The 72,089-nt window shown below is 38.6% G+C and overlaps 3 protein-coding genes across 3 annotated transcripts; all 3 read left to right on the forward strand.

Annotated features, from left to right (window-relative positions):
• The first annotated feature begins 11,514 nt into the window (after positions 1–11,514).
• LOC130848722 (oocyte-secreted protein 2-like) lies at positions 11,515–21,262 on the forward strand. Its single transcript, XM_057727125.1, has 4 exons — positions 11,515–11,578; positions 18,170–18,348; positions 19,608–19,711; positions 21,034–21,262. The coding sequence occupies exons 1-4, from the start codon at positions 11,515–11,517 to the stop codon at positions 21,260–21,262; spliced, it is 576 nt and encodes a 191-aa protein (XP_057583108.1).
• Positions 21,263–32,611: 11,349 nt separating this feature from the next.
• On the forward strand, positions 32,612–41,661 carry MS4A3 (membrane spanning 4-domains A3). The gene is made up of 5 exons (XM_057727127.1): positions 32,612–32,749; positions 33,588–33,655; positions 35,710–35,800; positions 39,200–39,358; positions 41,656–41,661. Exons 1-5 carry the CDS (start codon positions 32,612–32,614, stop codon positions 41,659–41,661), a joined length of 462 nt encoding a protein of 153 aa, XP_057583110.1.
• Positions 41,662–63,060: 21,399 nt separating this feature from the next.
• LOC130850172 (high affinity immunoglobulin epsilon receptor subunit beta-like) lies at positions 63,061–69,061 on the forward strand. Its single transcript, XM_057729564.1, has 7 exons — positions 63,061–63,122; positions 64,275–64,398; positions 64,930–65,064; positions 66,839–66,895; positions 67,419–67,571; positions 67,942–68,040; positions 68,904–69,061. The coding sequence occupies exons 1-7, from the start codon at positions 63,061–63,063 to the stop codon at positions 69,000–69,002; spliced, it is 729 nt and encodes a 242-aa protein (XP_057585547.1). The 3' UTR covers positions 69,003–69,061.
• The last annotated feature ends 3,028 nt before the right edge of the window (positions 69,062–72,089 follow it).

The following is a 72,089-nucleotide window of genomic DNA, read 5'->3' on the forward strand; positions in this document are numbered from 1 at the left end:
GCTCTTCCATTGTTAGTGTATAGGAATGCAAGAGGTTTCTGTGCATTAATTTTGTATCCTGCTACTTTACTAAACTCATCAATGAGTGCTAGCAGTTTTCTGGTAGAGTCTTTAGGGTTTTCTATATATAATATCATGTCATCTGCAAAGAGTGACAATTTTACTTCTTCTTTTCCAATTTGGATTCCATTTATTTCTTTTTCTTCTCTGATTGCTGTGGCTAAAACTTCCAAAACTGTGTTGAATAAGAATGGTGAGAGTGGACACCCTTGTCTTGTTCCTGTTCTTAGAGGGAATTCTTCCAGTTTTTCCCCATTTAGAACGATGTTGGCTTTTGGATTGTCATATATGGCTTTTATTATGTTGAGGTAATTTCCTTCTATGCCCATTTTCTGGAGAGCTTTTATCATAAATGGATGTTGAACTTTGTCAAAAGCTTTTTCTGCATCTATTGAAATGATCATATGGTTTTTATCCTTCAAGTTGGATCCCTTGATCATTATGTAGTGTCCTTCCTTGTCTCTTGTGATAGTCTTTACTTTCAAGTCTAATTTGTCTGATATGAGTATTGCTACTCCAGCTTTCTTTTGACTTCCATTTGCATGGAATATCTTTTTCCATCCCTTTCCTTTCAGTCTATATGTATCCCTTGGTCTGAAGTGGGTTTCTTGTAGGCAGCATATAGAAGGGTCTTGTTTTTGTATCCATTCAGCCAGTCTGTGTCTTTTGGTTGGAGCATTTAATCCATTTACCTTTAAGCTGATTGTTGACATGTGTGTTCCAATGACCATTTTCTTAATTGTTTTGGGTTTGCATTTGCAGGTGTTTTCCTTTTCTTGTGTTTCCTACTTAGAGAAGTTCCTTTAGCACTTGTTGTAAGGCTGGTTTGGTGGTGCTGAATTCTCTTAACTTTTGCTTGTCTGGAAAGCTTTTGATTTCTCCCTCAAATCTGAATGAGATTCTTGCTGGGTAGAGTATTCTTGGCTGTAGGTTTCTCTCTTTCAGGACTTTCAGCATATCCTGCCATTCCCTTCTGGCCTGCAGAGTTTCTGTAGAAAGGTCAGCTGTTATCCTGATGGGTTTTCCCTTATATGTTGTTTGTTGCTTTTCTCTTGCTGCTTTTCATATTTTTTCTTTGTGTTGAATTGTCGTTAGTTTGATTAATATGTGTCTTGGTGTATTTCTCCTTGGGTTTATTCTGTATGGGACTCTCTGTGCTTCTTGGACTTGGTGAATTATTTCCTTTCCCATGTTGGGGAAGTTTTCCACTAGAACCTCTTCAAATATTTTCTCAGACCCTTTCTTGTTTTCTTCTTCTTCTGGGATGCCTATAATTCGAATGTTGGTACGTTTAAGGTTATCACTGAGGTCTCTGAGGCTGTCTTCTAGTCTTTTTATTTTTTTTCTTTTTCCTGCTCTGTGGCATTTATTTCTCCCATTCTATCTTCCAACTCACTTATTCATTCTTCTGCCTCAGTCATTCTGCTGGTTATAGCATCTAGAGTATTTTTAATTTCAGTTATTTTGTTATCCATTGCTGTTTGTTTTTCTGAGTTCTTATGAACTGTTTCTTGTACTTTCTCTATTTTGTTATCGAGATTTTGTATCATTTTTACTATCATTACTCTAAATTCTTTTTCAGGCATTTTTCCTATTTCTTCCTCATTTATTTGGTCTTGTGGGTTTTTTTCCTGCTCCTTTGCCTGCATGGGGTTTCTTTGTTTCCTCATGGTTGTCCAAACTTTTGGGGTTGCTTGTCCTGGCGATAGAGGTGTTTATAGAAGACTGTCCAAGCCTCAGACTAATGTGCAAGTATTGGATGAAATGAATATTAAGTCTAGGAAACACATACATGTATAAGACACACAATTACTGAATCTGTTAGGACATAAGGCTCTAGAAAGACCTGAGAGAACCCCAGTGTGCTATCAGATATTCAAAGGGAAACCCAGCAGAAATTGACAACTGAAACAGAACAAATCAGAGACAAAAGCAAAAGCAAACAAACAACAAATAACACCCTACACATACAAACATCAATCCAGGGAGATTTTGTAAGCTAGGATCAAATATAGAAAAGAGCTGGAGTACCACCAGAGAGAATGGAGATTCTCAGAATGTAATTAGACAACTGTACTAAGAACTAAGATAAAGACAAAAGCCTAATATTAAATACCAAGGCAGTGCATCATCTGGAGAATAGAGCAAGGAGTCTGAGCAGACCGATAGTGTTGCTTATAAGTATGTTAAGATAAAATAAACTTAAAAAGGCTGGAAGAAAGGGGAACAGAAGAGCGCAATGTGGTTGGAAATATGCAAATAAAAAGAAAGGAATAGAAATGTATAAAAGATAGGGATGAAAGGAAAGTATGAGAGATATTTTGTCTGTACTACCAAAAACTTAGCTAGATATAGAAGTATATAAAAAGGTAAAAAAAAAAAAAAAGAATAAAAAATATCATTAAAAAATTATGTTATAAAACTTGTAGATCCCTTAGGGCTAAGATCATATTTAATAAATCAAAAGAAAAAAAAAAAAGAGAGAGAGAGAGAAAGAAAAAAAAAAAATCCAGAACTGATCCCAGAATGGACCAGTTCAATAGGTATTGATACTACTATTTCTGTTTCCTTAGTGTCTCAGCTGTAAGTGTCCTTCTCCTTGCCTTGGGTTTTTTTTTTTTTTGCGTTATTCTGTGACCAGCAGAGGTTCCTTTATTGTTTGTCTGTAAGCGCCGGTGTGTGGGGAGGGAGAGGGTACAATAGTGGCTCCTTCTCCTGGGAGGGAGTGAGCAGTGGCGCACTGTTGTTTCAGTCAGGCTTGGAGGTGCCTGTTGCAGAGGGCGCTGGTGGCTCAGGCATAAACAGTCTTAGAGTTGGGCCTCTCTCGGGGGTTTTTTTCTTTTTGATGCTGTTTTTTTTTTTTTTTCCCTCGGCAGCATCCCTGCAGCTGGCATTGCAAGGGGTTTTAATCTAGCCCCGCCCAAGTGCCTGAGGGTGCTTGTTATCCCTGAGCGCCTTAGGTGGCCCATGGGCGTCTCTCCACTGCCTGTTGCAGAGGCACCGAAAGAGAGAGAGGCTACGCGCGCGGCTGCTCCCCCCCCCGCCCGTGAGCCTGCAGCCTCCAGAGCCGCCATCATGGCCGGGCAGCTCTCAGGGACGGGCACTCCTCTCCGCGGACCTCCTCCCTCCTGTCCTCTCGGTCCGGCACCCTACCGGCAACAATGTTTCTCACCCTGAACCAGCTCTCCGGTTCCCACACTCCTGCTCCCAGACCCTCCATTCAGCTGCGGATCGACGTCTCGGTCCGGGAATGCTGAGCTGCACTGCGGACCCTCTATATGTTTCTCACTCCCTCCCGTCTGCCACAGCTCCGCCGCTTCACCCTCTTTGAGCCCTCGTAGATGCCTCCCTACTGGCTATGTCGGGCTCCCCGCAGCCCTTTCTGGTGTCCGAGGCCGTCTGCTGGTGTTCAGCTGGTTCTCTGTGGGAATGACTGCGTCCTTCCGTGCATTCCCAATGCATCTGTGGAGAGGGATGCACTCCACGTCTCTCTACTTCGCCGCCATCTTTTGTCTCCTATTGATTTTTTTTAAATTAATTAATCTTATTTTTTATTTATTGGCTGCATTGGGTCTTTGTTGCTGCGTGCAGGCTTTCTGTAGTTGTGGAGAATGGGGGCTACTCTTCATTGCAGTGTGTGGGCTTCTTATTGCTGTGGCTTCTCTTGTTGTGGAGCATGGGCTCTCAGTGTGTGGGCTTCAATAGTTGTGGCGCATGGGCTCAGTAGTTGTGGCTTGTGGGCTCTAGAGTGCAGGCTCAGTAGTTGTGGCACAGGGGCTTAGTTGCTCCACTGGCACATGGGATCTTCCCAGACCAGGACTCAAACCCATGTCCCCTGCATTAGCAGGCAGATTCTTAGCCACTGCGCCACCAGGGAAGCCCACGTTTATTGATTCATGCTTTGTTATCTCCTTGCTGTCTTTGGTGATGGCAGCTTGGTTTTCCTTTTTGAACCCACATCTGCCCCCTTTTAGTATCTGTGATTTATGTAGACTAATTTTATTCCTGGTTCCAGGTACAGGAACCAATTTTTTGTGGACTGCTATATTCCCAATACCTAGAACAATGCCCAGCATGTGACAAGCAGTATATAGGTGCTAGTTAAATAAATTGTAGCCGTTCAAATATTTATGAAATAATGAAAAGGTCATACCAATTGTCATTTTAGATAACCATAGTAGGGCAAATATAAACGCTGAAGAGCTTTTATGGGATTTCTAGGGAAGAGGTTTGCTCTTTTTCTTTGAGATTGGAAATGATTAATCTTTAAGCAGATCAGTGCTGAGGTTTCTGTTCACCATCCATGAAGGGAGGTTCTGCCTGAAAAAGAGGCTAACCTAGAGGAAGGAAAAGAGGAAGTTGTTGGGGAGGGAGAGAAATGGATATTTGACAATGCGATTGGATTTCTATTATCCAGCTGTTCCTAAAGCAAAATTACCCTGGGACTCCTCAAGTTTATGGGCCAATAAGTACTAATTGTGCTAAATTCAGGTTAAGCTGAATGTCTCTCATGTGTAATAAATGCTTTCCTATATAATGCTCAATCCTGTAAATTCTTACTATAGCCATTAAATATTAAAAAGCTTAGATCTATACTGTATAACACAGGGAACTATATCCAATCTCCTAGGATAGACCATAGTAGAAAAGAATATTAAAAAAAAGAATGTATATATGTGCAAAACTGAGTCACTTTGTTGCACACCAGAGATTGGCACAACATTGTAAATCAACTATACTTCAATAAAAAAAATTTCACAGTTTCAAAGCAGAAAAAAAAAAAGCTTAGGTCTAGTTATTTCTTGTTATGTGAACATTAAGTGCCAAAAATAGTACTTAAACTTGAGCAGTCTGAATTCCTAGCAAGCAATCCTGAGGGCTGTACTTTCAACATGTTAAATATATATAATTAAAGTTGAAATATATCTAAATATTGATTAAGACTAACTGCATGGGAGAGTTGAATAAACTTTTTGATACTGGTAATGTTTTCCAATTCTATAATATAAATATTTTAAATTATAATGCATAATGAGATGCGTGCCTAGTGGTTTGCACTTCTATGTAGTTCACCATTATGGAGGTATGCCTGTGTTTATAATTCAATTGTTTTTCTTTAGAAATATTTGTTATTTCCTATTTATATCTGATGTGCTGTACTCTCTCCTTGACAAACAATAGCTCATATCTAGAGTTGGCAACTCTGCCCTGTGGTCCAAATCTAGGCTGCTGCTTATGCCTCTAAGTTAACTTTTATTAGAGCATAGGCACATCCATTTAGGCGTTGTCTGACAGCTCTCATGCTGCAATATCAGAAATAAGAATGTGTGAGAGAATATGATTCACAGAGATGAAATACTTAACTCTCTGGCCAGTTTTAGAACATTTACCAATCCCTGGTTCTATTACCTCCATTTTATGAATAGGGAAGGTGGAACTTGCTCTGAAGTTGTCAAATATTGAGGCAAAGTTCACACCCAGAGTAAGTTGCAGAGCCTGTCCTATAGCCCAGGTCTGCCCAAATTAGACCCTCACCCTAAAACGAATGTGGTCATTAAAAGTTCTCTGTGCAGATTCAATTGCCAAACAAATACAATGTCCTTGATGCAATGTCAGGAGCTATTACCTGGGTCTTCTTTTAAACACAGACATTTTATCACTTAGCTCTGCTCTCCTGCTACTTTATATTAAGGTATTAAGGTAACGTGATGATTCCTGTGTTTTTCTAATAGTAATTTTTAGAATTTTTTATACCCTCAGATTAACTAAAATAAGTGCACATTTCCCCCCCTTCAGGAACACCCTTGGCGAACTCTCATTGAAAGTTCAATCACATATGAACCATTGTTTTTAAATCGAAGAGGTATCATCCCAGTAATATGCCTTGTTAAAAGGTAAGTCTAGCTGACCACAGAGACTATTATCTAACATGTTCTTGGCTGCCAGGTATTTCTGATGAGCTGTAGTCCATTTGGGCCATTATAACAGAATACCATAGACTGGTTGGCTTGTAAACAACACACATTCATTCCCTCACTTCTTGAGTCTGGGAGGCCCAAGATCAAGGTGCTGGGCAGATTCAGTGTCTGATGAGGTCCCATTTCCTGGTCCATAGACGGCTGTCTCTCATTGTAACCTCATGTGGTGGAAGGCATAAGGGACCTCTCTAGGGTCTCTTTTTTAAGGGCACAGATCCCTTTCTTGAGGACCCCACCCTCATGACCTAATCACCTGCCCAAAGCCACATCTCCTAATACCATCACCTTGGAATTTAAGATTTTAACATATGAATTTGGGGGCAACACAAACATTAAGAACATGGCAAGATGAGAATAAAGATGTTAGAAAATAGGCTGAGGTTCAGTCCTGGGCCCAGTCTAATCAACAGTGTTCTGTTTAGTCATGTCAGTAGATTTTATACATTTTCATATGTAGGTCTATATTCTTAATTAAAAAAAAAAATGTGAAGCTATCAGTTTAGGCTTCACAGGTAGCTGACAGTGTTGTTGAGCCAGAAGCCAGCTTTTGAATTTCCAGATCCCAAGTTTTCAACTCTGCCAGAAATTAACTCTATAAATATCCAGAGATGCTGCTGATACTTAAGTGACTCAGCTGGACCCTTTCAATTTCCTTGTACCATTATTTTTTTTAAAGTTTTAATTTTATATTGGAGTATAATTGATTAACAATGTTGTGTTAGTTTCAGGTGTCCAGCAAAAGTGATTCAGTTATGTGATACATACACATGAATCTATTCTTTTTCAAATTGTTTTCCCATTTATATTGTTACTGAATATTGAGCAGAGTTCCCTGTGCTATACAGTAGGTCATTGTTCCACTATTTAATGATACCTCCTCAGAGTCAGGCTTATCTGCAAACAAGTGGTTCTGAATTCTATTTAGCCCTCCTCCCACCCAAACTTTCTATTGCACTTTAGTAAAGACGGTTGCTATGTTAAATCTGAAGAGTAGAGCTAACAGAAAGTATATCAGGACGATTTTGTTAGTAAACTTCCCTTCTCTTAGGTGTTCCTTGTCTGTGTCCACCATGTTCACCTTGCCCAGTCCCAAAGCTGTTATAAAAACTATTAAATTATTTTATGAACTATACTACCTCTCTGCAGTTGATTGTCTCAGAGAGGAGCATGACATAAGAGATTCAAAATCATAGTTTTTCTTCTGAAACTTTCAAACAAGAACAGAGTCAGTTTTGATGAATGACCTTGAGTTATAAAAATCAAGACTTGCTAGTGACCAACATTCTTTCCTTGTTTGAGAAACTTCTGCAATGAGAGAATGAAGCAGAAGAGCTTATAGATGCAGAGTTCAGGCATTTTGGTTATTCCTGGTGTGGTTGTTCATATAGCCAATTATATATCTGTTCTCTCTGCTGTTAGTATCATCAATTGAATCGATTTCTCAACAGTCTGAGCTCTATGGAAGCATAAGAATCAAATGGCCTCAACTGTTTTGTAAACTTTCCTTCCCATTCCTTTACAACATCTTTTGGCTTTTTTCACCCATGATCAATAAAATTAAGTAAAACAAAAACATTGCATATTAAATTTGATGTTGCTGTCCTTCACTCCTCCAGTTCCAGGCACAAATAGCTGGAGATGGAGAGAGCCCAACATAACCTATGAATACTCTCTCTCCTGCTTCTTTTACCACAATGGCATGCCAAAGCAGGAAACAAGGATGAAAGGGGGAAGAGGGATGAGTGTCTCTCAACCTGCTACAGTTATATTTCATTTCTAGTAACACTGGGCAAATAGCTGTACACTATGGACTCTAAATGTAACTCCAATAATGAACATTTGCATTCTCAGGGGAGCCCACAAGGGGTAGAGATACCCACTGAAATTTTTTTGAGGGGGTAACCTAGATAAAGCTTCACCACTTCCCCCTAAATGTTGCTTTTCAACCCTCCTCCCTAATTCTGTTGATCAGAGAGCCTCTTTCAGTTTTGGAATACCCCCTACAGAGCATAAATAACCTACTGATGATAAGTATTATTTATTGGTGAAAAAGAATATATATATATATATTCTCTCTATATATATAGAAAAGTGAATCATACGTGAAACTAACACAACTTTGAAATCAACCATACTTCAGCAAAAATAATTTTTAAAAATTACCATCTGAAAAAAAATCTTGTCTCTCAAGTTTTCTTTTCCTCCATATTAAATAGGCATGCATGGAAAATATACTGGTATAAACAGTCTAGTCCCAGTGGAAGTGAGGTGTCAGTCTCTAGCGTAGAAATTTGCTGTGTTTAAGGGTTTCATTTAGAACACGCCTTACTTGGCTTCCTAAGGAAGAGAAGTGTCTTCCTTACTTGCCCACCATATTCTAGGAACTCAAAACCATATCTCTCTAATCATTCTCTGTGGACTCTGGGTGAGATGATTGGAGATAACAAAGCTGGTTCAACAGTATTCTAAGTTTCTGGCATTTGACACTTTGGTCTCAGCAACTAATTCTGAATAATGGGAAAACCTAATTAACATTCTGTTAGAAACTTTTCCTTGTATTTCTGTGAAATAACAAGCTTCCATTTTTGTGTAAGCACCTTAATTTGGCATTCCATCCCTTACAACTCAGAGAGACCTGTCTATGGTTTAGTTTCTATCCTCACATTTCCAGTCATTGTAAAAAGAAATAGTAAAATTTCTTTTACTCTCTCAAGTCTTCTCTTTCTCTCAGCCTCAAGTCTTTCTCTCTCTCTCTCTCTCTCTCTCTCTCTTTTTTTTCCAGAAAGGACTCACTCACCTTTGTGGAAAAAGATGTAGAAAATAGTAATACATCCAGGGAAACCTCCCAAGGGCCAGGAGGACAGAAAAACTCAACACCTTCTGAAGCACCATTCTTGGAGACCCATCCAGAAGTGTCATTTAAGTGGTTTGTTTTTTTTTTTTTAATTTATTTATTATTTTTGTCTATGTTGGGTCTTTGTTGCTGTGCAAGGGCTTTCTTTAGTTGTGGCAGTGGGGACTACTCTTTGTTGTGGTGCGTGGGCTTCTCATTGCAGTGGCTTCTCTTGTTGCGGAACATGGGCTCTAGGCACATGGGATTCAGTAGTTGTGGCGCATGGGCTTCAGTAATTGTGGTGCACGGGCTTCAGTAGTTGTGGTGCACAGGCTTAGTTGCTCCGCGGCATGTGGTATCTTCCTGGACCAGGGCTCAAACCTGTGTCCCCTGCATTGGCAGGTGGATTCTTAGCCACTGCACCACCAAGGAAGCCCCAACTACTTTGATTCTTAAGTGAAGCTGGCTTTTTCCCCTTCTGCTGTGAGTATGTGGTGGTGAAGAATACAAGGATGAATAATACACGCTTGGTTGCTCAGGCAGTGCTGTTGACCCCCATTGTGTTTACACATCTGTGCAAAGGTCAACATAGTGAAAAAGGTATATCATGTCTTGTTATTATTATGAAAATAGTTTGGATCCTGTGGGCCCACAACATCTGAGCACCACATACTGAGAACCACTGCAGTAGGAGAATATCCTTATTTCCAGGAAATATACTGTAAAATATTTAAGAATGAGGGAGTATCATATTAACAACTCATTCCCAAAAGATTCAGGAAAAAAATAAGTTCTTTAACTATATTTGCAACATTTCTCTAAGTTAGAAATTGCTTAAAAAATAAGATTTACATATTATCTCTGCTTTGTCTCTATCCATTTTACATTAAAGTTATATTGAAATTCCATTATCCTTCCACAACAAAATCTGGAGTTAAAATTGGAATTTCAGAAAAATGGACTTTGTTCATTTTGTGGCTTTGAGGAGTCTCAGAACATCGCATAAAACTCTGGAATTAACTGTGCTCAAGTTTGAGGAAAATAGTCACGTGTTGTATGTTTTTTGTACACTTAATTTTGGCCAGACTGCTTACCTTTATCTCTTTTAATATTCAAAACAAACATAAGGTAGATAGTTGTATTATCTCCTTTTTACAGAGTGTGAATCTGAGCCTTAACTTTAACTTTCTGAAATTTACATAAACTGAGTGGAGAAATTGTCTTCGATTCCAATTAAGCCCTTAACTAGCAGACATTGGTGCCTTTAGGAAAAATTATTAGATGCGTATGTTGGAATGATTTAAAAGATAAATGTAAAGTTTATGAATTTTGGATGATAGAAATGTTAATAGCATCAGGGGAAAGTTTAAAAAAAGAAAATTAAAGACAAAATAATGTGGACTTATCTTTGTCTTTCTTCAGCTCTCTTCCGTCTTTGTAGTTGGTGACTAGGTTCTCCAGGCTTCCCAGGTGCAGGAGACTGTGTGAGTCCCAGCTCTGGAGTTTCATTGTGCATTAGAGAACTTGATGTTGGAAACAAAAAGTTCTTTTTGTGACATGTAGAGAAAGCCCTGTGCACGTGCTTATTTGAGAGCAGATTGTATCATTGAAAATATAATTCAAATGTCTCTAAAAACTATGATAGACCTTCAACTCAGATTCTTTGAAATTTATTTACTGTGAGCCTTGATTTCCAAGTTGACTTTAAGACTAAAAATGTCAGGACTGATATTTATTTTTATTTTTAACCTCCACGTGAACCTTATGGGATTTTAGTTCCCTGACCAGGGATTGAACCCAGGCCCTCGGCAGTGAGAGCATGGAGTCTTAACAACTGTACTGCAGGGAAGTCCCACAACTGACTTTTTTAGAAAACACAAGAAAAATCTTTAGCTGGAACTTTTATTCTAAGTATTAAAATGAATATATATTTATTGTATATAAATTATATATGTATACATATATATGTCTATAAAACACAAGAGGACAAAAATATATTTATCCTTATGAGATTTATAAATATATATATATTTGTTTTTTTGTGTTATAAGCAAATAATCTTAAGCCTTGACCCAGCTAGAGCAATTAAAACAATTTATGGAAGAATCAACAGAGATGAATTTGTGGATTTTCTTGATGCCAAGAAAGATGGTTTTTCTTTAGGTTTCTGTCTCCTCCTAGGGACTTAAGTCACTTTACCATCTCTGCTGCTGATTCTTCCACAGCCAAACCCATAGAAATGAAGAAATAACAGTCTTTTGATTTCAAATGTGTATGATTTAGGCTCTTCAGCGTATTAGATGACACCTGAAAATTACCTAGTGAAAACAGTTTTCTATAATTTAGCTTTTATTGGAAGTGTGTGCCTTACCAGCCTCCCAGATAATTTTAACAGGCGTCAGGCAGACACAGTCATCAATTAGCACTTTTCACCTGATGGGCCTCTTTGAGCATCAGTATGTGGGTAATCAGGAGAGTCTCAGCTTTTAGGTGGTTGACACCATGAAAACCACCCCATGGGCGATCTAAGTAGCAAGATGAAGGCAGCTGAGCATGGGATGCCCTATAAAATCACTTAAGCTGTTACCACTTCCTATTTCCTGAGAAGTCCTGTGCTGGGGGTCTGCTGACATGGAGGTCTCTATGGCTTTAGAAATCTTGATTCTCCTTGCTGCCTTGATTTGGCCTTGCGCTGAGAACATCTACGGTAAAAGAATTAGAGAATGCTCCCTTGGAGGCTGCCTCGGACTGCTTTCCATCTTTCCATGCAGGCCTCTCCTCCCTAGAGAGGTCCGATCTTACCCTTTGCTAGAAGAGAAATACTTTCATGGCAACTGGACTTGAGTTCTGTTACTGAGGACACATTTTAACTTTCTGCCTAAATGTCTGAGATGTTTCTTTCTTCTATATTGTGGTCTTCTCTCTATCTGCACCCTCATTTGCAGAGATTCTTCAGAAATAGTCCTTGGCTCTGTGTTTTAGGCTGCCCTTTCGAACCCACTGCTAAATACCAGTACTTGGTGGTATTGTAAGATATTTGATTGTATCTTTATTGACTTTCCTTCTTTCAGACCCTTTGTATTTCCTCTTGATGATACCACTATTAAGTTCTTTTAAAAATACTGTCTGACCTTCACTCATGTCAAATTCATCAATGGTTCTACAAAGCCAATAGGATAAAGCTAAATCACTGTCTGGTCTATAAGTTGATTTGAATATCTATTTTACCTGGAGTATTCTCCACTTTTTTGTGTGTTATCCAGACACTTCCCAGCCTCAAGGCCAGACTAAATGTCAACTACTCTAAGGCAGCATTTCAATATTACTTTTTGTGTTCTCTATGTTTTTTTAAAAGTCACTTGGGTGTGCCTATTTCCTTCTGCTTGAAGTGGGGTCTTTTTTCAGGAAATGATGTGTGAATTTCTTATCTGTTTGGCCTATAAGCCCTTTATGAGCAAGGACCACATATAGCTTCTTTTTTTTTTTTAATTTTATTTATTTATTTATTATTTTTTTGGGGGTACACCAAGTTCAATCATCTGTTTTTATACACATATCCCCGTATTCCCTCCCTCCCTTGACTCCCCCCCACCCTCCCTTGACTCCCCCCCACCCTCCCTCGAGTCCCCCCCACCCTCCTTGTCCCAGTCCTCTAAGGCATCTTCCATCCTCGAGTTGAACTCCCTTTGTTATACAGCAACTTCAAACTGGCTATCTATTTTACAGTTGGTAGTATATATATATGTCTGTGCTACTCTCTCGCTTCGTCTCAGCTTCCCCTTCACCCCCTGCCCCCTCCCAAACCTCGAGTTCTCCAGTCCATTCTCTGCATCTGCATCCTTGTTCTTGTCACTGAGTTCATCAGTACCATTTTTAGCACATATAGCTTCTGATATTTTCATTTTACCTAAGATGAATTTTTCTGAATGCCTAGGCTAGTGCAGCTCACTATGTAGCAGTTAATTATTGACTTTTCAGTAATTTCCATCATTTCAATTCAGCACATGTGGAGAAAGGGCAGTGACCTGTGAGTGGAGTAAGAATTCTGGTTATCTGGGATGGGGTGAGTAGGACATTCAGCCCTGGCTATGGTACATGATGCTTGGGTGCGAGGAAGATTCTACTTAATGTATGCACATGTTCCTCTGGCTTTTTCTCAAATGATTTCTGAGCTATTTGAGACACAAACTCAGAATCTCTGAAACTTGACTCTAAAATTAGCATAAAAAAAGTAGTGAAGCCAGAAGCATGGACTTCCTGTATGTCCATGTCCACTTACCCTTTTGAATCTATCTTTTTTTTTTAAGCCCTTTATTGGAGTATAATTGCCTTACACTGTTGTGCCAGTTTTTGCTGTACAACAAAGTGAATCAGCTGCATCTACAAATATATCCCCATATCCCCTCCATCCCGCGACTCCTTTCCACCTTCCCTATCCCAGCCCTCTAAGCCATCACCCATCATCAAGTTGAGCTCCCTGTGTTATGCAGCAGCTTCGCACTAGCTATCTATTTTACATTTGGTAGTGTATATATGTCAATGCTACTCTCTTACTTTGTCCCAGCTTCCCCTTGCCCCCCCGTCATGTCCTCAAGTCCGTTCTCTACATCTGCATCTTTATTCTTGCCCTGTCACTGGGTTCATCAGTACCATTTTTTAAGATTCCATATATATGAGTTAGCATACAGTATTTGTTTTTCTCTTTCTGGCTTACTTTGCTCTGTAGGACAGACTCTAGGTCCATCCACCTCACTACAAATAACTCAATTCCATTCTTTTTTATGGCAGAGTAATATTCTATTGTATATATGTGCCACATCTTCTTTATCCATTCATCTGTTGATGGGCGTTTAGGTTGCTTCCATGTCCTGGCTATTGTAAATAGTGCTGCAAATGAACATTGTGGTACTTGTTTCTTTTTGGATTATGATTTTCTCTGGGTATATGTCCAGGAGTGGGATTGCTGGGTCCTATGGTAGTTCTATTTTTAGTTTTTTAAGGAACCTCCAAACTGTTTTCCATAGTGGCTGTACCAATTTACCTTCCCACCAAAAGTGCAGGAGGGTTCCCTTTTCTCCACACCCTCCCCAGCATGAATCTATCTTAATCCAATTGTTGGTCTTTTTTTTTGTTTAGGAAGGATTTTCCTGATAATCTTAGTTAGCTGAGGTTAAAACAATATTTTGAACACATGGAGAGAGGTGATTTGGAGGTTACAATCACTGATGTAGAACACCTGCCTTCTCCAAATTCCGCTTTTTTCTTAAACATCTCCCTATATTTTCTTTCTTTCTTGATGATTTACCCTTAAAAACCAAGAACTTCCAAGTTCAAATGGTGCTGGAGTTATCTTGCTTATTAAGCAAAGACATATTTCTTCATGCTGGGAAGACTGAGATTTTCCAAAGTGTTAAAGAATGCCCTCCAAGGCCTACTAGTCCCTATTACTGGTTTGGGAACTTTCCTCATCTAGGTTTGAATGACTAGCTATTTTCTACGTGATCTTACTGTTATTACTTTGCAGTGAATATGTAAATAAGCACTATCATATAGAAAAGAAGATAATAAATAGACAGTTAACCCTTTTGACACATAACTGGTTTACTCAGAGTTGTGTTAGACTTACCTGTGAGAAGTATGAGGTACTAAAATACTGATGACAGATGGCCATTTTTTTTGAAGTTTATTTGTTATACAACATTTAAAGGTTACACTCCATTTACAGTTATTACAAAATTTGGCTATATTCTATGAGTTGGCTATATTCCTTGAGCCTATCTTATACCCAACAGTTTGTACCTCCAACTTCTCCACCTCTATATAACCTCTCCTCCCCTCCCCACTGAACCGCTGGTTTGTTCTCTACATCTGTGAGTCTGCCTCTTTTCTTTTATAGTCACTAGTGTGTTGTATTTTTTAGATTCCACATATAAGTGATGTCATACACTTTGTCTTTCTCTGCCTGACTTACTTGACTTAGCATAATGCCCTCCAAGTCCATCCATGTTGCTACAAATGGCAAAATTTTGTTCTTTCTTATGGATTAGTAGTGTTCCATTGTATATATAGCATATCTTCTTTATCCATTTACCTGTTGGTGCACAGGTAGTTTGCTTCCATACCTTAGCAATCGTAAATAATGCTGCTGTGAACATCGAGGTGCACGTATCTTTTCAAATTAGTGCTTTTTGTTTTTTTTTCAGATATATATATATATATCAGATGGTCATTTTTAAAGACACTTGTTTGACTAGTTCTTCCAAGGACCACCTGTTAATCCCTAAACTGATCTAAGATTTGTCTACAGGGAGATCGTTTAATGAGTTCTTGCTGTGGAAAACTTATCCGATTCTTAGCATTTCTATAGTTACTATAGAGGGAGAGTTTACTAAGTAAATCTGTGAAGAGTACAGGGTTAAGGTCAATCATGATTATAATTTGTGCCTTACAGTGCGTGTAGTTTTTTTAGATAATTTACAAGCTCCAATCATAATGTGTGGCATATAATGTATGATCAAGATTGGCATCAGTGACAAGCTATTTAAATTGCATTAGGAAGAAACTCTTGCCTCCTAATTATTTTTCGGACTGCACACCTGCTAAATGCAGCCATTAAGTAAGGCCTTAGACTTGGAGCCCATCACCAATTTATTCACCTTCTACCCTTTCCATGGAGACGATACCTGAGTCATTCTCCTATTGCTGCTTTGCTTTTTAAATTTTTTTTTCCTGCCTTTAAAGATCAGCTGGTAGGGGACTGGAGGCATTAATCAGACTTCAGCAGCAACTGATGACTTATTTGTGGAATAAGAAGATACTATAGTTTGTTTACTTTCCAGGTTTTCTTAGGTTCCAAACAGAGAATTGACATGCAAGTGCTTTAGTTGTGGCTGCATTTAGAACACATGTGGTGACTAAGGAGACCTATGAGAGTCTAGGAAATTTGTCTTAAACATCATCCCAACCCACTGTAGCTTGACTTTCAGTTACTCGGTAGAATCTCCCCCTTTGAGTGAACTTTCTCTTTAACCATTTCAGCCCAGTCCACATCTTAGTCTGAGGCTCCAAGTAAAATCAGTCTAATTGTCAGAACTCACAGTCAAGCTGATTGTGAATCTTCGCTTTTGGCAGCCTTCGCTGACTCATGGATGTATTGTATTGCAGTTTACCAGTTTCTTTTTTTGTTTTTTAAAGCTCTTTATTGGAATGTAATTGCTTTACACTGTTGTGCCAGTTTCTGCTGTACAACAAAGTGAATCAGTTATATTTATACATATATCCCCGTATCCCCTCCCTCCTGTGACTCCTTCCCACCCTCCCTATCCCACCCCTCTAAGTCATCACCCATCATCGAGTTGATCTCCTTGTGTTATGGAGCAGCTTCCCACTGGCTATCTATTTTATATTTGGTACTGTATATATGTCAATGCTACTCTCTCACTGTGTCCCAGCTTCCCCTTGGCACTTCTCCCCTGCTCCCCCCCAAAATGAGGTGGATGGACCTGGAGTCTGTCAGCCAGAGTGAAGTAAGCCAGAAAAACAAATACGGTATGCTAGGGCAAGAATAAAGATGCAGATACCAGTTTCTTTTAAGCTAATAATTGGGTGCCTGCAGAATTCAAGACCTGTCCAGCCAGCAGCAAGAACTCTGTCTTCCTGAAGGTGGGATTACCAGTCAGGCTTTCACTCTCCTGCCCTCCCCTTGCTTAAAGTAGAAATTCTGCGATATCTGTTCATCTAGAAGTCCTATGTGCAAGTAGTACTATAAGCAGGGGCAATGTATCTGTGTTCTGTTTTGCTGTGAATATAAAGAATATTATGAAATGAAATCCATGTTCAAAGTATTCTAGCTTTGTACTACAAAGATTGTATTAGTCGTTTATATTAATGTCAAAATAAGAAGATAAGATTAAAACCATATTACTCTAGCTTTTGTAAAGCAGGAGGCTGTATCAGATGAGATCAAGAGTCATGTTTTGGGTTATGATTCTAAAACCTTAATAAATGTAGGATAGATACTGGATATCTAAGAAGAGTCTGCTTGGAAAAAATCTTTTTAAAAGCGTTTATTTCTCATTTGTGTCAATAGATATATAAGGTTTGAATTGTGACGTGCTTCTTTCTCACAACTGTTTTTAGATTTATGTTTATAGGTATAACTATAATTTTCCGTGTTGTATGGAAGTTGATTATATAAATAAATTACAATTTATTTCTTCATTCTTCTGTTGGTGATTTGGCATGGAATATTTCATTCATTCATTTTTTTAACACCATGTTTCATTTACGTTTGAACATTTATTCATTTATATTATTGCTAGTATACGTGCAATTTATTACAACCATCTTATTGCTTTTGTCCTTTTTTGGTTTGGTTTTTGGTGTGTTTTCTTTCCCCCCTTTTCCTCTTTTGCCTTTCTCTGGGTGGTTTGAAATTTGTTTATCTTTGTCCATTCTATTTTGTTCTTCTCCAATGTGGAAGTTTTACCATCTGGTTTATTAGGTTACCCCCCGCCCCCGCCACACACACACTACTGATCATGCATCTTTAAATACTAAAGCTAATAAATCTTTACTTTTCTTCTGAACAATAGAAGGACCTTTGAAATTTAACTGCTCATCCCCTGAGAACCTCTGGTTAATGATTGTCTAGCGTATTAAGTCAGAATCTAGTACACTTTTATTTCATTTGCAAAGGAAAAATGACTCAATTAGAAATAGTGGTTATTATTGACTTACTGAAGATCTCAACATAGACGATAAGAATGGGTTTTACATTAAAGCTTTCGTAAAACTTCCATCCCACAGTGGATTTTCCCTCTTCAGACGATTTCCTCTTGCTGCTATGATTGTCTCTTGTTCTGGTCGCTCTAGATATGGACCCTAGCATACGAACCTTCCTCCTTTTCCCCCTTTAAAAAGTATTGCTTGAAATACATCACTCCTCTTCTAATGCATTGCAGTTTGCTTCTTTCCCTTATGTGTAGTCCTAACTATATTATCCTCTTTGGAATCTAATTTCTTTAAGAGGAGGTAGGAGGATAAAATAATGATGTTTTTATGTATTGGTTCTTTTTCCCTGTGAAATAACTGAAATTTACTTATTTGAGGCTGTAATTGTGCAGATATTTTGGAAAGTAGTTATATGAAAAACCTTTACGTGCTGTTCTTAAAGCTGTGATTATCTTTGCCAGAGAAATACCTTTCATTAATCACAAAGGGCATAGCTGAATGTTCTTTGAGCTCTTCCTTGAGATAAATACACATCTGAAGCTTTCTCATATGATTCTTTCTGCAGTGAAAATCAGCTGTTCTATGGACTGGGTAATGGTCTGTGTTAGCCCGTGTGCGTACAGCAGCAATTTGTATATATTTGCTGATGAACTGTATCTGGGATCGGGTTGCCCTGTGACTCGGATACAAACATATGCATATGACTTTTTATACCCTGTCCAAGAGTGTGGGATCAGGACAAAGGTAAGAATAATGATTATCTGTAAAAACAAATATAAAAACCAAACCTAGATATTGTTTTAGAATTTTATGCCTGGTGCTAAAATTATTGACCGTTTTTGTTTGTTTTGTTTTTGTTTAAGAATAAATTTTGCTTCTAGTTACAGTAACTCATGGATAGATGACAGTACAGTTCTGTACTTGGTCACTGAATATTGAGTCCTCTTTGTGTACAAGACCTTAAAGTACAGATTTCCAGACTGGTTAGCGAACTGATTTTAAGTTGTCTTTAGGCTACTAGGTATCGCATTTCACTAAAGCTTAGGTGACAGTTTTAAATTCCATTCAATGTTCCTAATGTGGGAGCTCACCAATTCTGGGACGGTGTTTCATATTTAACAGTAGATCATTTTGGACTTCCTTGGTGGTCCAGTGGTTAAGACTTTGTGCTCCCAATGCAGGGGGCAGCCTGGGTTTGATCCCTGGTCAGGGAACTAGATCCCAAGATCCTGCAGGCAACTAAAGATCCGGCACAGCCAAATATAAATAAATAAATAAATAAATAAATAAATATTTAAAAAACCAGAAAACAATAGATCATTTGAATTTACCCATGCTCTGTGAGGATGTGTGTCTATACGGGGACTAGATTTTCACTGGAATAAAATCTTTGTCAGTTATTTTGTCAGGTACACATCTTAAAACTGTGTTGTTATCCCGGGTTATTATCTTTTCATAGATTCCAAAATTTAAACAATTTATATTCATACTACTTACAAAAGCCTTTGGGGCCAATGCCTAATTAAAACAGTCACCTGTGAATTAGATGTTGTCTTTATTTTAGGAATGAGGGAGCTAGAGCTTCAGAAGGTACCTTAACAATTTGCCCAGAGATACACAGCCAGTTGGTGGTAGTTTAGATACCCAACTAGGAGGATTCCCCTCCAAAGCTTATGTTTTAAACCACTCTGTAATTTGATGTCCAAATCATCTTTCTCAGAAGAACTATTGAAAACCTTTTCATTCGTGAATGATAAAGATAGCTCTGAGTAAGAGTTTAAGTCTGCTCCTCTATACTATTAAGATTTTTTTTCGAGAGCTTTAAATCCACTCTTACAGATAACACTCCTCTTCTGTCCCAGTGGACTGTCAGACCTCTGTATGTACTTGAAAGTGACAGTTGCTGTTTCTGAGATCATGAATGTTCTCTACTTTGTATTCAAATATGTGTATGCCTCCTTTGTTACTAGAAGTATCATCTACTTAACTTTGTGTTCTCCTAGGTTGTTTCAGAGGACACTCTCCTTTTTCAAACAGAGCTGTACTTTAACCCTAGGAATGTACATTATGACTGTCAGAAAATCCCTTTGGAATGTTCTGCCTCTAGGTGAGTCCAATAAACCAGACTCCTTTTGAATATGTGAGTTTCACCTTTACTTACCAGACGCTTCTGCAGAAGCTTAGATTTTAGAGACTATAACATGACCCACTCATAAGCATAAGTCCAAACACCAAATTAGCATTTAACAATATTTTGAGTACTTTTTAACTTTTAGTTTTAAATTTCAAAATGTTCATTTTAGAATAAAAACACATAATCTTGTGTAACTAGGTTATTTTACAGTAACTGAACTTTAATCCCTCAGTCACCTTAGTAATGGAAGAATAAAACACGATATTATCTTTCAGTGTTTTCTCCTTCATAATACTCTTTTTCTAATGTTTTTTATGGTTCAATTCCACGTTAGGAGAGTGAATGATGAAAAAGTTAAGAGAAAACAAATTCTTCATTTTAATACTAACTCATGGACATACATGAAAGGAAAGGCTTATCAGCCTATCATTGAATGCACTTTGCAATTTTGTGGAACGAAGAGGTTGAATCCCAAAAGGACATAGTATATCCTGATACACCTTTACCATGTCACTGAAATATTTACACTGAGTTTTGTGAGTCTGAGTGACAAATCTTAGAAACCACCTGAAAACCGCAAGGAAAGAATTTCTTTCTTTAATGTATGGAAACAGCTGACATGAAAAAAGAATTCTGAGCTCAGAGCAATTGTGCAGTCTCTTTTAACATTATCAGAGTAACTTTTGGGGGGGGTGAGGGAGAATTGGTATTTTTTATTGTGGTTTTTTATTTTATTATTTTACATAAGATAAAATTTACCATTTTTAAGGGTATAATTCAGTGGCATTAAGTACAACCACATTGTTGAATACTCTTGGTCTTTCCTTTAACATATTTTCATAAGGAAAAACCAAGCTGAGGGATTTAGTGATTCTCTGGGGAGTATCTTAAGAAAGATAGCTGCAAGCAAAATAACAATTAACAGTGAAGACTAAGTCAACAAAGGTATATGAGTAGGTTTTTGGTGCATGGTGATTTACTGTTGTGTACACACACACACACACACACACCAGCACACTGGGTCAGATTAAGCTTTTGACAACTTTTACCACTCTTGGGATCCATTTGTCTAAGTCTGTTTTACTGGGCACTTTGGTACTCTACTAAGGCAAGCATTACAAACCATCTATTATCCAGAAGGTACAGGCACTATGTTGCACCCCTAAATCAGCATGTTGAAAATGATGATGATGATAAACAGTGGTAAAAAATAGCTCGGCCCCAAATTTACATTCCGAAAGTCCTGGTACCACTTTTGCCAACCCTATCTGCCTTTTGTTTCTCTTCTCTTTTAGGAAATCAGTATGGCTCACACCAGTTTCTACAGATAATGAAATAAAGTTGGATCCCAGTCCCTTTATTTCTGACTTTGAGACAACACCAGAAGAGTTAGGATTATTAAATTCCAGTCATACTGACTCTGTACTTAAGGAGAAACTGAAACTTGGAAATTTGTCTCATGGAAAAACAATGGTTTTATACAAAAATACAGGAATTGGTATAAACCTTTCCTTAGGTACCTGATCCCTAAAACCCCTAATTCAATGAAGGTCCTGATTCAGTGAAGGTATATTTTAGATACTTTTATTTATTAGAGAGATGTCTTATTAATTTAATGTTGACTGTTAAGTAATTCTACTACCCATTTAAATTTCATTTTTAGTTCTATAGAGTAGATTCAACAATAGCTCTTCAATGACAATAACAGGGTTCAGTTGATATAAACCTCCAATAAATATTTTCTAAATACATTTTTTGAAGAATAAAAAAAATAGAGATAGGTATATAAATGTACCAGAGACTAAAATTTAACATAGTAACTCCCACGAAAGACAAAGTGCTTTTATATGAAGATACTTTAACTTGTGTGGGTTTTTCTAATTAATCAGTAAAGTTGTGTCCTAAAAGTATTTGAATATACTTCATGTTTGATTATTAAAGAAGGAAATTAGACTTAGTCTAGAATTTAACCACTTCCTTAACTGGAATTTGAGATCAGATTTTCCCTTATCTCTGATATAATTCTTCAACACTTAAAATAATTGACTGAAGTGGTCAACATGGAATCATCCTGCCACTTTAGAGCAATGTGTTAGATGATCATTTATCACCAGCTGTTATGCTATCCTCTTTCCCTTAAAGAGGGAGTCTACCCATGTAATACACCAAAGATCACTCTGATTTGGGGGAGACTGTATTTGCAAAAACCACACATCTGATTAGGGATTAATATCCAAAAGATTAAGGAACTTCTGCAACTCAATGGTGAAAAAACCAAATAACCAGATTTAAAAATAGGCAAAGAATCTGAACAGACATTCCTCAAAAGAGGACATAAAAATGGCCAACAGGTTCTTTCTTGAGAAGGAGCTCAGCATGACTAATCATCAGGGAAATGCAAATCAATACCGCAACGGGTGATCACCTCCCACCTGTTAGAATCGTTATTCTCGAGAAGATACACAGCAAGTTTTGACTAGGCTGTGGAGGAAAGGGAATCCTAGTACACTCTTGGAAGGAATGTAAATTGGTTCAGCCACTATGGTAAATGGTATGATAGTTCCTCAAGAAATTAAAAATAGAATTACCCTATGAGCCAACAATCCCACTTCTGGATCCAAAGAAAAAGAAAAAAGGATGTCAAAGAGACATTTGCACTTCCACGTTTATTGCAGCGTTTTTCACAGCAATCAAGATATGGAAACAACCTAAGTATCCATCAATGGATGAATGGATAAAGATGTGATATATCTATACCTATAGAAAATGGAATATTATTCAGCATAGAAAGAAGGAAATCCTGCCATTCGTGACAACATGAATGAAACGGAAGCATAATATGCTAAGTGAAAAAAGCCAAAGTCAGAAAAGTACTGCGTGATCTCACTTAGATGTGGACTCTAAAATAGTTGAACTCATAGAAACAGAGTAGAAGGATGGTGGGCAGGGTTGTGGAAGAAATGAAGAGATGTTGGTCAAAGTGAATTTCAGTTACAAGATACAGCCTGGAGACCTAATATACAGCATGGTGACTGTAATAAATAATAATGTACACTTGAAATTTGCTAAGAGAGTAGATCTTGTATATTCTCAACACATACACACACAAAATAGCAACTATGTGAGATAATAGATATGTTAATTAGCTTGATCTTGGGAACCTTTTCAGGCCATGCATAGGAATGTATGTGTTTTTTTTTAAAAGAACTTTTATTGAGATACAGTTAACAGACAATAAACTGCATATATTTAGAATGTACAATTTGGTATCCCAGTCTCCCAATTCATTCCCCCCCCCAACCCTCCCCACTTTCCTCCCTTGGTGTCCATATGTTTGTTCTCTACATCTGTGTCTCTATTTGTGCCTTGCAAACTGGTTGATCTGTACTATTTTTCTATAGTCCACATATGTGTTAATATACGATACTTGATTTTCTCTTTCACGTATGGTTTTTATCTCAGTGACATGAGAACCCATTGCAGGTGTCATAAGCAGGGAGTGGCACGATTTGATTTGTGTTTTGAACTCACTCTGTGAATGTGGATGAGAGCAGCAACTAGGAGGCATTGTAAGAATGTAATTCAGCATTAAGGCAAGTGATGATGTTATCATGGCCTGAGCTTGTGGTAGTGAAGGTAGAAAATATGTAGATCAATTTTCTATATGCTTTGGAGATGGAAGGAAGCATTTCCAAATGGATTTAAAGTAGGGTAAGAAGTAAATCGTGATCAAGCATGACAACTATGTGTCTCGCTCAGGCAATTGTGTGGAGAGTAACAATTTTACTAAAAGGGAGAAGCTTGAGGCTAGGACATTGCCCAGCAGAGGCTGAGATGTCCAGGTCACTACCAACTGGATCATTAATCAAGGACCACCTTTTTTTTTTTTTAAGCTCTTTATTGGAATATAATTGCTTTATGCTGTTGTGCCAGTTTTTGAGGTACACCGAAGTGAATCAGCTGTACTTATACATATATCCCCATATCCTTTCCCTCCCAGGACTCCCTCCCACCCTCCCTGTCCTGGCCCTCTAAGGCATCACCCATCATCGAGTTGATCTCCCTGTGTTATACAGCAACTTCCCACTAGCTATTTTACATTTGGTAGTGTATCTATGTTAAGGCTACTCTCTCACTTTGTCCCAGCTTCCCCTTCTCCGCCCAACCCCATGTCCTCAAGTCCATTTTCTACATCTGCATTCAAAGACCACCTCAAATAGCATTTGAGAAAATAAAAGCAAGGAGTGGACTATGACTGTGGGATCTTACTTTTTTGACTGAATTCAACTTAATGTTTTTCACTCTCTTATTCAAATGTATGCAAATATGTAAGAATTTAAATGTCTGTATTTTTATAATTAATTCAAAAATATATGAATGTACCCTTTGTTCCTCCCCAGTCTACACACTGCTTTTTCTTGTCCTGTTTTCCCCTAGAAACTTGTGTGCTTTTTTTTTTTAATTGAGGAATTGATGGTCCCTGGCCTGTTCTTGAATAATAGTTTAGGGCAACTTGACTGTGTTGGAACAGCTGGAATCTAGGATTAAATGAGCTCAGATTTGAGGTCTCATCCTGCGGATTGTATAACGCAGCATAAACTTGTTTCTTCACCTGTATCAAAGTGTTGAGTAGGTTCTGCTACAATAATACAACCTCAAATATCAGAAACTTAAAAGAACAAAAGCGTATTTCTCACTCACATAAAGTCAGCCATGAGTCTTAACCTCTCAGGCAGTAGGACTCAATATTTCAATCTACAGATATTTTATGAAAGCTTCCTATCCCCTAATGCTTCTACTATCACCCAGGACAGGAAAATGTGTATAAAATGTATTGTCAGCTCCTGTGAGTTGGGCAATAAATGGTGAGAGCTGGTAGGGTTAAAAATCAAATATGCAGATATCAGAGCTTCAATATAATTATTTTGGTTAAGGTGTCACAAATCATTTCCAGTGCTTATTGGAAACAAACAATAAAGTTGCCAGAATGCCTCAGTTGTTCTATGTTTGTAAGTTTGTATCAATAGCTGGTAGCTTGGCCGGATTCTCCATAGAAGTATCAGTTTTTGTATATATGTTCATTCTCTGTTTCATTCTATGTAAGTGATTGAAGGATGAATTCATCAACAACATTTACAAAACCCAATGTAATCACACAAGTAATAGACATACTGTTTGCAGTTTTGCAAGAGGCAAAGCCAGACTTGGTATAATGAAAATTCATCGGTTAACAGAGAATGGACTGGAGAACTCGAGGTATGGGAGGGGGCGGGGGGTGAAGGGGAAACTGAGACGAAGCGAGAGAGTATCACAGACATATATATACTACCAACTGTAAAATAGATAGTCAGTGGGAAGTTGTTGTATAACAAAGGGAGTCCAACTCGAGGATGGAAGATGCCTTAGAGGACTGGGGCGGGGAGGGTGGGGGGGACTTAAGGGGGGGGAGTCAAGGAAGGGAGGGAATACGGGGATATGTGTATAAAAACAGATGATTGAACCTGGTGTACCCCGCAAAAAAAATTAAAAAAAAGAAAAACAGATGATTGAACTTGGTGTACCCCCCCCCCAAAAAAATTCATAGGTTAGTATTGATTAGATCAAATGCTTAAATGCTGATTAATTTTATTCTTGAAAACATATTCCTGTTTTCCTTGGGAAGTGGAGAGGGAGGCAGGTGAAAGTAGACATTCTTTTTCTTCAGAAGTAAGTTTTAGTGATGTCATGGAGCTAGAGATGAATTGTAGATAAAGCAAAAAAAAAAAAGTTCAAAATTCCAAGAATTAGTAATGGCTTGTAGCTTGATTATGGTCCTGCTTACACTTCTTTATACATTAGTCAAAACTCATAGGACTGTACACCTGAAAAAGGAGAAAATCTATTGCATGTAAATTATATTTCAATGAACCTGACATAAAAAATACACTAGTCTGGTTACAAGGCACAATGATCTGCAGTCCATAGGAATCTCACTGCATGGAAATATGTTTAACAGCACATGTACTGAGAGACCAATAGGGATTTTGGTGAAAAGATGGAAAGAAGATGGAAAATCAAAGAGGGAAAAAGCATCAAGGATCTAAGGACATGTGGACTGAGGCACCCAGGCAACTTCCATATGACTGACCCAGGCAGGATCTTGAGCATAGCCCACCAATGGGCTCAGAAAACTCCCCAGTGGAAATCTGCAGGCTGACTCTGAGAAGGAGACCAAAAAAGTGACCCAGTTAGTCTCTTAGAGAATGTTACCAAGAAGCAACTGGAAGATGCTCAGAAGGTCCACCTGGTCCATAAGTTGGGGCAGACTGATCAGGGTGGGATCACTCCCTGCAAACTATGTGCTATCTTTCCTGAGGGGTCTTATGGCTACTTGCAAACTGTAAGTCTAACACCATGGTGGGCTGAGAACACCACCAGAGTTCCTCTTCGGAGATTTCCTTCATTGATCCTGGGATTCTACAGGTGGTAGAAGCCCACATAATATGGTTTTGTATACATAGTGAAAGGAACTCAATTTCCTTTAAAAAATGGAACTGTTTAGGCTGAGACAACTAATTTTAGTCCCTCCCCCATTGGAAGGAACTGTTATGTGCAGGCATTCTAGAGCATACAATGTAGCAGTCATCAACAAAGTTAATTATGTGCATACCCTAGGGTCTAGTAACCATAGTTTTTTTTTTTTTTTTTTCTTTATTGGAGTATAATTGCTTTACAGTATTGTGTTAGTTTCTGCTGTACAACAAAGTAACTCAACTCTATGTATACATATATCCCCATATCCCCTCCCTCTTGAGTCTCCCTCCCACCCTCCCTATCCCACTCTCCCTATCCCACCCACGTAAGTCTTCACAAAGCATTGAGCTGATCTCCCTGTGCTCTGTAGCAGCTTCCCAGTAGCCATCTATTTTATATTTGGTAGTGTGTATATGTCAATGTTACTCTCTCACTACGACCCAGCTTCCCCTCCTCTCCCCCTACTGTGTCCTCAAGTCTGTTCTCTATGTCTGCATCTCCATTCCTGCCCTGCCACTAGGTTCATCAGCACCATTTTTCTAGGTTCCATATATATATGAGTTAGCATATGGTATTTGTTTTTCTCTTTCTGATTTACTTCACTCTGTATGACAAACTCTAGGTCCATCCACCTCACTACAAATAGCTCAATTTCTTTCCTTTTTATGGCTGAGTAATATTCCATTGTATATATGTGCCACATCTTCCTTATCCATTCATCTGTCAGTGGACATTTAGGTTGCTTCCATGTCCTGGCTATTGTAAATAGTGCTGCAATGAACAATGTGGTGCATGTATCTTTTTGAATTATGTTTTTCTCAGGGTCTATGCCCAGTAGTGGGATTGCTGGGTCACATGGTAGTTCTATTTTTAGTTTTTTAAGGAACCTCCATACTGTTTTCCATAGTGGCTGTACCAATTTACATTCCCACCAACAGCCTCTCTAGCATTTATTTTTTCTTTTCTCCACACCTTCTCCAGTATTTATTGTTTCTAGATTTTTTGATGATGGCCATTCTCAAAAAATTTTTCACACAGATTTAGAGAAGACGGGTATGAGAAGAATCTTTAAATCATTATGATGGTGAGAATTGGGGTCTGTTTGTTTGCTCATCTCTGGATTGCAGATCAGGTGAAAAGTGGTCAGTGTGCGCTAAGGATGATGCAGCAGCTGGAGGCACAGACTAAACACATAGAGTAAATAAGACTGGGGATTCATGACAGAGTTGAGTAGAAAAGGAGATAAATGAAATCTATAACACAATAGTATTTATGTATATTAAAAATGTATGTACGTAAAACAGATATGTACATTTCTTACAGATACAAATAAAATAATAAGCATTAAGCTTATTATAATGGTTGCCTTTGGTGGGAAGGAGAATGCAGACAAAAGGCAATAGATGAGAGAGAGACAGAGAGAGAGACAGAATAAACTGTAAATCTTCACTTAATGCCCGTCTTGCATCACAGAGAACATACTTGTCAGTATGAAGTTCTACAAAAAGATTCAATTTTGTTTCCTAAAGTAAAGTTTGTGAGCCATCTTTGTAGAGGGACAATCTTTTTTGGAGAAATCAATTTTTTTCTTCCCTATGTCATCCTCTAACTGTCTGATTTTAATGATCTTTCAAATTTACCCAGTGGTTCCCCAATCTGGCTTCACATCAGAATAACCTTGGGACCATTTTCTAAAGTGTCCATGTGGGATGGTCTCCTCCAGTGATACTGATTTAATTCCTTATAAACTCCCCAGGAAATCCCACTGAGCAGCTGAAAGTTGACAACCACTGCACTAACATTTTCCTACCTAAGCTATTTCTCTTTTTTCTAACAAACATCCTGATAAACTCTCCTAGTTTCCTGAGGAACTCTAAAAATGTAAAGTTTTTCTTCGAATTCTAAGACTAGACCTCTACCAAGTGTATTTTCCCCCTTTATCCAAAATCAACATAGGGTCCAAACAGGAAACAATCAAGGCTAATTTCTGATCATTGGTTTCTTTTTATTTGATGGCTCCCTGTTTCAGGCCTCTAGTAACAACAGTCCTTGTCTATCATAACCTTTTATTGTCTTACAATTACACTAAAGAATGTCATTTCCGGCAGGGCATGGTTTCCAAGCAGTGACTGAAAATCTTGCAAAGTTACAAGCTTAGTAAGCAATGAATCAAACACATTTAACATATTCCAAAGTCAGAGGCATTATATGGTTAACTGATTGCTTTCTCAATGAGAGTTTATGTACTTATTAAGACATATAAGGGTATTACCTCCAGAAGAGCATAATTTTAGAAAGTACGTGCACACATCAGTATGCGTGGTTACAGGGATAAAACCAATGATGCAAGTGTTGCTATTTAGAAACTGGATTAAGACAAGTAAGTCTTGAGAAATACATCAGTTTTCAAATAGTCTGATGGTCCCTTGTGAGTGAATGGCTAGAAGGCTGACTCCACTCACATAAAGATTCATTTTTTTCCTTTTGGAAATTAGCAACTTGAATCTTTTAAATTAATTTATTTTTTATATTAAATACAACCACTTTTCTTTTTCTTTTTTATAAACTTATTTATTTATTTATTGGCTGTGTTGGGTCTTTGTTGCCGTGTGCAGGCTTTCTTTTGGTGGTGGTGAGTGGGGGCTACTCTTCTTCGTGGTGCGCAGGCTCCTCATTGTGGTGGCTTCTCTTGTTGCGGAGCATGGGCTCTAGGTGCATGGGGGTACTGGGGCTTCAGTAGTTGTGGCACATGGGCTCTATAGTTGTGGTGCATGGGCTTAGTTGTAGTTGCTCCGAGGCATGTGGGATCTTCCTGGAGCACGGATTGAACCCATGTCCCCTGCATTGGCAGGTGGATTCTTAACCACTGCGCCACCTAGGAAGCCCTCTTTTTCTTTTCTTAACCATTTGAAAATTAGAACTTTAAATCTTTATTATTTTTAGTTTTGAATTTTGCTCTTGATTATTTATTATGATATTTCAGCACCAAAAGATAGCCAGCCTCCTTGAAAACATTTCCTCTTGTAATTAGGGGATGTTGCACCCAAGTGGAAGAAATCTCTACGACGCTTCTTTTGGAAAAAGATTCTCTTGTAATTGTTCTCTCTCTAAAGAATTGAAGAAACTTCTCACTTTCATTCATTTATTTTGCGTGCATGTGAAGATCTTAGTTGCTAAAACTTCTAGTGCATTCTGTCTTTAATCTGGATATTGTTCTCTGAGGTGGATCCTTGGATCTGAAATTTACAAAGCAGATAACTGAAGTCTTATTATTTAACTTCCTTTCTGAGCTCTTTCTTTCTACAGCTCTAAATTTTTTTTTTAATAATTTTTTAAAATAAATTTATTTATTTATTGGCTGCACCGGATCTTTGTTGCTGCACACAGGCTTTCTCTAGTTGTGGCGAGCAGGAGCTACTCTTCATTGTGGTGCACAGGCTCCTCATTGCAATGGCTTCTCTTGTTGTGGAGCATGGGCTCTAGGCGTACGTGAGCTTCAGTAGGTGCAGCACACAGGCTCAATAGTTGTGGCTCACGGGCTTAGTTGCCCCAGGGCATGTGAGATCTTCCCGGAGCAGGGATTGAACCTGTGTCCCCTGCATTGGCAGGCAGATTCTCAACCACTGTGCCACCTAGGAAGTCCGTACAGCTCTAAATTTAAACAAGTATGTTGAAAAGAACTGATTTTGGGGGGTTTACTTCCTCATATTTCTTCATTTCCTTCCTTTCCTTACAGCATTTTTTGTCCTTCCTTTCTTCTTCTTCAACATTCTGTTTGCAATGGCTTTGGCTAATGTAAGGCAGGGAGGGTCGTAGCTTTTACTGCCATTGTCTTAGCTGTTTCTCTATGATTTCCATTTGGTCTTCTCTGTATTCAGTCCTTCCTTCCCTCCCAGGTAGTTCCTTCAGAGCTCCTGCTCCAGGCTCCACTGCCAGCCCTGGTCACAGAGCTCCTGCATACCATGCTTTCCTGTCTACTGGGCCCCTGCTCACTTTACATTCAGTCCCCCAGAGTTCACAAGCTGTCCCTCGGTTCTGGCATCTGGCCTTCTTTCTCCTTCCCGTGACTGAGTCCCCACATATGCTCCAGTTTCTAGAACTAGGACCTCATCTAGTTTGCTGTGAACATTCTCCTCTTTCTCACAGACTTTCCTAACCTGACCTGCAGATCAGGGGCTGTGCCCCAGTTCTACGCCTTCCCCCCAGGTCCTACCTGGGACCTCTCTAAGGACTGTAATTTAAATCTGCACCTGTTAGCTCTTTCCTTACTCCCTGTCTCTTTGCTCTGATTTTTCCATCACCTATCTCAGGACCTTATTTATTTAGGATGTCTGCACGATTTATCTTCTAAATGGGGACAATTCTGAAAGTGAAAGGAGGTGTAATTAAAGTCCCACTGGGGGGATAGGCATGACTGTAACTTCAGCAGACACAGAACCTGAGATCTGCACACAGCTTGACTGGTTACTGTGTGATGCTGGGAAAGCTGATTAACATTTCTTATTGGGTTAATGCTTATACTTAGAAGACCTAGGTATTATGAGAAAGAAAGGAGTGCATACATGTGAAGCATTTAGAACAGTGACTGGTAACTAGTAATCATTAAATGCATTTAAACTACAATTTGCATCATCTTTCTATCTATGATGTTGGCAAATTAATTAACCTTTCTAAGCCTGTACAAATTGAATGTGATAATATACGTTACCACTCTTCCTTCTCTAGACACTACTCTTATAATCTGACTTTGTTTCTTCTTACATGCATGTCATACTTTGATAAAGGAAGCCTTTTTTGGTCCTGGCCAAGTCTGGATGAAGCACCCCTTTTAGATACTCTCTGAATTTTCCCTTATCTCACACTTATCAGTATGAGCCTCGATTGACTGAATACTCATCTGCATCTCTCTGTCTTCTCATCATTGAAATACCAGTGCCTACCTCAGTGTCTGTCATGCAGCAGGCACTCATCTAGTACATGTCTAATAAATAAATAAAATCTTGGTCCAGCCTGAGGTAGTCACATCTTAGAGAGGATAACAGAAAATATGTTTGCAAGGATTGGAACCCCTCAAACACAGAAACTCCAGAGCAGTTCTGGAGGGAGGAAATCTATTCCAATTTCATTATTTTTTTAAGTTGAAGTGTAGCTGATTTACAATGTTGTGTTAGTTTCAGGTGTACAGCAAAATAATTCAGTTATACATACCTATATATCTATTTTTTTTTCAGATTCTTTTCCCTTATAGGTTATTACAAAACACTGAGTATAGTTCCCTGTGCTATACGGTAGGTCCTTGTTGGTTATCTGTTTATTCTAATGATATTACTTAATTTGACTTTCTAAAATAACCATAAATATCAGGGAGAATTTTCAGCCTTCAGGTAAATAAACTATGTCCTATGATCTGGTCAATTTAACTTTTTTTTTTTTTTAAATGGGAGAAGTGTAGATTTCCTAACAACCCCTCAGCCAAGTCCACCCGTCTGGCTTTTAGCACGTGTCAGGCATGGTTCTAAGTGTGTTACTCCTGTTCGCCAATTCACCTCTCACAATATCCCCTATGAAAGGGATTACTGTTATAATCCTCTCCATTTTACAGACAAGAAAACTGAGCATCAGAAGGGTTCAGTACCTTGCCCAAGGCCACACAGCCAGAAATTTGAAGAGCTAGGGACCAGAAATCTGTAATCTGGCTCAAGCATCATTACTGTCTCTCTGAGCTTGTGCAGAAACTCACCCACCAAATCCCACACCTCAGGTATATCTGGACCATCCCTCATTACCAGAGCTGGCAGCCAAAGTTGAGTGCAGCCATTTGGATTTAATATATCTAAGGGGTGGACGTCTGCGTGTATGTGTGTCCATGCCTATGTTTTTCCAAAGAAATGCCTACATAATTATGTCTAGTGTTTTTTTACTACGGCACCAGAGTAGCAACCAAATTTTAGGGGGAAGCCATCCTCATAGCCAAATGTTCCAAATCTCTATTCAGCAACCAAACAAAAAACCCCGCAGACATGCTCAGTGGCCCACTGGGTGGTACCTTGGACAGACAATCAGCAAAGGGGAGCTCTCTGTGGTGAGGGAATCTATAGGATTTACCTTGGAGGCTTCAGGCCTGGGTCTGATGATGCCTCCTACTCCAAGACAAAATGGAATTAAACAATGTAAAACCTCTGCACCTCTGCCCCATTGGTGGAGAGTCATTTTGATGTATAGACGAAAAGGAACCTTTCCGTGGCACTCAAAAAAAAAAAAAAAAAAAAACAAAACAAAACAAAACATGTTATTAGTTCGTAGTAAAAGGGAAAACATCAAAATTTTGGATTTCTTATCTACAACAGCCATTAACTCCAAATGGCTTCCCAAGGAGTTGATAGTGCAGAGCTGGGAACAGCCTCAGCAGGCAGTGCCCCAGGAAGCCAGGTGGAACCACAGGTGGAGAATATTTCTGTCTACCAGCCCACTAATAGATCACAAAATTACCAAGAGAAACTATAAGCTCTTGGGGTAAGTCAGCCTTAGTTAAAAAATTAGTTTAAGCTGGAAGAAAATAAATATCTTGCGGAAAACCTTGTTTACATCCAGAAGCGGGGATTTCTAAGTTACTCATCACTGAATCAATAATGCTGTTCCTTGCAGAAAAGCCTGGGGCACAATTTAGACCTGAGGATTAGAAATGCAGAGGCATAATCTTATGGTGGGAAACGTCCTATCAACTTTGGAGAATGGACCTCATCACATTATGGCCCCAGAACATGCTGGGAAGACAGTTCCACCCAGTCTGTGTTATCAGCCATGTCTCCTTCACTCTTCTGCCACTTTCTGAACAGAAGTAGCTGGGAGAGGGGAGGATGAAGTGTTGCCGCTGGAATCGGTGGGAATCACATGGAACAAAAACCTCCCAGAGGAGGCTCTTGCCCAGTTAATTTAGGCTTGATTTTTTGAACATTTCAAGCTCTGATATCTCTTTTCTAAGGAAAATTAAAATGGCCTCTTTTCCAAATACCATATGATATCACTTACATGTGGCATCTAAAATATGACACAAATAAACTTATCTTTGAAACAGAAACAGACTCATAGAGAAGAGATCTGTGGTTCCCCAGGGGAAAGAAAGTAGGGGAGGGATGGATTGGGAGTTTGGGATTAGCAGATGCAAACTATTATAGAATGGATAAACAACAAGGTCCTACTGTATAGCACAGGGAACTATATTCAATATCCTGTGATAAAACATAATGGAAAAGAAAAAAATAAAAATAAATAAAATGACCTCAATGTACACCAGTATGTGCCCATTTATGCTTTCTCTTTTTTTTCCTTCTTACAGGCTATCCAGATGCTGAGTGGAGCAATAACTCCAGCTCTGGGTGTTTTGATGAGTTCCTTAAACAAATTGCCCCATCCCTCCAACTACATTTTTTCTTGATCATTTATACAGGCTATCCAACATGGAGTGCTATATTTGTGAATATTCAAATTCCACAGACCATAGGTCATTTCTTAGATACCACTGCTAGAAATGTCTTTGATTATTTAAGTATTGCTCCTAGGTTACTTGAAGGTTGCATGCTGTGGGTTTGAGTCGTAATTCCTGACACAAGTTTTAAAAACAAATTGTCTTTCTGATGTAAAGGACATACTCACTGAGTGCAGATTAAGTCCCAAATGTTAACTTAATATCCGTGTATTAAATTTATGGATACTTGAATGAAAAATGAGGATTGGTGAGTTGCCTTGCAGTGTGTAGCCAAGAGAATTCTGGTTTGGGTGATGATTACTGTCTGAAAATCAGAAGAGTAATTTCCCTTATTTGGGTCAGAATGTCATCTGCAAAATAGGCTTTGGGCCTAGGTGATTTATGAAAATTATTTACCAGCTTTGTCATTTGGCTATCACCTACCTTTTTTTTTTTAAGTCTATTTATTTATTGGCTGCATTGGGTCTTCGTTGCTGTGCACGGGCTTTCTCTAGTTGCAGTGAGCAGGGGCTACTCTTCGTTGTGGTGCATGGGCTCCTCATTGCAGTGGCTTCTCTTATTGCATGGGCTCTAGGCACGCGGGCTTCAGTAGTTGTGGCACAGGGGTCCAATATTTGTGGGTCACGGGCTCTAGAGTGCAGGCTCAATAGTTGTGGTGCATGGACTTAGCTGCTCTGCAGCATGTGGGATCTTCCTGGAGCAGGGATCGAACCTGTGTCCCTCATAATGGCAGATGGATTCTTAACCACTGTACCACCTAGGAAGTCCTCACCTACCATTTTTTTAAAAAGGGGTTATTAGGAATTATTTGTTAATTAACTACTTTTTTTTTTTTTTGGCTTGTTTATTCTGGTGCTGAACCTATGAGAACTTATCCATGTTGAGTCTTGAACATGAAAATAAAGATACTACCACAAACTCTAAGCTATGAAAGTTTAGTTGAAAATGGTGACTAGAACATATAATTGGTAACTGAAGAAGAAAGAAATTTATAACAAGTCATGGGCTCTAATTTATTCATTTCTCTTTAATACTTCTATTTTTTCAAATCATAGACTTTCAGATCTCCTTGAAAAAGAACTTGCTCATAATATAGCCAAAATTTCTTGGCCTAAATCAGATCTCATATTCTGACCAAAGACATTGTTTCTGGTTACAGTCCAAACACGTAACTTGGATTTAACATTTCTGAAAATTTTAGATATTTAATATCATTTTGAGGGAATAGTTAGAATCTGAATTTTTCTAGAAAAACCTGGGGTACATATTTACTCTGCCTAGTGAATCCTGACTACCTAAATGGAAAATTCTCATATTGCAGAAAAGAGAATGATGAAGTGTTTCAATTATTCTATCAGAAAAGAGTTTTCTTTTCTCAGAGATTGAGGTCAGTTTGTTGAAAAATGTACCATGGTCAGGGAACCGGAGTTTCAGGCTTTCAGCATCCTCAAATCCGACCATTGGATTCCCATTGCTGGAAGCTTCTCTCTGGCTCTGTATCACCTACAGGGAACAAAATCTGAGGTCCACTACATGGTACAAAGCCCTTCATATCTGGCCTTGCCTACAAGTATGTCCTCATCTTCACCAACCCCCTTCTCTCTGTGAAAACGCTCTGCTGTATGCTGACTGTGTAATTCCTTCCATTTGCCCAATCTTTCTCTTACTAATCCTTATTAATTGTGTGACTTTGGAAAAGATACTGGAACTCTCACCCTATAGTTTCCTCACTAGAGTGGAGGAAATCATATGAGGACCTCTTTGGGTCACTGTGAAATTAAAGGAAAAATGTATATGAAAACCTTAACTATTGTTAATAATTTGGGTGCTTTCCATATGGTGGGCACATATTAAGCCCTCACTGTAATTTTTCCATTTTCTCCTCATGGATATAAGGTAATATTAACACAGGGATATGCACATCTCTGTGTTACAAAGAACCTGAGGCAGAGGGTTTGGTCTTTTGTCTAAGGTTACAAAATGAATTTGAGCTGAAGATGGGATTAGAACACAGGGCATATGCTCTTAACCCCAAAGCTATAGTGACTCTGGAGTTTCCTGGGGTAACCTCTTTGTTATTTAAAATAGAATTCAAATCTGTCTCCTCATGTTCAGCCAGTATTCAATAGTTGAACTTTGACTTAATCCATGATTTTGGCAACTTTTCCCTCAAATTTTGGGAGTGGCATGGTAAAGGATTCTGAGATTTATGAGGTAAAAAATAGAACGAAGTTTTGAGAAAGCCGTGAACATGTAGAGAATTCCATTTATCAAAATTAGAGTCATGCAAAAACAAGTCTAACTGATCCGGAAGCCACTATGCTGAAAAGTTGGAAGACAGTCAGAGGTCACGTTTCACCATCTTGGGCAAACACACTTAACTACTTAAGTCTCAATGTTCTCTTCTATAAAATGGGCATGCTCTAAAAATAATGTCTCAAAAGTTTTCTATGAATCAAATGAAATAATGTATGTGGATGCATTTTATAAATAGTACAAGATATTGCATGGATTTTATTATTATCACTAATTTTCTGAGGTTTGTTGCCTGTCTTCTGATTATCTCTTCAAATCTGCTATGATATAGGAATCAGGCTTGTTTGAATGCTCTGAGTAACAGTTGGAAGTGTTTTTCTATAAATAAAATGTGTGAACTTCAAAAAAAAAGATTAGAGTCATGGATCTAATAGCAAGTCAAAATAATCATTTAAAAATTACTGGAATGTACATAAAGACACTTAGATGTATAAAAGTTCTTTTAGAACCCCTAGTCCAATAAATTAAACCCATATCTGAAGCCTGGGTAAGAATATGAGAATGATATTAAATATAGATGTGTATGTAAATAAACATTTACATTTAATACAAATATAGGCATAAAGATAATTATATTACATTGAGTAGGTGTATTTCATTATATGTTAAGGTATGCACACCCACATAAACCTATACAAGGCCAGACACAAAACAAAATTAAAATCTTATACATTTACTCAAAATTTAAACATTAAAAATTTTATTAGTATAAAATGAGCAAAATCAAATATAATTTTGTGTTCTAGAATATGAATTTGAAAAAGAAGTTTTGTAAAACTACTGCTAGACATCTGCTAACCAAGGAAAGTTCAAGAAAAGACGATTGAGACTTAATATTCCTTTATCTGCTTCACTACCTATTTTCAAACAGTTTATTGTTTCAGGAATCTTATCTGTCGCAGCCGGGGGAAAAAACCCACAAAAAACACTGGTAAGCAGCAGTTCTTCCTCTTTTTCTGTGATCATAGGGGTAGAAATAAGTCATCCATTGGTGAATCCAGCCAAGACCCTGAATCTCATTTAATGCCCAAGAAAATTAATTTTCTTTTCTTAAGGCATTCAGATGGTAGAGCGTCAGAAAACCATGTAGATTGTGAATATGATTCCTGGGATGATTACTGAGAGAGATAACAGATGTCTGATGATTCATTTCCAAAGCATGGAGTAAAGTTGCAGACGTGACCAAAGTCTCATGGGCAAAAGTTCGCCGCCAAAGTAACAGAACAATGGGAGGCGAGGTAACAGTCACGTCATCATGAGGGAAATCTCAGCCCTCCAATCAAATAGTAACAAAGTACCTATTGTAACTTCATTGGTAGGTGACGTTCTGAAAGCGTGTGAACCCTGTAGTACTCAGCCAATGAGGAACCAGGGGTGGGATTTGAGAACTAGGGGATAAAGTGCTTGCTGTGGCTGTCCTGGGGTGTGCCTGGCCCAGACACCCGCTCTTGCAAGACCATTATTAAAGTCTCGCTTTGCTGTGCTACGATCTTCCATGTCCTTTCTTTGGTAATTGGACAGGTGAGCTTCTTTCCCACAATTACTATGACTATTTGATGAGCTAATCTTCCTCCTCAAACATCTCCATTCAGTCTTCCTCATGTCAGCTGATGGGAAACCCACCCTTCCACATTCCCAGCCCTTAAACCTTAGAATTAGCTCAGATTCTTCTTTCTTTGACAATCTTGAGTCCAGTTTGTTAGCCAATCCTGCTGGCCTTATGTTCAAGCTATATCTGAGTTTGATAACACCTCATCTAATCTCTACCATCTCTCTTAACTGAGCTCCTCTCTTCTACCTTCTGCCCTCTCTAAACTAGGCTTGCCTGAGATATCAGTGTTCCGCTTATACCAGATTTTATAAAATGATTGGTCACATATATAATGTATTCTAATACTGTTTTATTGGCTGATTGTTTTCTTTATAAAAGAGGATCTTCGTGAAGTCCTATCTGAAAGGGAACATACAATACAGTGAACTGCAGCTCTGAGTTCACTTAAACCCATGGCTGAATCTTACAGGAGAGGTGTGTGTGAGAAATAAATGGACTTGGGAACATTTTATCTTGTTACTTATAGACTCGGAAGGGATGTTTAGTTTGCTGTTCCATCAGACTGATAGATTTACAAGAAATATATTAAACTGTTGAACAACAACAACAAAAAGAATAGAAATCGAATTGCGTCACTACTTTGCTCAAAATTCTCTAGTGGCGCCATGTTTTCCTCCGAGTAAGAACCAAAGACCTTTCCATGACCTGCGGGGCTCTACATGATCTGGCTCTTTGTTCACTCTCCATCTTCATTTTCTAATATTGTTTGCTTTGGTCACTCCCCTCCAACACCCTGCCACCCTTGCTTTCCTGGACCACACCTGGAATACTCTGGCCTCAGGGCTTTGAACTGACTGCAAGGGTGTTCCCCCAGATATCCTGGGGGCACTAACTTCCTCAGCTCCTTAATGCCTTTCCCCAGGTGTCATTCCTATTAATATCACAAACTCCACTACTCTCTCTGGATTTTCCAGGTCCTCCTGACTTCCTTCTACTATCCCGTAGCACTTAATCACTTTAAAAAATGCTATAGGGCTTCCTAGGTGGTGCAGTGGTTAAGAATCTATCTGCCAATGCAGGGGACACAGGTTCGATCCCTGCTCCAGGAAGATCCCACATGCCACAGAGCAACTAAGCAAAAGTGCCACAACTATTAAGCCTGCATTTTAGAGTCTGTGAGCCACAACAATTGAGCCCATGTGCTGCAACTACTGAAGCCCACATGCCTAGAGTCCGTGCTCCACAACAAAAGAAGCCACCACAATGAGGAGCCCACATACCACAATGAAGAGTAGCCCCCGCTCACCGCAACTAAAAAAAGCCTGCATGCAGCAACAGACACAACACAGCCAATAAATAAATAAATAAAATGGTATATAATTTATTATTAGCATGCATAATTGTTTTCTTTGCTACTAGAACCTAAGCTCCACGAAGGTGGGGAATCTTTGTTTACTGATGTTTTTCCAGGATCTACCTAGGATATAGCTGGATGTGTAAACCACTTTCAATAGCTATTTATTTAAATGAATTTTAGCCAAAGGAATGACGTATGTGCTGTCTGTATTAACTGAAATTTCTGCCTCTTTTTTAGCTGGAAAGCAATTTGGGGATGAACATTTCCAGTGCTACCATTGTGCTAGTTGGTCTTGTTTTTCTCTCAGTGAATTTATCTATCAATGACCCATTATTCAAGAATTGTCAGCCTTCCCATCCACCTGACTTATGCATTTACAAAGAAGTCTCCTCAAGTGTATGTCTTTAAAATTATATATAATTATAAAATATTTTGACAATTCAAAGTGTAGAGAGAATAATACATCAGGTACCATGCTGCTGTCGACTTAAAAAAAAAAGCACAACATGAGAGTTGTGAGTTAAGTTTTATTTGGGACAAAATGAGGACTGCAGCCTGGGAGACAGCATCCCAGATAGCTCTGGGAAACTGTCCCAAAGAGGCAGGCGGGAAGCTCAGTGTATATGTGGTTTTGGTGAAAGGGAGAAAACATGCAATCAACACATATTGTTAACAGAAGGTTACTGCTTGTCACAAGGAGCAGTCATCATCACGAAGGAGTTTAGTGTTTTCCTAGATATGAGGAGATACAAGAATTGAGTGAATAAGATTGGCTCCTGAAAATGTCTGACTCTGTTAAGACCTGTTTTGCCACTTTTTAACAGAGCACAGAGTGCCTCATTTCAGCTCTCCACCCAGAACAGCTTTCAGGGGGCATTGGCAGTCAGCAGCTGCAGCAGCACATGGTTTAATCTTTGTAGAGGTAGATGGCAAGTGCCAATTGTAGTTGACACGGCCTTGATTTGAATCTTGCCTCTGGCATTTAGTAGCTCTGTAATGAAGGGGCAAATCAGATAACCTCTTTGTGTTTCAATTTTCTTATCATTGAAATGAGGATAGTGGTAGCATCAGTCTTACAGGGTTGGTGTAAGGATTACATAAATTAATATTTAATAATTAAAACAGTGCATATTGTGTTATATTATCATTACGTAATAGTACTACTACTAATACGGTTACATTCCCCAGAGAGATTACATTAAAAATTTTTTATTTCACATCTTGCATAATGAAACTAGCTTGAGAGATTTATAATTTTCTCTGTGTTCTGGTATTTTCAAATAGTGACTCATTGAACGTGTGAATGGCTTCACTTTTGAATTTATTTGCGTATGGTTTTTTTTTTTTTTACTTGATTGAAAATTTAATGTCTGAACCCAAATCTTCACATCATCAAAAAAGACTGCATTACACATTTCTATGTTTTTCTTAAAGGCTAATTAAATTATACAATCTGCTTTGGAAATATTTCCATATAGGAAAAATTTTAAGTTTAGGATGTGAAATCCTTAGCTATCTAGAACTATCTTAACCAAATCAGCCACTCCTTGATTGGTGCAGGTAAAAATTTTACTCTGTAATTGAAATAAGCAATCACTTACTAATTATTAAAATTAAAATATGGTAAGATTGAGGAATTTTTTTCTTTTGACTTATCTTTCCTCAAATAACCTGGGTTACTTTTCCTCAAATAACCTGGATTACTTATATAATAAAAATGTCTAATTTGAAGTAGAAGCCAATTATCAATCGAATGAGCTTTTGGAAACACAGAATAACTAAACCTAACCCCCTGGATAGGACTAGTTATGAATGGGTATGGCATTTTAAAAGGGAAATTCTTTTTTTTTTTTTCATTTTTAATCGTGTAATTACCATTTTGTCATGTAGAGAGACACTAAAGCTCCTGTTATATTAACACAAAAATCTAGCTGCTTTTTTCTCATGAAATCACAGATCTTTGAATTATAAGGCATTGTCTAGTTTAATTTGAGGCTTGCAATCCTATGACATTATCAGACACTTAAATGTTGGCATCCCATCATACCGACGACAACTTGGCATTATGAATTGCAGCATTCTGTAACAAACGTCTGTCTGACTTTTTTTTAAAACCCTTTATTGGAATATAATTGCTTTACACTGTTTTGCTAGTTTTTGCTGTGCAACAAAGTGAATCAGCTGCATCTACACATACATCCCCACATCCCCTCCCACTGGTGATTCCTTCCCCCCTTCCCTATCCCAGCCCTCTAAGTCATCACCCATCATCGAGTTGATCTCCCTGTGCTACGCAGCAGCTTCTAAAAGGGAAATTTTTTAATAACCTTTCTGCAGTATTTTTTGTTCATGTTTAGGTGTTCTCCCTCTTCTGCGGTCAACTGAGAAATTAATATTTTTCTCCAAGTTTGTCTATTTTCCCCACGATGACTTATGAACTTCTATTTACTGACTTACTCCTAATCCTCCTGTTTGCTGCTGCTACTCATGCGAGTTTGCCTCCTCACTTTCTTCATTATATTTTTAATCATCTAAGTTTGTATTTATATGGGTTTGATTTTTTTTGTGGATTTTGGGGGTATTTTCCCTCCAGAGCAATGTTTTGCTTCTTCTGGGTGCCTTAGTGACAACAGAAGTATCACTAGTCCAATAATTTTGTGTTTAACTTTTCAGCTTAGTGTTTTCTTTTGTAGGAATAATGTAAATGCCTAAACCTCTAGGAAGTACTATTAATGAAATGATGGAGGGGTCATTTTTGTCCTATTTCCTAAACTGCCTACACATCTCCTTAGTTTACTACTATTCCAATTGGTAGATGTTAGTGGTAGTGTTAGCATTTTTTCCTCTACAGCTACTTCACATGGATTGATGCAGAAATACAGTGTATCTCTCTTTCCAGGAAAAATGTTTCCATGCTTTTAGATGGGCATTGTGTCTCATATAAAGTGTTGGTGTGTGGCTGTGTATTAAGTCTAATTTATGATTCACTTTGACCTGTTTCATGGGAAGGGAAGTGTTAGAGCTTGGTTTCCTGCCATTTTTTTTTTTTTTCTCTGAATGTTTCTACTGGATTTAATATGAGGCATCATATCTCCTAGGGTCTTGTATCTCTCATGCTGATCCTTACCTTGCTGGAACTGTGCACAGCCAGCTCTATTTCAATCCTGTGGTTCAAAGCAAATTGCTGTCATTCAGGAAAGGTGGGTTTGTTTAAATGATCGACAGTTTACATGGTCTGCAACCTCCCTCTATGGTTTGAGCTTGTCACTGACTTTTGGAATTGGAGAGAAACTTTTATGCAGTAATGATGTGTGGCGCTCCTGGAGTTAGAGCTGGTCTAAATGTTAGACTTGAGATGAAGGCTGGAGAAGAATTCTGGTCTAGAGATACGAGAGGAAACAGTGTATTTCATGTTTAAGAGCATACTTTATTTAAAAAATTAATTTTTATTTTTTATTTAATGTGTAAAGGTTACATTCCATTTACAGTTATTACAAAATATTGGCTATATTCTCTGAGTTGTACAATACATCCTTGAGCCTATCTTATACCCAAATGTTTGTACCTCCTACTCCCCCCCGCCTCTGTGTAACCTGTCCTCCCCTCCCCACTGGTAACCACTAACTTGTTCTCTTTATCTGTGAGTCTGCTTCTTTTGTGTTATATTCACTAGTTTGTTGTATTTTTTAGATTCCATATGTAAGTGACATTATACAGTATTTATCTTTCTCTGACTTATTTCACTTAACATAATGCCCTCCAACTACATCCATGTTGCTGCAAATGGCAAAATTTCCTTCTTTTTTATGGCTGAATAGTATTCCATTGTATGTATCTATACCACATCTTCTTTATCCATTCATCTGTTGATGGACACTCAGGTTGCTTCCATGTCTTGACAATTGTAAATAATGCTGCTATGAACATTGGGGTGCATGTATCTTTTTGAAATAGAGTTTTTGGGTTTTTTGGATATATACCCAGGAGTAGAATTGCTGGGTCATATTGTAGTTCTGTTTTTGGCTTTTTGAGAAACCTCCATACTGTTTTGCACAATGGCTGCACCAATTTACATTCCCACCAACAGTGTACCTTTTCTCCACATCCTCGCCAACATTTGTTATTTGTGTTCTTTTTGATGATGGCCATTCTGACATGTGTGAGGTGGTATCTCATTGTGGTTTTGATTTGATGTTGAGTTGTATGAGCTGTTTATATATGTTGGATATTAATTCCTTATCAGTCATAGCATTTGCAAATAGGAACACACATGTTTTACATGGATAGAATTAAGTTATTATTTCTTAAACTTGTCACTTTCTAGCTGTATTCCCGGGGGAAAAAAATCACAACTTCTTTCTAGATTTTAGTTATCTTAACTGTAAAATGAAAATGTTTTCATTCATTTCTGATGTTTGTTTTATGGATATGTGTATATATGTGTATATATAATCAGTGAATGAATATTATATTATTTATTTATTGAATTGGCTGTGTTGGGCCTTTTTTGCTGTGCGCGGGCTTTAGTTGCGGTGAATGGGGACTACTCTTTGTTGTGGTGCATAGGCGCCTCATTGCTGTGGCTTCTCTTGTTGTGAAGCGCGGGCTCTAGGTGCATGGGCTTCAGTAGTTGCAGCACATGGGCTCAGTAGTTGTGGCGCACGAGCTTAGTTGCTCTGCTGCATGTGGGATCTTCCTGGAGCAGGGATCAAATCCGTGTCCCCTGCATTGGCAGGCGGATTCTTAACCACTGCCTCACCTAGGAAGCCCCTTGGATATTTTTTTCAATTACTGAGATTCACATATGCCCAGATACAAAAATGATAGCTTAGATGGGTGTCTTTGAGAGCAGAATCAGTATTTGTTCTTCAAAGGACAGTGAGAATCTGTAATACAGAGAAGTAAAGAATAAAGGCTTTAGAATCTTACAGATCTGGGTGCAAATTCTGATATGGTCTGTGTGAATTTGAGCAAGTTACTTAATCTCTCTGACCTATTTTTCCTTGTCTGTAAGATAGGTGTTACAGTACCAACTCTCCTATTAGTTGTTATGAAGATTAGGTAAAAATAAAGCAAATGGGAAATAGCACCACAGCTACTTGATAGTGATGTTGCTGTTATTGGTGGCCTTTTGTGCTGTTAAGGCTGAGGTGGGATTGTGGACAGATGTGCAGAAAAGATGGCAGAAACCCTCACACTCCCATTGTGGCTCCTCCCATTCCCTCCAGTGACATCAATGACCAACTTTCCAGGTAGCAAGTTGATGTTCTTTCTGATATCTCTGGCCCCTGATTTATATAGCTACTGCTGAAGGACTTCTGATTTATACATTAATTCCCTTCTATTGATAGGGAACTGAGACATCCACAACGTCTGTAAATCTACAACAGTAAGTCACTCTCAGCTCCTCGTTTACCATATGTGCAAAGATTTTTCCATAGTCTTCTGTACTAATTTTTGCCTCTCTTCTTCAGAATACATATGTTTCTGAAATATATATAACTTATGAAGACATATATACATATGCATTAAATATAATTTATTTGTTTTCCAATCCATTCAATAATCATACAGAAGGTGCCTGCTCTGTGCCATGTGTTCTGCATGTAATAAAGAATGATGCACAGTCTCAGCTCCAGTTGCTCTTTGTGGGAGATACAGACCCACAGAAACATATCATTATAACATGGAGCACTAAGGGCTGTGGTAGGAAGAGTGTCGGAATCTTGGGAGGCTCACAGGAAGAGCTTCTAATCCAGGTTAAAGGGGATGTCAATGACACTCTTTCAGAACACTTTTCTCCTAAAGTGAGATGTTAAAGATGACTGGGAGTTAGCATGATGAAGGGAAAAAGAAAGACGCTGGATATATGAAAAAGCCTCTAAGCTAGAGAGAATTTGGTAGGTCCAGGGAACACGCGAGAGACTTTAGCATTTCTAAGTTTGATGCATAAGGGGCACATGTCAAGACATCGGTTTGGAGAGAGAAGTGTGTGTATCACAGCAGATTATATGACAGAACAGCTCTGTGGATCTCAGCAAGTAATTGGAAATGTATGCAGTGGTGTCAAACTGGCTTATATTGCCTTGTGAGTGCTGATTTGTAATTTTCAGTGAGAATGAGTCAACATAATTTTCGTAGCTTGAAGTGGACTATGGTGGAAGCATTTACACCACAGACGGGCAAAAGCCACAGGTCACATTCCTCTCCCCAGCCCTACCCAGCAGCCCTGGAAAGCCAGTTGTTAAATATTTACCACAGACCACTGGATAAGTATGAGTAGGTCATGTCTTTACTTGGACTTTAGGCATATCGTTGCAGTTGCAGCGTAGAGTTGTTTGGAAGAAGTAGGTGAATAGAAGAAGGCTGGTTATGACACAGAAAACCAAACAATCCATGGATAGACTTCAGTAGAAGGAAAAGTATTTATAGTAACATTTGTATTATCGTTTTTCATTATTACTTCTACTTCTCTCTTCCTTTTATAAAGTTTAAAATATTTTGTAATTTTGATTCAAAATCATAGACCAATTTGGTGGGAATCAAAATATTATATTTGTAATTTATGATATTAAATGGTATTGTTTATATGTTCTTCTCCAGGTCTTATTTTATTCTTTTTAATTATATATGTTTTTCCTTTTAAGATCTTGTTCATCAGCAGGAAAAAAACCCACAAGACCAAATAAATGAGGAGGAAATAGGAAAAATGCCTGAAAAAGAATTTAGAGTAATGATAGTAAAAATGATACAAAATCTCGATAACAAAATAGAGAAAGTACAAGAAACAGTTCATAAGAACTCAGAAAAACAAACAGCAATGGATAACAAAATAACTGAAATTAAAAATACTCTAGATGCTATAACCAGCAGAATGACTGAGGCAGAAGAACGAATAAGTGAGTTGGAAGATAGAATGGGAGAAATAAACGCCACAGAGCAGGAAAAAGATAAAAAAATAAAAAGACTAGAAGACAGTCTCAGAGACCTCAGTGATAACCTTAAACGTACCAACATTCGAATTATAGGCATCCCAGAAGAAGAAGAAAACAAGAAAGGGTCTGAGAAAATATTTGAAGAGGTTCTAGTGGAAAACTTCCCCAACATGGGAAAGGAAATAATTCACCAAGTCCAAGAAGCACAGAGAGTCCCATACAGAATAAACCCAAGGAGAAATACACCAAGACACATATTAATCAAACTAACGACAATTAAACACAAAGAAAAAACATTAAAAGCAGCAAGAGAAAAGCAACAAACAACATATAAGGGAAAACCCATCAGGATAACAGCTGACCTTTCTACAGAAACTCTGCAGGCCAGAAGGGAATGGCAGGATATCCTGAAAGTCCTGAAAGAGAGAAAACTACAGCCAAGAATAGTCTACCCAGCAAGAATCTCATTCAGATTTGAGGGAGAAATCAAAAGCTTTCCAGACAAGCAAAAGTTAAGAGAATTCAGCACCACCAAACCAGCCTTACAACAAGTGCTAAAGGAACTTCTCTAAGGAGGAAACACAAGAAAAGGAAAACACCTACAAATACAAACCCAAAACAATTAAGAAAATGGTCATTGGAACACACATGTCAATAATCACTTTAAATGTAAATGGACTAAATGCTCCAACCAAAAGACACAGACTGGCTGAATGGATACAAAAACAAGACCCTTCTATATGCTGCCTACAAGAAACCCACTTCAGACCAAGGGATACATATAGACTGAAAGTGAAGGGATGGAAAAAGATATTCCATGCAAATGGAAGTCAAAAGAAAGCTGGAGTAGCAATACTCATATCAGACAAATTAGACTTGAAAGTAAAGACTATTAAAAGAGACAAGGAAGGGCACTACATAATGATCAAGGGATCCATCCAAGAAGAACATATCACAATGGTAAATATCTATGCCCCCAATATAGGAGCACCTCAATACATAAGGCAAATACTAACAGCTATAAAAGGGGACATCGACAGTAACACAATTATAGTGGGAGACTTGAACACCCCACTTACATCAATGGACAGATCATCCAAACAGAAAATAAATAAAGACACACAAGCTTTAAATGACACATTAGACCATCTCGACTTAATTGATATTTATAGGACATTCCATCCAAAAACGACAGACTACACTTTCTTCTCAAGTGCACACGGAACATTTTCCAGGATAGATCACATCTTGGGTCACAAATCAAACCTCAGCAAATTCAAGAAAATTGAAATCATATCAAGCATCTTCTCAGACCACAACGCCATGAGACTAGATATCAATTACAGGAAAAAAACTGCAAAAAATACAAACACATGGAGGCTAAACAATTCACTCTTAAACAACCAAGGAATCACTAAAGAAATCAAAGAGGAAATCAAAAAATATCTAGAAACAAATGACAACGAAAACACAACAACCCAAAACCTATGGGACGCAGCAAAAGCAGTTCTAAGAGGGAAGTTTATAGCAATACAGTCCTACCTTAAGAAACAAGAAAATTATCGAATAAACAACCTAACCTTACACCTCAAACAACTAGAGAAAGAAGAACAAAGAAACCCCAAAGCGAGCAGAAGGAAAGAAATCATAAAGATCAGAGCAGAAATAAATGAAAAAGAAAGGAAAGAAACCATAAGAAAAATAAATAAAACTAAAAGCTGGTTCTTTGAGAAGATTAACAAAATTGATAAACCATTAGCCAGACTCATCAAGAAAAAAAGGGGGAAGATGCAAATCAACAGAATTAGAAATGAAAAAGGAGAAGTCACAACAGACACCTCAGAAATACAAAACATCATGAGAGACTACTACAAGCAACTATATGCCAATCAATTGGATAACCTGGAAGAAATGGATACATTCTTAGAAAAATACAATCTTCCAAGACTGAACCAGGAAGAAATAGAAACCATGAACAGAGCAATCACAAGTACAGAAATTGAGGCAGTGATTAAAAATCTCCCAACACACAAAAGCCCAGGACCAGATGGATTCACTGGCGAATTCTATCAAACATTTCGAGAAGAGTTAACACCTATCCTTCTCAAACTCTTCCAAAATATTGCAGAAGGCGGAGCACTCCCAAACTCATTCTACGAGGCTACCATCACCCTGATACCAAAACCAGGCAAAGATGTCACAAAAAAAGAAAACTACAGACCAATATCACTGATGAATATAGATGCAAAAATCCTCAACAAAATACTAGCTAACAGACTGCAACAGCACATTAAAAAAATCATACACCACGATCAAGTGGGGTTTATCCCTGGGATGCAAGGATTCTTCAATATATGCAAATCAATCAACGTGATACATCATATCAACAAATTGAAGGATAAAAACCATATGATCATTTCAATAGATGCAGAAAAAGCTTTTGACAAAGTTCAACATCCATTTATGATAAGAGCTCTCCAGAAAATGGGCATAGAAGGAAATTACCTCAACATCATAAAAGCCATATATGACAAACCAAAAGCCAACATTGTTCTCAATGGAGAAAAACTGGAAGAATTCCCTCTAAGAACAGGAACAAGACAAGGGTGTCCACTCTCACCACTGTTATTCAACATAGTTTTGGAAGTGTTAGCCACAGCAATCAGAGAAGAAAAAGAAATTAAAGGAATCCAAATTGGAAAAGAAGAAGTAAAATTATCACTCTTTGCAGATGACATGATACTATATATAGAAAACCCTAAAGACTCTACCAGAAAACTGCTAGCACTCATTGATGAGTTTAGTAAAGTAGCAGGATACAAAATTAATGCACAGAAATCTCTTGCATTCCTATACACTAACAACGGAAGAGCAGAAAGAGAAATTAAGGAAACTCTCCCATTCACCATTGCAACAAAAAGAATCAAATACCTAGGAATAAACCTGCCTAAGGAGGCAAAAGATCTGTATGCAGAAAACTTTAAGACATTGATGAAAGAAATCAAAGACGACACAAACAGATGGAGGGACATACCATGTTCCTGGATTGGAAGAATCAACATTGTGAAAATGACCGTACTACCCAAAGCAATTTACAGATTTAATGCAATCCCGATCAAATGACCAATGGCATTTTTCACAGAACTAGAGCAAGAAATCTTACGATTTGTATGGAAACGCAAAAGACCCCGAATAGCCAAAGCAATCTTGAGAAGGAAAAATGGAGTAGGTGGAATCAGGCTTCCTGACTTCAAACTATACTACAAGGCCATAGTGATCAAGACAGTATGGTACTGGCACAAAAATAGAAAGGAAGATCAATGGAATAGAATAGAGAACTCAGAAGTTAGCCCAAACACATATGGGCACCTTATCTTTGACAAAGGAGGCACGAGTATACAATGGAAAAAAGACAGCCTCTTCAATAAGTGGTGCTGGGAAAATTGGACAGCAACATGTAAAAGAATGAAATTAGAACACTTCCTAACACCATACACAAAAATAACCTCCAAATGGATTAAAGACCTACATGTAAGGCCAGACACTATAAAACTCCTAGAGGAAAACATAGGCAGAACACTCTTTGACATACATCAAAGCAACATCCTTTTTGACCCACCTCCTAGAATCATGGAAATAAAATCAAGAATAAATGAATGGGACCTCATGAAACTTAAAAGCTTTTGCACAGCAAAAGAAACCATAAACAAGACTAAAAGGCAACCCTCAGAATGGGAAAAAATAATTGCCTATGAAACAACGGACAAAGGATTAACCTCCAAAATATACAAGCAGCTCATGCAGCTTCATACCAAAAAAGCAAATAACCCAATCCACAAATGGGCAGAAGACCTAAATAGACATTTCTCCAAAGAAGACATACAGATGGCCAACAAACACATGAAAAGATGCTCAACATCACTCATCATCAGAGAAATGCAAGTCAAAGCCACAATGAGGTATCACCTCACACCAATCAGAATGGCCATCATCACAAAGTCTGGAAACAACAAATGTTGGAGAGGGTGTGGAGAAAAGGGAACTCTCCTGCACTGTTGGTGGGACTGTAAGTTGGTACAGCCACTATGGAAAACAATTTGGAGGTTCCTTAAAAAACTACAACTAGAACTACCATATGATCCAGTCATCCCACTCCTGGGCATATACCCAAAGAAAACCATAATCCCAAAAGAAACATGTACCATCATGTTTATTGCAGCACTCTTTACAATAGCCAGGACATGGAAGCAACCGAAATGCCCATCAACAAATGAATGGATACAGAAGATGTGGCATATATATACAATGGAATATTACTCAGCTATAAAAAGGGATGAGATGGAGCTATATGTAATGAGGTGGATAGAACTACAATCTGTCATACATAGTGAAGTAAGTCAGAAAGAGAAGGACAAATATTGTATGCTAACTCACATATACGGAATCTAAAAATGGTACTGATGAACTCAGTGACAAGAACAAGGATGCAGATACAGAGAATGGACTGGAGAACTCGAGGTATGGGAGGGGGCGGGGGGTGAAGGGGAAACTGAGACGAAGCGAGAGAGTAGCACAGACATATATATACTACCAACTGTAAAATAGTCAGTGGGAAGTTGTTGTATAACAAAGGGAGTCCAACTCGAGGATGGAAGATGCCTTAGAGGACTGGGGCAGGGAGGGTGGAGGGGAATCGAGGGGGGGTGGGCGTCAAGGAAGGGAGGGAATATGGGGATATGTGTATAAAAACAGTTGATTGAACCTGGTGTACCCCCCAAAAAAAAAAAAAAAAAAAAAAAAAAAAAAAAAAAGATCTTGTTCATCTTTTGTTATATTTACATCTGCCAATGAAGGCAATTTCATTTCCTTTTAAAAGATCAATATATATCCTTACATTTTTTTCTCTCACTGAATTGGAGTGGATAACTTCTATGACATTGAAAAGAAGAAGACTATTTGCTGTTTCACCTCTATATGTTGTTTGCTCTTGAGCACATGTGCATGTGTGTGCGTGAGTGTGTGTGTGTGTGTGTGTGTGTGTGTGAGAGAGAGAGAGAGAGAGGCAGAGAGAAAGAGAGAGGTGTTATTATCCTAGATATTTAATGCAAAACAGTTAAGGAAGCACAGGCTGCTGTTGAACATTTTTTTTATTGCTGATTAATTTTGACTATTTACTTTGTAATATTTTTAGGTTTACAGAAGAGTTGTAAAGACAGTACAGCATTCCCCAATACTCTTGTTTTTATTAAGAATTTGTTTAATAGCTTCTGTAGTATTTTTTTTAAGAACTTTTTTTGAGATACAGCTAACATACAATAAACTGTATATATTTAGTGTGTACAATTTGGTATCCCAATCTCCCATTTCATTCCCCCCCAACCCTCCCTGCTTTCCTCACTTGGTGTCCATATGTTTGTTCTCTACATTGGTGTCTCTATTTCTGCCTTGCAAACTGATTGATTTGTACCATTTTTCTATATTCCACATATATGTGTTAATACATGATATTTGTTTTTCTCTTTCTGACTCACTTCACTCTGTATGACAGTCTCTAGGTCATCCATGTCTCTACAAATGTCCCAGTTTCATTCCTTTTTACAGCTGAGTAATATTCCATTGTATATATGTACCAACCCATATACTCTTTATTCAGACTCCTCTAATGCTAGCATCTTATATAAACATGGTATATTTATCAACACTATGGAAATATCACTTGCACAACACTATTAACTAAGCCATAGACTTTATTAGGGCCTCACCAATTTTTCCATCAGTGCCCCTTTCCTGTTCCAGGATTCAGTTCTGGGTACCACATTGCATCTAGTTGTTTCCTTAGTCTTTTCTCCTCAGTGACAGTTTCTCCAACTTTTCATGACTTTGTCATTTTTGAAAAACATTGTTTAGATGTTTTGTAGAATGTCCCTTCAGTTTGGATCTGCCTGATAGCTATCCCATGATCAGATTTCTGTTTTTTAGGGGAAGAATTCCACATAGGTGAGGGCTCTTCTCATCATACCTTATCAGGAGACCCAGTACCTTCATGATACCAACATGACATCACTGGTGAAATTAACCACGACTACTTGATTAAGGTGGTGTTTGCCAGGTGTTTCCACTGTAAAGTCATATTATTTCTTCTTCATCCCCGTTCATTAGAAACATGAATGACATTTCATATTTCACCTTCCACAGCAGTAATATAAGCATCCATGAGTCCTTACTGATAAAAATGATTTAATAAATAAATGAGAGAGAAGGGACAAATCTTCACAGAAGAATTCAAGTCATAAATGAAGGCATGAGAGAAATAGAAAATCACCTTTTGAACATCACAGAAGTAATTGCCCCAGGCAAAATCTACACATGAATGCTAAAATTCGAGGGTGAAACTTCAAGGAGAAATACAATATTTGCATAGCCTCAAAATATCCTCTGTAAAACATTTATTACTGTTGTGGTTTCAGCAGATGTCATTTGTCTTGATATTGCTCTCTCCAGGAGGTGGAGCTCATTTCCCCTCTCCTTGAGCATAGACTAGACATATTACTGTGGTGGAATGTGAAATACGAAATGTCTTAAAAAAGTCCTTCTGTCAAGCCCAGGTTTTATCTTGGGTAGGCTGGGGTCAGGGAAGCAGGCATAGTGTGGTTTAGAATAGCTGGAATCCTAAGATCCATGTTCTGACATTCTGCAGAGAGGGGACATTTCAGAAATATCTCAGAAAGAAAAAGAAAAAAAAAAATACATTACTCTTGATCTGATTGTGACAAAAATATAAGAGCCAAAAGGCAGCAGAGGGAAAAAGAAAATTTGAGAATGCTAAAGGGAATACGTAAGGGTCAATGAGAGAGAGTGATGTCTTGATATTTTAAAAATATAATGTTTGGTATTGCTCTTTGAAGGTTCCTGGTGAACCTTTCTCCAAAAAGAATCCTATGAAAAAGTCTGTGTGAGGATCTATTGTCTCTGAGGAATTAGCAATTCAAGAAGACCTTGCAGACCTTACATAGACCTTACAATCTATAATTTGTGTACTTAGTCCAGTCGTTTTCCTCCAAATTTACCAGCAAGTTGGGGACATTGGAGAAGTGATTGATATTTGGTTATCTACTCATTCATGAATTCATTCAATACATATTGTGTTCCTACCATGTGCTTTGTCATTGTGTTAAAAATTCAGAAATAAAATAAGTTGTAGAATTATTTTGTACCTATTTTCATTGAACGATAATGTGTTTAGGCAAGTGTTTAAAATAAAACCCCAGCCAAATAAAGGGTTATGCAAATGGCAACAATTGATATTGATCCAGTAATCCCACTATGGGCATATACCCAGAGAAAACCATAATCCAAAAAGAAACATGTACCATAATGTTCATTGCAGCACTAATTACAATAGCCAGGACATGGAAGCAACCTAAATGCCCATCAACAGATGAATGGATAAAGAAGATGTGGCACATATATACAATGGAATATTACTCAGCTATAAAAAGGAATGAAATAGAGTTATATGTAATGAGGTGGATAGACCTTGAGTCTGTCATACAGAATGAAGTAAGCCAGAAAGAGAAAAACAAATATTGTATGCTAACTCATATATATGGAATCTAATTTAAAAAAAAAGAAAATGGTAATGATGAACCCAGTGACAAGACAAGAATAAGGATGCAGATGCAGAGAATGGACTGGAGGACATGATGTTGGGGGGGTGGAGGGCAAAGGGGAAGCTGGGACGAAGTGAGAGAGTAGCATAGACATAGATACACTACCAATTGTAAAGTAGATAGCCAGTGGGAAGTTGCTGTATAACAAAGGGAGATCAACTCGATGATGGGTGATGCCTTAGAGGGCCAGGACAGGGAGGGTGGGGGGAATCACAGGAGGGAGGGGATATGGGGTTATGTGTATAAATACAGCTGATTCACTTTGGTGTACCTCATAAGCTGGTACAAGAGTGGAAAGCAATTATATTCCAATAAAGAGCTAAAAAAAAAAAGAATTTGAGTCATTGATTTAGGCATTTGTCTCGGGATGAATTGTCTCACCCATATCTGGTTTAGATGATATTTAGATGAGATGATATTTAGATATTTGGACTTAGTTCTGGAACAGGTTAAGTCTATTGGGATGGATGGGTGTATTCTGTATGTGAGAAGAACAAAGAAAATAGAGGCAACTTTTGCATGCTTGCCACCAATCTCAGCGAGGCAGCAGTGAGCGGTGGCATGATGCAAGATCTTAATTCCCTGCTCGGGAGTTGAACTTGGGTAGCCTGGATAAAAACCAGGAGTCCTAGCCACCCGACTAGCAAGGGCTAGAGGCTAGGAGCTTTTTTTCCCTGGCTCTTGCCCCCAGTGAAAAATGCATTTCTCATGGAGGCTAAAACTGTAAAAGCAGGTGCAAAGTTTATTATGAGACACATAGCATAACAACAAGTGGGGGAGCACACAGAGAAACAATCGGTTTAGTTAAGATAGAAGCAAGGCAGAGATGCACACCCAGAGCAAAAGGCGTCCTCCCTTATGAGGAGGAGTGCAGTAAAGAGGCAGTGAAGTCATTTACATAGGGCAGTTCTTCTGGGTCTTTGTTCACCTTTGGCCAATGATCTGCTTTCTTTTTCCACACCCGACCTGTCCCAGGACCCTCCCCAACACGTGTGCGCAACTTTTTTCCAAGGTGGATTTCAGCCCAGAGGCCTATGGGACAGCCTTAACATGACATATTATGGGGTGGTGTGGTTGCCCCCTCCTTTTTGACCTTCAAGGAGCCTTTCTGTGCATGTGTTATGTCTCTCTTGTCCCAAGGATGGGGTGTGTATGACCTCTTGATCTCTTAACAGGGTTTAGCCCCTCTCTGTCCCTGCCGTAAAAATGTCCAACGTCCAGATTTTTACCCTATCCCTGTTGCTGTTTCTTATATTGAAGTGTAGATATCAAAATATAGACAGGAGTCCAGTCATAAATATGTAGTCTTGGAGCCCATTTGTCTCTTGCCTCAGAAAATGTAAATGGGGCTGGTGGTGAATGTCTGGCCTGGACCTCATCGTCTTCTCTGCTTCATGAGACATAAATGGGAGGCCAGTTGTAAATGCCTGTCCTGGAGCCCATCTCTCTCCTGCCTCACCATCTCCCGAATAAGATGTTCACAGAAATTAAACCAGTTATTATGAGGAACTTATCCAAAAAGCGTACATGAGGATTTTTTTCCAACTGTTTCTCTTAAAAATTAAACTTATTTTTAAAAAATCTTAAATATTTTATGCAATTTTTAAAGGTTACTTTCTACTTACAGTTATTACAAAATATTGGCTATATTCCTCAGTTGTACACAACATCCTTGAGCCTGTCTTACACCCAATAGTTTGTACCTCCCACTCTCCCACCCCTGCATTGCCCCTCTCCCCACACTGGTAACCACTAGTTTGTTATCTATATCTGTGTCTGCTTCTTTTTTATTTCATTCACTGGTTTGTTGTATTTTTTAGATTCCACGTGTAAGTGGTATCATACAGTATTTGTCTTTGTCTGACATTTCACTTACATGGGAACATTTTTCAAAACAAAACACCTGGCTCTCTAGTTTGAAAATGGTTACTGGCTATCCAGTAAAATTAATGCATAGGATTTACACTGTCTTTTTTTTGTTTTTTGTTTTTTTTAAGAACTTTTATTGAGATATAATTGACATATAATAAACTGTATATATTTAAAGTGTACAATTTGATTTTTTTCCTATTAGTGTTGCAATACAAATAGAAGTGAGTTTCTCCATGGATATGGGGGAATAAACTAGCAGTGGGGGAAATTGTTGCAATGCAGATAGAAGTGATGGTTCTTTCTCCTCTTGAGAGCAAGGAAAACAGAATGTCGAACAGGCTAGAGGAGAAAGAGAACCTGGCCTGAAAGAGTTAATCATTCCTTGTTTTACTTTAGCTGTCACTAATCTGTAGTTACTAGATTTTTACTTCACAAAGGTAACTCCCTGATACTTAACTCTGTGTGAGTTACATCCTGCTGCTCACTAGGGAACCTTATTTACAATTTGTAAGCCTCATTCCATACTACCTGTAACAAATCATCCTCTGTAGCTTGATTTGCATTTCAGAAAGAAGGTCACCAGCCAATAAACTGAGCAAACTGCCAGACCCCAGCTGTAACTGCTTTAGAATAATGGAAGAAAAAAGAATGCAAGACCTCCACCAACTTGATCCTTATCACAGACCCCAGACTGTGAACCCCATGTGTAAAATCTTCCTGGATTCCCAAGGATGGGAGGTGGTGGTGGTGGGCGCCACTCATAGTTCTTGCAGCACTAGCTTGCTGCGTCTTCCCTTTGCCTAGTAAAGAAAAACAAAGCCATCTCTCTCTTCCTCCAAAAATCTGTCTCTGTATTTCTATTAGGCCTGGATGTACAGAGTAGCCATTATTATGCTAACATTGTTGTGGAAATCAAATCTGTCTGTTCAGAAATCAAGCACCACACTCAGAAGGCTGGAGAACTCAGGTTTATTAAGCGGGTGGTCCCAGACGAGCTAACACTCTAAAGTTCTGGGTCCCTGAGCTCAGGGTGAGCTTTACTTTTATAGGGGTCAGTGCACATGGTTACCCTTAGCATTGGTTGAATTGTTACCTGGTTACTATAGGTTATAGGCAGTTACAGAGTACGGTCGTTGCTATGGGTTACATGCAGGGGGTTTCCAAATAGAAACTTGCAGGAGCAGAAGCAGAACATTCCATACTTATCAGAACATCTTAAGGTTACTGCTGATTGCTAGGTCATCTTGTTCTTATCTCGGCCCAGCAAGCAGATTTTACAGAAACAGAGCAAGCATGAAGTTATTTCTAGCTGAGTGCAAACTTCTAATTTTCCTCTTCATCATTAGTAATGTATATTTGGAAATCCCAATATCCCAATTCATCCCACCCGAACCCCCACCCCCCAATTTCCCCCCTTGGTGTCCATATTACACTAAGTCTTAACATTAGGTATGTCTTACCTCTATGGATTAAGAGACATTATAAAAGTTTTCAGAGAGAAAATACATGGCACATACAAATATCTGGAATTAAAAATTATATTGAAATTCTCAAAATGAAATCTATATGCTGGAAGAAAATGGAGTGAATGATTCTGAGTAAAAAATACTTTCCAGTTCAAACTCTGTATCTCTCTAGAATTCAATTAAGTCTAAGAGTATTAAAAAAAGGAAATGCTCAGACCAACAAAGACTTAAAAATTATACCACCCAGATACCTTTCTCAGCATGTGACCAGGGACCATATTCTATCCACATGCAGTAGCATACTAAGAAACAACAAAATACAATGTGAAGCAGGACCTTGTGGGCTCCCAGGCACAAAGCCTTTCTGTGACCCCCACTTCTTGATTATAGGAAACAGGTTTCAATCAGCCTCCAGGACCTTCCCTGTGTTCCAAAGGGCAGGTTCAAACAGTTGCTAATTAGGGAAGGGAGGGAATGTGGAGACAAACAAGGGAGGAAAAAAAAGAAACAGTGAAGCCTAGAGGCAGGGTCCTGGTTCCCCCTCAAGGGATATACATAACAATACCTTTGTGCTGTTTTGCCAATACTGAAACCCCCACCAGGTGGGAGAAGTTAACTCTGCTGCCCACAAGCAGGAGACCCTAGACTGGTTGGAACCATAAGATTGATGACGCTGACTCCCACGTATGTCACCACCAACCAATCAGAAGAATGTCCAGGAGCTGATCACACCCTCTTTGAACCATCACTGTAAAACTCCTCACTACCCCTTCCAGGTTGGAACACACAGTTTTGAGAGCATTACCCCACTGTGGCCTCCTGTGCCTGGCAAATCAATAAAGCTGTTCTTTGCTACTTCACCCCAAACTCTGTCTCGAGATTTAATTCAGTGTCAGGGTACAGAGGGTGGATTTGGCTTCAAAGGTGGGATCAAGAAATAGAAAATCCAATATAAGACAGGGCAATGGGAAGTCCTAGGAGGATAGCTGAGTGGCATGTTTACAGGCAACCAGTACTGACTGAAACATGAGATGACACAGGGGACTCCAGGAAAAAAAAAACGTGATACATCACTCTCCAGGGTTAGCAAAATGAGGATTGGTAGACAATTTATGCTACATGTGTAAGTTGTTAGAAGATGAAATTACGTTTAAAAAATAAGCCAACAAAGAAATAGGAATTCACTAAAAGTTTTTGACTAATACTGAAAATAGTAAAAATGAATTTGACCAAACATTCAAATATAATTATATTAGAAGGATAGGGAGGAAGGAAGAATGGATTTAAGAAAGCTAACATGTTGGGACTTTCCTGGTGGCACAGTGGTTAAGAATCCACTTGCCAAAGTAGGGGACACAGTTTCGATCCCTGGTCTGGGAAGATCCCACATGCTGCAGAGCAACTAAGCCTGTGTGCCACAATTACTGAGCCCGTACATCACAACTACTGAATCCATGTGCCACAACTGCTGAAGCCTGTGCAGCTAGAGCCTGTGCTCCCCAACAAGAGGAGCCACTGTAATGAGAAGCCCTTGTACTGTGATGAAGAGTAGCCCTCGCTCGCCTCAACTAGAGAAAACCTGTGCACAGCAACAAAGACCCAATGCAGCCAACAAATAGAGATATAAATAAATAAATAATAAATAAATAAATAAATACTAAAAAAAAAATAGAATCTGCCTTCCAATGCAGGGAACACGGGTTCATGTGCCACAATTACTGAGTCCATGTGCCACAACTACTGAGTCCATGTGCCACAACTTCTGAAGCCTGCTCACCTAGAGCCCATGCTCCTCAACAAGAGAAGCCACTGCAATAAGAAGCCCTTGTACTGCAATGAAGAGTAGCCCCCCTCGCTGCAACTAGAGAAAGCCTGCGCGCAGCAAAGAAGACCCAACAAAAGCAATCAAACAAAAGAAAAAAGGAAAGGAAGGAAGGAAGGAAGGAAGGAAGGAAAAAGGAAAGAAAGGAAGAAAGAAAGAAAGGAAGTTAACTTGCTCATGACCCGTAGTAAAGAATAGAGCAGCGAATGTCCACACCTTGTCTACGATCTAGGTGTCCCATAATTTTCCCCTCTGAGCAGATGTTCTTGGTCACAAGTGAACAAACACAGTTCACAACTATAATTTCCCCTGTTGAAAAGTGTCATTTTGGAGACTAGAAGGAGTGTGAGCAGATAAAGAATTAACATGTGCTGAACCTTGTCAGTGAAGTGGCCCAGAGGCTGAAACAGCAGTTAAGTTCCAATTATAGAAACAGATCAAAAAGATTTTAAGGCCTTGGATAGTCTATGTAAATATTTCTCTTTGCATTTCTGAAGTCATGTACATGAAGAGACAGAGGTTTTCTCTTCAAATTTGAACTCAGTTCTAGGCCTTTTAGAACCACTCATCTTGTTTCTCAGGCAATATTTTCTCATTTCCTTCATTTTATTTTATTTATTTTTTTAAATAAATATATTTACTTATTTATTGGCTGCGTTGGGTCTTTGTTGCTGCGTGTGGGCTTTCTCTAGTTGCGGTGAGCGGGGGCTACTGTTTGTTGCAGTGACCAGGCTTCTCATTGCAGTGGCTACGCTTGTTGGGGAGCTTGGGCTCTGGACACATGGGCTTCAGTAGTTGTGGCACTTGCGCTCTAGAGTGCAGGCTCAGTAGTTGTGGCACACAGGCTTAGTTGCTCCACGGCATGTGGGATCTTCCTGGACCAGGGCTCGAACTGGTTTCCCCTGAATTGGGAGGTGTATTCTTAACCAGGGTGCCACCAGGGAAGTCCTCATTTCCTTCATTTTAATAACCAAGTTTCCCATGGAACATTGGTGAGGCAGGTTAATAACAAAAACAGGGAAGGACAAGGCAAACAGGAAAATGCAAGCCCCAGGGAATAAATAACTTATGGCCTCTTTCACAAGACCCTGCCAGGGGCAGCGCAAACATCTGGGTCAATGAAATAAGGAAAAACTAATGTATGCACTCTGGCTTCTGTACATTGCTTCTGCATAGATAAAAATAGCTATCGGCTCCCAAAAGTGCGGGAACTGGTCTATAAAAGGAGAAGCTCTCCTTTGGTTCGGGGCTCAGTCTTTGGATGTGAATCCACTGGGCCTGTACCGGTACAATAAACATTGCTTCCTGCATTGTAAGCTTCGTTGTTCTGCCTACCTCTACCAATTCCTCCAACATTGGGAGCTTGGCATCAGTCTCAGCCTCTCTCACTTGTTAACCATATTTATTGAAGCCATACTTGGCTCTGGGATGTAGAAATGAGAGAGAGAGAGGGAGAGAGACTTGGATTCCTTTGGTAGTATTGGAAAATACCTTGAAGTATAGAAACTTTCAATTTGCAACATGTAAATTTGTGTATATTTAAGTGAATTGAGTGTTCAGTTTGAGAAAATAATTGCTCAGATGGGATCTCAAAGCAAATTTCTTTTGAGTTTGGGGAAATAAAACCAGTGCATATCTGAGAAAAGAAACTTTGTCGAAGAGGAAGCGAGATGATGAGTGGGTGAAAAGCATGGACAGATGCGCTGGCAGAAGGAGGAAATACATGCGGTGGGAGGGACGTGTTAGTGCTGTTATCTCTTCCTTGCAGGCAGAGGCATGGTGAAAACTCATCTTGATTATTTTGCCTCCACCAAAAAAAAAAAAAGACATTTTATCATATGTTTCAAAGTTTACTATTGTGAAACATGAAAGAGTTTGTCTATGAGGACCCAAAGTGAGGGCACAGAAGATGATAAGTGTCTCAGCAGTGGGTAGGAAGAAGATGCTGGTGAAAACTGGTATATGAAACAAGTTGAAGATCACAAGATACGTCTCAGTTACTAATTTACATTTTGCAATTTTCTGTTGAAAATTCTCACAAAGAAGCGTTGTGTCCAAACACCAAAGACCATCTTCAATTTGTTTCCTGTCTAAATTTGAAGTTTAATTTCTAATTACTCTCTGCAAATATAGTAAACCATGATAGACTACTTCCAGAAAACACCACAAACAGGCATTTCTTCAGGTCCTTTTCTAGCAGAGGTGGTATTAATTTCACTGAAGGAGAAGCGAGTGAATGAAAATGCCTGACGCTACCATTTGAAGTCTAGCTCAAATGTGACTTTCTCTGGGATTCTTTTCCTTGAATGCCATATACCCTTTAAGAGGTAGAACTATTAGATCCTCCTGTGTGTTCCAGCAGCCTCTGACATATTGGTAATATCTTATTATCTATCTTTGTTCTACTCTGCTAGATTGTGAGCTGGACAAAGGCGGGGACCATGGTGTTCATCTCTGTGCGCTCAGTGATAAGAGCAGTGCCTGACATGGAGCATTAAGTTCATTTTAGATGAATGTGTAAGTGAATGAGGTTCATTAATTCCAATGACATACTGGTCAGGTCCACCAATTCTGGAAGACACAGTGGGAAGTTGGCACATGGATTAATACATTTTTGTTATGAAAGGTGTGCTACTATATCTTTTAGTGTCCCCTGTTCACACAAACATCTTAAGTTTCTTGGAGAAAGAAGAAATTTTTTTTTATCACAAACCAGAGAGATATACAGATGCACAGAGGTACAATTTGTAGTATCTTTATAGTTTAATAAAGAGCCATTCAGGGACTTCCCCAGTGGTCTGGTGGTAAAGAATCCACCTTTCAATACAGGGGACCTGGGTTCGATCCTGGGTCAGGGAATGAAGATCCCACATGCCTCAAAGCAACCAAGCCTCCGTGCCGCAACTACAGAGCCTATACCGCAATAAAGATCCACATGCCACAGCCAAAAATAGAAAAATAAATAAAATAAATATTAAAAAAAGAGTCATTCAAGGTTATATCCATAATCAAACTGAAATAAGAGTCCCAAATCTGCAAATCTCACCTGTATATAATTTTGCTATGGTCTAGCTAGATATGCTATTGAAATAAGCACGTTAGTTTAGCTCTGACCCTAATTTGGGTGTACTGCTCAGGCCAATGTTGCTTAGATCCACTCATAGAATTTGTTATGAAGTTCATGCTCCTCAGTGTTTCCATGGTCCCATCCTTGCCATCACAAAAATCAAGGCAGTAGAGAGTCAACCTAACGTTTTATTAGACAGTGGAATCTTCAGTGTGAAGACTTCTTAGCTTTCACACTCTGTCAGGAATGGTTACTGGCGTTGGAACTCTGCCTGTCCAGTTTCTGAGACCATTTGCTGCAAAGAGCTATATAAACATTGTCCAAAAGACAGAAAGGGGGAGAAAGACAATAAATATTAAAGTCAGGGACAAATCCAGAGATTCAGAGACTAAGACACACTCACACTTGCAATCAGTGCTTCAGCCTTAGATTATGTGTGAAGCCAAGTCCTCCGAGGACAATTGGAGAATTTCTGGCATAGGAATGGTTGTGAAATGGGTCAGAAGTAGAGAAAGCACCAGGAGAGAAGTCAATCTCTTTCCGTCCTGAGCTTCTCTCTCACCTTCTCAATCCCCGCTAAACCGTCTCATTTTTAGATTCTGTAAAACCTGCTGGTTAATTAACTTCCAGGAGTCTCAAATTTCCCCATTTCACACTCATCCCTATTCAGTGGCCCACTCAGTTTTGTTCTTCATTATAACAAGAAAAGCCCTGTGGATGTTTTTTCCTTTTTTTTCCCCATAAATTTATTTATTTATTTATTTATTGGTTGCATTGGGTCTTTGTTGCTGTGTGAGGGCTTTCTCTAATTGTGGCGAGCAGGAGCTACTCTTTATTGCGGTGCATGGGCTTCTCATTGCAGTGGGTTCTCTTGTTGCACAGCACAGGCTCTAGGCACGTGGGCTGCAGTAGTTGTGGCACGTGGGCTCAATAGTTGTGGCTCTAGAGTTCAGGCTTCATAGTTGTGGCTCAGGGGCTTAGTTGCTCTGCAGTATGTGGGATCTTCCCGGACCAGGGATCGTACCTGTGTCCCCTGCATTGGCAGGCAGATTCTGAACCACTGCATCACCAGGGCAGCCCCAGCCCTACTGATCTTAATCAGCTAGGAAACTTATCTTCCTGACCAATGTCTTAAACATGAAGATCGATATCAATGCCATGAATCAACCCATCTTAACTGACCATCCAGAGACTCTGTGAAAGGAAGCCCACCAAGGCGCATCGTACCACTGTTCTTCACCACTATATAGCTCAGTTAATGAAAAAATGGACACGGAAAATAGAAGCAGAACGGATCTTGCTCTCCCAAACCCACAAGGGCCCACCAGGTAGGTACAGGCTATTATTTTTTTCTATTTCCAGTCACTTAGTGAACCAGAGAGAGTCACAGTGCTGGGGAGATGCCAGAACGTGAACTTAGGCATGGACCCATCAGGTTTAATTAAAATACAGAGTATAAAGAAGTTATTTGCTATACTTTCTCAGTAGTTCTCTCTGGTTGATGGGGAAGGATGTTTTTACTTATCTTGTAAGTTGGGAACAATTTAAAGTTTTCTAACAAAAGAGGTTCATATTCTGGGTCTGAGGTAGGAGAGTTTGTGTTGGGTTGGCCAATTTTTCCTTACGATGTTAGGGAGAAAACTGAACGAACGTTTTGGCCAACCCATATTCCCAATGGAGATCTCTTGCCTCTGTGTCTGATGTGGGTTAAGGGACAGAAGCTTTTCAAAATGACCTTGGGCTTCTTTCTGGTTAGTCTTTGTGAATCTCAAGTTGTGGGATCCTGCCCCTCTGTTTAGAGGGGAAAAGTTCACGGAATGAAATCTGGTGGAGATGTGCATAGTTTAGTTTTCCTTTGAATACCAAAAATTAACACATGTTAAGACTTCTTCTTTAAAGATTTTAGGAGAAACTAAAGACAGAGCTTTGGGAATCAATATTGGATTGAATAGCATTGCAAAATATTAAGTAGACTCCAATGCTTTGGAAGACACAGTATTTCCAGTTAGCCTTCTCTGAGGATGAAAATAGGAATAGAGATCAACAAACCCTTCAAAACTATTCCTTAACGCACGTGAAATTGAGAGTGTCACTGACAAAATATTTTCAGATACATTTCTATGCAAAAAAGACAGAGATGCATAGGTACACATGTCTGTTGGGTTGTTTTTAGTTGTACTCATCAACACAGGCTAATGAGAAAGAACTGGTAATAATTCTGGATTAAGAATAAGAAGACTTGGCCTGTTTTTCCCCGCTTTTGTTCCATCTAATAACTGATGAGATAGTGATCTTGGCCACTAACTTGGACCCTCTGAGCCTCAGAGTTTCTTGTACTTTACAGCAATGAAGACTTTCATTGCAGGATTGTTTTGAAAAAATAAAATAAACAAGTAAAATTCCCCTTTCTGTCAGTTGAGAGCTTTGCACAGGAAGTTAGAGAATTTTCTCATGACTGCATTTCTGTTTAAACTTCACAGTGCCCCTGAAATAGAACTTTCAGAAATATCTCTCCGTGAAAATGTCTTACTGGAAAGGCCTGCCCCATCCCCACCAAAGCAAACGTGGCTGACTTTTTTGAAGAAGGAGCTGGAATTCCTGGGGGTGAGTGAGCCTTCTCTAATCTCAACTAAAGACTGTCTCTAAGAAAGAGTATTTGGTGGCATCAACATAGCTTCCCCGCTCAGACTCATGAGGAGTGAAAAACCTGTTAGATGAAGACTTGACGCCCACTGCATTCTGTTGGGTAGAGAGATGCATTTCCTCATGTAGACTAGGATAAGAATAGCAAATAAGATCTGTCAGCTCTGGTCAGCTGCCAGTAGATTAATATCATCCTGTGAAGGATTTATAGTCTTTATCTTCTCTTAGACGGAAAGAGCCATTATTGATGTCCACCATGAGTAGGTAGATAAAGGCACAGGAGAAATGTACTGGCTATCCCTGCATTAGGTCATGCCTATATAAATTCTTAGAGTGGCCAGATGATACTGGAAAATATTGCATGTGGATACTTTCTCAGGACTGCCTAAGACACCAAAGCAATTTCTTACATTTGGCCTCAATTATAAGGAAATTGATGTAATCTCAGGGAAATATCTTCTTGTTTCACAAAACTTATGCATTTTTCTACAGGTAACACAAATTCTGATTAGTTTGATATACCTTTATTTTGGAATAATTGTCTACTCCGTGTTCAATAATTCAGAATTAAAGGAAAAATATTTTTCATCATTTGCAGCAGGGTACCCATTCTGGGGAGCGGTATTTGTGAGTATATGTCTACAATTGTCTTTGAAATAACACTGCACATGGCTTTTGTTTTATTCAGATCAGATCGAACCAATTGCTTATTCTAGTATTTAGAATATATGAATATATTCTAACACGTATACGGATATATGTAAATATATGTATGTATTTGCAGTTTACAAAGCACTTTGGGTGAAATATGCTAACACACACTTGTCAGATGAGAAACCTAGGACTACTAAAAGTGAAATGTATTGCCCAAGGGGCATTTAACTCATAAAAATTGAACCTAAACTTTCAGAAATCAATTTCAGAAAAATTTCCCTAACACTATCCATCAATAAAGTTATCTTAGTGAAGGGAGGAGGAGGAGACTGTTGAGATGGGGACAACAAAGGTGACATTTGAGGAACTTCTACTGTGCCCTAGAAACTCCTTTAGGTACTTTGTCATTGTATCTCTTTTAGTCACTGTACTATTTAGAAACTAGATGGCCGAATGAGCTCACAAAGACATGTAGCTTGGTGGGGGGGGGGGGGGGTTGGGGTGAGTTGAACTGGGAGATTGGGATTGCCATATGTACATTACTATAAGAAAAAAATATCAAATTGTACACTTTAAATATATGCAGTTTATTATATGTCAATTATATCCCAATAAAAGTTCTTAAAAAGTTTAAAAAAAGATATTTAGCTTTATTGAGGTATAACTGACATACAATAAATGGCACATTTTAAGGTGTGCAGTTTGATAAATTTTGACACATGTATACACACGTGAAAACCTGACCACATCAATATAATGAGCATACTCATCACTGCCAAAAATTTCCTTGTTTCCCTTGGTAACCCCTCCCTCCCTCAACCCGTCTTCCCTTCCTCAAGCAATCACTTGTCTTCTGTCACTATAGATTAGTTTGTACTTCCTAGAGTTTTATATAGATGGAATTATACACCATGTTCTCTCTACTGTCTGGCTTCTTGCACTCAGCATAATTTTCAATTAATGCATGCTGTATTTGTATCAACCCTTCATTCACAGGGATATACTATTTTAACCCTAATCACATTGGTTTGGCTCTCTGCTAAATATTTAGGTCTCAGGTCACTCGTTCAAGACTCTCCTTGAACATCTGCCATATTTTATTTGAAAATTCCTCACTCTCTCTTCATTTCAGACACTTTGATTATTAGATGTCTCCCAACTCATCACACAATCTGAATCTTTGAAATTTTGTTTTAATATGTGCTACTGGTGGCTCTTTTGACTAAATCTTTCACCACGTGCATTTTCATAATGACTATATGTCTATATGATACATGGCAGACTCTGGAGATAGACATATATTTCTTGCCCAAAGGAGTTGACCCTATAACACACAAGTTGCTCATACAAGCAAATGATTACAATAAAATGAGAGTAATGTTATCACATAATCATACACCAGGACTGCTGGAACTTATGACATTTAATAGTGACCCATGGACTGTCAGGGTTGGCATCACCTGGGATCCTGGCAGAAATGAAGAATCTCAGGCCCCCTCTAGGACTTACTGAGTAAGAATTTGCATTTTAACAAGACTCTCGTATGTCATATGTACGTTTAATTTTGAGAAGCTCTCTATAGGAAATAAAAACATGAAATAATAAAATTTAAAAATAAAAATAAAAGTAAAGGAGAGCTTTATGGAATACCCACAACTTTACTTTCTATATGGAGGATGGGGGTGAAAGTGACACAGAGAAGAACAGAGACCCACTGTGCTTTTTTTTCCTCTTCCCTTTTGGACAGTTTGCTATTTCTGGATTTTTGTCGGTTATGTCTGAAAAGAAACATACAACATATCTGGTGAGTTGCATTGTCTTTGTCTATCCTTGAGAAGGTGAGAAAAATTTAATTTTGAGAATCTTGAAAAAGACATCATTATCTTTTATGAGCAAATGTAGATATGTGATTTTTTTCCAATCTACTTTATGTTTAATGTAATCACTAAAAATGTAATCATTAAAATATCAATTGTATCATTTAAAAACAATAAACGTAATTACTTTGACTCTTGTTGAAAAAATATTCTCACACCTGCTTTGTCCTCATAAGTATAGTCCTGTGATCAAATAAATGATTCATTTCCAATTCAGGGGTCTATTTGCAGAGAGACTAGGAGTATCCATGTGGCTTTTTCTGAATGCCGTCCTAGCAAGAAAATTCTAGGTCCTTATTACACAAGTACACTTTCAAGGTTTTCCTTTTTAGTGTATATTTTAAGTAAATGCAGAGTTTCCTGGATATATCCAGTTCTGAAATGCAGATAGGCTCATTGAATATGGCAGCAGGTGCAGGACCAAGTCCAAATGCTGTTCTCTTTCCTCAGATACGAGGAAGTCTGGGAGCAAACACTGTCAGCAGCATAGCTGCAGCAATAGGCATCATCATCCTCATCATTAACCTAAAGAAGAGCTTGACTAATATCTACAATTGCCAGATTTATGGAGACAACACCTGCTCTGTGGCTTCTTTTTCCACTGTATGTATTTCTTGTGGGACGACTAAGATTCTGGGCCTTAATCTCAGGAAGCTGCTTTCTTCTCCTTTCCGTGAACAAAGTCCTTTCTTGAAACCTCTGTCACAGAATGCAGTGTTCTGGAGTCTCATGCCCAGAGATGTGCCTGCCTCCTCTCCCCACACCCCAACCCCAAGGTGAATTCTGCAAGCGTGGAATCATCTGCTTTGACCAACCATCTCCTGGTTTTCCCATGTGTCATTTGATAGGAACTGGTCATGTGCGGGAGGAGGGGGGCATGAAAACAAGGGTGGCTGTAAGGGAATGTACTTTGGGGAGACCTACCTTGTGACTCTACTTGTCTATTTCGTCGTTGTTGGTTGATATTCAACAGGAAATTGTGGCCATGGTCCTGTTTCTCACCATTCTGGGGTTTTGCAGTGCTGTGTCACTTACAGTCTATGGGATTGGAGAAGTAATTGAAGGAAATAAGGTAGGCAGAGGCCTGATATTAAATCCTAAACAATAAGCTAGAGAATTTGAGCTTTTTTGCTTAAAAATATGGCCTGGGTTTCATGCAACATTTCTTGTAATTTCAGTATTCCATTTCTCCAAGTTTCAGTATTTTGATTTCCAAATCTCATGTTTTGAATCAAATTTTCCACTCACAAATCTCATGGTGTATTCCTGTGACTGAAGGTTAGGAAAATAGGGTCGTCATCATTTTAGAAAATGTAGATGCTTTGAAGTTTGTTGAGCGTGAGAGATGAATATATAGGAAGCAAGTGATGGAAACACTCAGATAGCTGGGCGTATTTTCTTTCCCAGAACAGTTCCCTTATATTTGTTCCTGCTCTCTTTTTCCTTGGCTTTCACCTTCCTACTTGCTCTGAAACCTCAATTTTGTCTCCTCCCTAGTTCATGACTACCAATTGCATTTCCACTTGCCTTACTCATTTTTACACCTTTGATTTATGTAAGAGAATTACCAATACTTGATGCACACACATTTACTCACATCTTCCAGATAAAACACACTCTCTCCATCTGTCTACTTGCCTGAAGCATTCAAATCTGGCTACCTTTTCTGATCACTTTCCTCCAGAGATAAGACAAAAGATATATCAAATTTCAGACACAAAGTCACCAACTACTCATTGACTGACAATTTCTTTTAAGCCCACTTGGCCAGCCAATCTGGCTTGGTTGGTTGGAGGCGGAGGTATTAATTACAGTGTAATGGGAGATGGTGAGATTCAGAAAGGCAAAAGGAGATGAGATATGCCTCTTAAGCAAGTCTTCTAGTGGCAGAAAATTCTTGGTGATTGACACTGAATGATTTTTTTCCCCTGGCAGATTCCAGAAGATAGACTTTATGAAGAAGTACACATCTATGCACCAATTTACAGTGAGTTGGAAGACAGAAGGGAGTCAGCTTCTCCCACTGCTTCATAAGAATCGTGTCCAGAACATTCTGATTCACAGCAAAGGATCTAGAAAGCCAAGATCTTTGTTTAAGGGGCTACTGGCAAAATTTCAATTCTTTCCATGACCTGCCAAGTTTACATTATGACTTATTCTGTAGGTGGTAATATTCTACTTTTGTTGTTTCTGTTCACTTAAATACCCCCTCCATATGTAGATATGATAAATTCCTATATTTCTTATTTTCTGTTGCTGTCTCACACCCATCCCTTCTGGGACGTCAGCAGAAAACAAGGAAAATAAGCATTTACTGTGTGTCTAGAACTGTGCAAGTAGGGACACAAGAGGAAGCCTGGTTGAGAGTTGAGTTCAGCTTAGCAGCTTGATAATATCTGTCTCTTAGTCCTTTATTTAGAGTTTACAAGAGCTGCAGATATATGTGATATATGCCCCCCCCACAGCGCCCCCCCCCCCCCCCCCGGACTGTTAGGCACCTTGAGGGCAAAGTCCACTCAACAAATGTAAACTGAGAACCAAATGAAGATTTTCAAGTCTGTCTCTTTCACCTTGTGTATCCCAGTGTCTCATCTATAGTGGGTCTCAGTGTGGATTTATGGAGCATAGGGGTGAAGATTCAGGGAGGGTGTTCTACCAGGTCAAGCCAGAGGTAGTGTAGAAAAGGAAAAAAATGATTCTGAAGGGAATTTGGAGGGGATAAGAAGACCAAATTCACATGTATTAAGAATAGAGTTAGGAGGACAGTCAGATGGAGGTTTGAATAGAGATTCTTCGGGCATGTGTTCAACGTTTTGGTGGATCTGCCTCAGGTTAGCATGGATGCTTCCTGCTTGTATTTGGTCTTATATGGACAAAACGACGTGGTGTGTCAGAAGGATCACTGATCTTCTAAAGCGCAGGGAGTCTGCATTGAATCCCAGGCCGATCGCTTATTTGTTGAGTGAGTTGCGGCAAATCATTTAACCTTTTACTTAATCTGGGTCTTCTCATCTGTAACATTAAGATATTAAGAATTATTGACCTGCCAGCACCAAAAGTGTGAGTGGAAACACACACACACACATACACACACAAAATATAAATTAAAAGTGCTCTAAAAGAGAAATTAATACTAAATGAATTCTTATATGCATAAAGCAATCTACAAATCATAGTATTCACTAATGATATAAAATCTAAGTCCATTTTATCTTAATGGCCTCAATTTTTCTTTTAAACAAAAATTTAACCCTAAGAACCAAATCTATCAAGAGTAATCAATGAAAACAAAGCCACTTTGCTCCATGAAATCAGCTATGTTAAACAGCAACAAAAATTTTATCAATTCTATATGGAAAAAAGTATTAGTCATTACCTTTGAAATAACTGTGTCCGCCATATGTTATTATTATTATTATTTTTTACAGTAGATCCTTGGTGGTTATCTCTTTTAAATAAAGCAGTGTATACATGTCAGTCCCAAAGTCCCAATCTATCCTTCCCACCCACCCTTCCCTCCTGGTTATCATAAGTTATCTTAAAGACCCCACTTTTCAATCTCACTTCACTTTCTCTTCAATATGCTTTGTGTTTGACCACCTGTCAGCATCCTGGCTTGAAAGGTTCTGCTCTCCCTTTTGTGCTTGCTTGAATTTCTTCTGTCTATAATGTCTACCTTAAATCCCAGTTGATTCTTTAAGTTTTTCTAGTTGATCACTCCTCTCTCTAGATGATAAGTTTTTCTACTCAAATACACACACACCTTACACTGTATATAACTTTCTATCTGCAAATATTTTGTGTCCCCTCAATGATAATATATTTTTTCAAAGGCACAAGTCTCATAAAAATCTGTATATTGCCTGAATCACCAGCACATTCGCTGACACAATATTGTTTAATAACGTTTGCAGATTGATGAATAAGCAGTAGGGAGTTTTATTAAGTTACTCAGTATCTGGTGAGATGAAAACCATGATGGAAAGATCACTTAATGAAGAATTTGAAATGAAAGAAGAATAAACTAATGAAGATGAGTTAAAATGAAGTCACTGGAAATGGAGAGAAATGGTTGTGTCAAAAACACGGAGAGAAAGAGTAATTGGTCTTCTTGCTAACAAGCTGAATTCAAGGATAAAATTAGAGAAGCAACTGGTTGATGAACACATTATGGGTTTAAGTCTGAGATCAGAGAACACTGGGTAATGGTGAAAGAAATGATAGGAGATGAGAAATACAAATTGACAAGTGAGGACTACAGACAGACCCAGATTAAGCTCAGTTTTAGACTGTCATTTTTAGGAGACCAAAGAGAAATGCAACCTAAGAGTGCCGGGTGGTATCCAATGCAGAGTACTGGTAAAGATAGAATTCGGTGCTAGAGATTTAGTATTGTTATAAGAGAGATCATTATTAAATGAAGCAGATTAACACTCTAAGAGAATTATTTTTGAGATAAAAGTAAAGCAAAGTTAACCTCTACATGCCTGTAATCAGAGAGGAAAAGGAGAGAAAATAACTAGAAGTTACGAAAATTAGGCAGAAAAATGCATTGTGAAACAGTAGACAGCAGGTAGCCCAAAGTAGAGAGAGGTTAGACAAAGAGAATAGGTAACCATCAGAGACAGTATATGCTGGCTTGGGCAAGAGAAAAGTCTGTAATGGTAAATCAATTCCAGGTAAGAAGCAGAGATGGGGCAGAGAAAGTAGCAGTAGTGAATGAATGCAAAAGGTGCAGAGAAATTCAAAACAGGGTTATGGTGATGAATAAATGAATAAAACATTTGTAGAGGTATTTAGAGAGAGAGAATGGTGGTATATGTGATGTAAGAAATAAAGAGAGGAGGGCTTCCCTGGTGGTGCAGTGGTTAAGAATCTGCCTGCCAATCAGGGGACACGGGTTCGATCCCTGGTCCGGAAAGATCCCATGTGCAGTGGAGCTGCTAAGCCCGTGTGCCACAACCACTGAGCCCACGTGCCACAACTACTGAAGCCCGCCTGCCTAGAGCCCATGCTCCGTAACAAGAGAAGCCACTGCAATGAGAAGTCCGTGCACTGCAATGAAGAGTAGCCCCCGGTGGCGGCAGCTAAAGAAAGCCTGCTAGTGCAGCAACAAAGACC

This window comes from Hippopotamus amphibius, chromosome 3, assembly GCF_030028045.1.
Source record: "Hippopotamus amphibius kiboko isolate mHipAmp2 chromosome 3, mHipAmp2.hap2, whole genome shotgun sequence".
Taxonomy (NCBI): Eukaryota; Metazoa; Chordata; class Mammalia; order Artiodactyla; family Hippopotamidae; genus Hippopotamus; species Hippopotamus amphibius.

Excerpts from the sequence above, each read along its gene's own strand:
- MS4A3 (XM_057727127.1), top strand. The coding sequence starts at position 32,612 with ATGGCTTCCCAAGGAGTTGATAGTGCAGAGCTGGGAACAGCCTCAGCA. Across the intron at positions 33,656-35,709 it reads ATGAGTTCCTTAAACAAATT|GTTACAAAATGAATTTGAGC; the intron begins GCCCCATCCCTC and ends CTTTTGTCTAAG. Across the intron at positions 35,801-39,199 it reads TGACTCTGGAGTTTCCTGGG|CTGGAAAGCAATTTGGGGAT; the intron begins GTAACCTCTTTG and ends CCTCTTTTTTAG.
- LOC130848722 (XM_057727125.1), top strand. The coding sequence starts at position 11,515 with ATGGCTTTAGAAATCTTGATTCTCCTTGCTGCCTTGATTTGGCCTTGC. Across the intron at positions 11,579-18,169 it reads TTGCGCTGAGAACATCTACG|TGAAAATCAGCTGTTCTATG; the intron begins GTAAAAGAATTA and ends TTCTTTCTGCAG. Across the intron at positions 18,349-19,607 it reads AGTGTGGGATCAGGACAAAG|GTTGTTTCAGAGGACACTCT; the intron begins GTAAGAATAATG and ends GTGTTCTCCTAG.
- LOC130850172 (XM_057729564.1), top strand. The coding sequence starts at position 63,061 with ATGGACACGGAAAATAGAAGCAGAACGGATCTTGCTCTCCCAAACCCA. Across the intron at positions 63,123-64,274 it reads AACCCACAAGGGCCCACCAG|TGCCCCTGAAATAGAACTTT; the intron begins GTAGGTACAGGC and ends TAAACTTCACAG. Across the intron at positions 67,572-67,941 it reads CTGTGGCTTCTTTTTCCACT|GAAATTGTGGCCATGGTCCT; the intron begins GTATGTATTTCT and ends GATATTCAACAG.